Below are 72,089 nucleotides of genomic sequence, written 5' to 3'. Positions count from 1 at the left end.
CTATTAACCAGCCCCTTGTCCAAATTAAGGAACAGGGCATTGCAGTAGTCTATCTTGGACATCACTAGTGCCAGAATAGCAGATACATGTGACAAATAAGAAAAGATTTTTCTGAGCATTTTAATGGACCATAGACTAACGTTTACTGTGTGATTAATCGTTTTTTTAAATGATAAATGTTCATCAAACACAATGCCCAAATTTCTACTAACAGTATTGGGCACGGGACAGTTGCCACATTCAGAGAGCCACCACCGTGAGTTCCATAAATCTTTCCAAGTCCAAAACATAAGATTTCAGTTTTGGTGGCATTCATTTTAAGCCAATTGATATTCATCCATTTACTCACTGTCAGCATACAGTTACTAAACCGATCTGCCACCTCCTGCCATGGCTGATTAATAGGAATAATAAGCTGTGAGTCATCAGCGTAGGAAGATGGGGTAAAACCAAAAGTGCGGATTAGGCTAGCCAATGGCGCTACATACACATTAAACAATGTGGGGCTGCGGGAAGATCCCTGAGGGATCCCACAAGGCAGAAGATAAGGTGTAGATTTAAAGTCACCACAGCTAACTGTGGTCCATCTATTTGTAAGAAAGGACTCCAAGAGTTTAAGCGCCTGGTCCCTCATTCCCACTTGATGCAGACGAGACGTCAATAATATAGGAGAGATAGTGTTGAAGGCTGCAGATAAATCTAAAAGAACCAAAACGGCCCCCTGGCCTTCATCAACTATCCTCCCAATTTAATCAGAGGAAGAGATCAGGGCTGTTTCAGTACTATGCCCTTTCCTGAAACCATGTTGGGAAACATCAAGGACCTCTGCTTCTGCTAAAAACTACTTTGCACACAACACAGCTCCTTATGGTCATCCTCCACACAGTGGGAGGCCTTCAAGAGGCACAGGTGGCTGGAGCATCACATCTGCACTGTGGAGACTGAGTACTTCTGTTCTAATGATGCTGCCTTATTGGCTGCCATGCAAGACAAGTTATCGGACTTCACTGACGAAACCGCCAGAGGAACTTCTTACTTACACTAAGATGCACAAGTCTGACGATTCAGGAAGGGTGGCGACCTGGGCCAGACACATGCCGGCCTGCTCTGCACTCCGTAGATGCCCTCCTATGTGATGGAACTGTAGGGCGATGGTTCAAACCTTGTGTCTTCCTCCTCAGGTCTCTTAAGTGTAATGTCCTCCTTTTATTCCATTTTTTGTGCTGCCACCCCTGGTCAAGGCACAGTGAATCTGACCTCGTACCTTGACATAATCCAACTGTTGTGGCTAGATCAGGCCCTTCACATTTATCTGTACTTATCTATCCTCACTGAGGAAATAGTACAAGTCTTCGAAAGTTTACCCGGGGTTAAGGCACCAGGGCTGGATGGCCTCACCAGTGCCTTTTACAAGGAATTTGCCTCCATGTAGACACCGCACTTTCTAGTCATGTTTGAAGAATCCCTTGAAACTGGTGCCCTATCTCCCTTGCTAAGAGAAGCGGTTATTGTAACGATTCTGAAACCCGACAAACTGGCCTCCCTGTGTAATTCCTACAGGCCATAACTGTTGATAATAAGATCTTTGCAAAGATCCTTGCAAATCTACTGCTGACACTATTGCCCAAAATAGTCAGGCCTGGTCAGTCTGGCTTCATCCCTGGCCAATCAACGTCACATAATCTCCACACCATCTTTACAGTGATGCATCACCTTGACCTCCAGGCTGCTGTAGTCGCTGCCCCACTAGACACCACAAAAGTGTTCAACACATTAGAATGGGCCTATCTTTTCTTGTTGCTTATGCCAATTGGCCTTAGCCCTCGGTTCATCCTTCACATAGAACTCCTCTATACTTTCGCTACTACATGAGTATGACTGAACGAGCTGCTATCAGACCCTTGTCAGATGATGAGTGAAACACAACAAGGTTGCCCGTTGTCGATCATTCTTTTTGCTATAGCAATGGAACCACTGGCGGTGAGTCTCAGGCAACATAACACGAACGGAGGCATCAACTTCACAACAAGTGGACTAGTGGTCTTGATGTATGCAGAGGATATACATTGTGCATTTGCAACCTACAGGAAAATCGTGCCACCATAACACACAAAGTGGTGCGATTCAGTGCATTTTAAAGTATCAAGGTCAATTGGTCCAAGTCTGTTGTATTTCCCCTCACGGACAATACATGACCATTTAACATGAAATACGGACTGAATTGGGTGGCAGACGCGGTGCAGTACTTAGGTATTTGGCTCAGTCGGGATCCTGAAGAAATCTGGCAAGCCGACTACAGCCATGCCACTTCATTGCTAAAAGATAGAGTACCTTTATCTCTTTTGCAACATACCTGTTCCACTCACAGCTCAATTTTTCAAGTGTTTGAGGGTTGCCATAATAACCCTGACCTGGGCTGGTAAACAACCATGCATGTCATGGGAACTGCTTACCCTGCCACTTGCCCAAGGCAGGTTTGGGAGCACATGACATTCCATGCATTATGCATTCAAGCCCAACACCTACACTACTGGATACTTCGGATACCATTCCAGCCCCATATTGCCATAGAAACAGACCAGACAGCCCTGTGGCCACTGACCATGGTGCTTTACTTGAATTTCAAGGCCCCAAGGGTGGACAACAACAGTATCAAGCATGTATGCTGGGCATGAGAGAGCAAGACTACCCAGTCTTTATGCCCCCTCAATCCCACTCTGTAAGATAACAACCCTCTGATTCCACCACTACAAGATAAGGGTGCCAGATTGTGGCCACACAGCTGAAACCACACAACTTACTCAGTCATGTATCGTGAAGGCAAATTAATTTCACCTTTTGGAACCTACTATGCTGGACACTCTACTCTATTACCAACACAGAGGCACCTGCCTTGCACTCCATGATATGTTTCCAGCCCCCGCAATGCCGCTCACTGCATTAGAACATACTCACTACCCCCTCACCACATAAACTGGTAACTCACATCTATACCATTATGCAGTCTTCTGCGCCACTCACAGCACTAGCAGCTCGTGTGGCGTGGGAAGCTGACAGAGACCACTCCCCATTACATATAAACAATGGTCGTTCTGCGGCAGTCAGTTGCTGGCAGTGTCCCCTAACTACATTTTGTGCTAAATACATTTTAAATTTCTTCATCGCCAAGCGAACCTCTTTACAGCTTTTCAAAATGAGGCTTGTCACCCACTCATACTGCTTCAGATGCGCTTCTTTCATGAATCTCGCATAGTACTGCCTAAAAGTGGCAACTTTCTGGGAGGGAGTGTTCTCATCAATCCACATCATCACATGACATCTACGCCCCCACACCATCCTGTGGGGCCTGCTGGGCTACATCAAGGACACACTGGCCGGCGACTGTTGACTTAGCGCCATGATGCTCCTTCTGACCAAGAGTAGCTATACACTGTGGCTGGAAACCTGCCCCCATTATTCCGACATGGCTGCAGGACGTGGCATACTGTCAGGAGCATTTGTCCAATTTCTGGGATTTGATGCCCCCACGCTCATGCCCTAAAGACACATGAGAACCTTTCCTCCCTTTTCTACATAAAAGGAACTCCCCCCTCACCTGAACTAGGATAAATTCACCCAGGCAACAATTCAGAACATGAGGGCGCTCCCGTTGTTTCCCCAACATCTTGAGTGTCCCCTGCTGACCACAAACTTCATCATGTGACACTGCCTGTTTCTCTGATGTATGTTGAGGGCTTATGTCCTCAGAGAGCTTAGGCAGCTCCTGGTGATTTTTTAAAATATTCTTCTGTTTTATCCTTCCTTTTTGGACTTGTAGCAAAAAGATATGTCAGGTGTGCATTACTCATTATAATGCAATGCTCTTTACCGTGCCACCACCCCTCCTCATACCTCTCCGTTCCTCTCACACCATGCCTCCCATTTCCTTCCCATGCGAAGTTACGACTGTTGCACTGTTGTTCTTGTCCTAAATGCAAATAAAAAGATATTAAAAAACAAAAAACATGAAAGATTTTGACCAGAATAAACTTTCCATAATTTGTCTACTGCATATCCAGCAGTGGTGCTGCAAATTTCAAGGGGAGGGGTGGGAGTACCTCTTCCCGTCACTGCCATTGCCTGCCACCTCAATCCTCTTCTGTTGTCCCAACATTCACTGGTACACCAGCAGAGGCTCCCCAGAAATCTTAGTGCTGCTTTCATACTAAAGCTAGCGTGAAAGCGGCATCAGCATTGGTCTGAGTGGCTTGGACTGCCGCTCAAACACAACCCGGGGGTCTGGGCAGATTCTCTAGACGAGCTGTTCAACACAGCTGGGTCGAAGAAACCTAAGTGTGCATGTGTATTTGGCTGTCCTGAGACTTAGGTACACTCTCTCCTCCTCCCCCCTCCCACCCCCTCTGGCCCAGCCCGACCCTCCTTGCAGAGCCAGCAGCTGAAAGACAAAATGGTAAACAAATATTGTTTTATCATTCAGCTCCTGGCTTAGCCAGGGCAGAATCGCTCCATTAAGAAGGAGCCGCCCCTGTGGATGTTATAGAGGGTCTATGCAGGGATGTGATCCTGTGTATTAGAATCAAATCAATTTATGATTCACTTAATTTCCTTTGGGGAAAACCAGATGTTCTACAAAAAAAATAATAAACATGACCTGTTGGAGAGCCTACATCTGGGTTTTGCTTATCTGTTGGCAAAACCTTTTGTTTGCATGCATTGCGCACTTTGTAAATATGGCATTGTGTTTTTGGCCTTCTAAGGCCACATTAGCATAAAAAATGACTCTAATGTGGTGTTGGAATGGGTCTAGAGGTTCTTGAATATTCCCCTAGATTTTTACACTCATGAAGGGAAAGGAGTCAGTAACCTATTAATGTGTGTGATTGAAAATGCTATTTCAAACTATTGAGACATAACATTATGAATCGTAGTTGGAAAAAGATGTTCTTAACACACTTCTTCAAAATTGCAGTTCATTATGGAATTCTGAGCACTTCTGCAATTCAGTAAGTACTTCCTAATATACAAAATAGGTTTAGCACAAATAAAAAAGCCTTTTACCAACCCTGTGATTTAGGGAATCGCAGGCTGTGTGACTGCAATATGGCGTTATATACCCTGCCCTAATAGAATACTGATTAGAGACACATATTTATGTGTAAGATTGGAGATAAGAGGCACAGATCTATGAAAGAAATGTCAGAGAAGGAGTGGGAAATAAAAATGTCTGAGACGCATCAGTCAAATACACAGACGAAGAGAGACAAAGATGAGATATTCATTCAATGAGAGAGTGATCACATTCAGAGATCGAAAAGAAAGGCAGAGATCTCAGTCAAAGCCCTCTGAGACTGGATCATTCCTATTGGGGCAGGGTCCATACTGATTTGGCAGGGTATAATCTGAGGTAGCACGGTGGGCAAAAGAACAATGGGCTGAAATGCTTCCTGAGTGATTTTTAGTAGTTAGAATTATTACAAACTTCCTCCCATCATCTTTTGTGTGTTTGAAAGATAGATAGATAGACAGATGAAAGAAGACAACTTATCTTACTGACCAAATTCAAAGAAGCTTACCTCAGAGATTGAGTGAGAGACATATTTAGACATATATAGAGCTCTGATAAGCAGCTGAAATAGACAGAGCTCAAAACCAAAGTTTGCAGCAAGAATAGAGATCAGAACCACTGGGTATGTTCTTTCTTTATTGATGTTCTCAAGAAACACTGACCATTACCATTGTCCAATTCCATGCTTATCCAATGGGCTGAGTGAACATAGTTATTATATTTGAGGCCACAGCATATCAAGTACATTGAACAAGGGCTATGGCCTAATGACATGATCTCTACTCTGCATATAGGTTCAACAAAAATATAGTGAAATACATAGGCATGTTTTTGATTAACACACTATTCCACAAAACATGAATGTATGTGCCAGGCAAGGGACTACAAACAGTTGTTCACCGTTATCGCCTTAGGGTGGTCTTCCCTGAAACGTTTTGCCTCCTTACTCCGTTTTTTTCTGACCTCGAGTGCTAAAGTGCATTTGCTCACTTCTTCTTAAAACATGGTAACAGTGGCCTATCCCCAGTTGGCATATTTAATTTATTTACTTCTTAGTCTCCAGTAAAGTGGTACTACATGTACCCGGGACTGTAAATTAAAAGCTATCAGTGGGCCTGCAGTACCTATTCTGCCACCCACTTATGTAGTGCTTAAAACATGGCTCAAGCCTGCCATTGCAGCAGTGAAGTTTAAAACTTCCATTTCAATTTGGCAAAGTAAAAATTATGCCATACCCAAACTTTCCTTTTTAATCCCTATGTCACCCCTAGCGTAGGCCCTAAACAGCCCACAGGGCAGAGTGCAATATATTTAATAAGTAGGACATATACTTTTAAGTTAGATTTCATTTTTCACTATTGCAAGGCCTTCCTCGCCCATAGAAGAACATTGAGGTTACCTTATGACATTTAATAATGATAACTTTCAAATAGGACCAGGTAAACAGTTCATGTTTGATGTCTTTGGAATTGTAATACGAAATCTTCTTTTATCGTAAAGTCAGATTTTCAATTGCAATTTTAAAAATGCCACTTTTCGAAAGTTGTTGTTTTCCTGCATTAGCCATTTGGTGATTGCCGCCTGTCTTTGTGTCATATTGTTGTATAGCTATTTACCCATATTTTCGACACATTATTTCAGCAAACTAGGCCTATCGTTGTGCACTTTAGCCCAGTTACATTTTATTCAGTATTGCGTTATTTGTCTAGCACTAGCCACATTTGCAGTGTGATTTTATTTTCTCTATCTAATTGTTCTTTCACCTAGGAAAGCATTACGTTCTTAGCAAGACATTAATTTCACTTTGTGTTTTCCTCAAGGATGCAGTCAGATAGGGTTGCCGGCAAAAGTGGTACGCTGTGTCTCCAACATTCACAGAAACATACACATTCCTGCGTGGGGACCCTTTCCTAGAATGTCAACTATATTATAATAAAAACACTCCTTTGTCCCATATGCATAAGAGGGAGATTCCAGCCAAGTGACGACGACTGCATGCTGATTTCCTCACTACAACTTCTTAGACTAACAAATCTCTGGCCTATATGGGGACGTGTCTCTGTAGACTACAGACTTCCTTGCTCAGGTATGAGGGATGATGTCTTTCCAGGGGAGAGGGGGACCAGAAGGACGGATTAGGGTTTATTATGCTGTGCTCTAACATAGCTTAGGGAGGAAAAATATATATCACTCCTAGTGACAGTATGGTGGGACAGGACTGTTTTTGTGTTTCACACTCCTTGTCACACTTTTGCTTTTAGTGTGTTTTATCATTCTAGTTATTGCAATACATGCCATTTTATCTAAGATGCAGTTACTTCAATAGACCCTTATTGAACAATATTCTGCCTCTGTTTGTCTTTGCCTGTGTGAGACTAATGTAACTGAGAGAAAGAAATGAGAACTGATCGACCACAATCACCTGAGGAGTCTTTCTTGCCATGCATCCGATTGCCACAATCATCCCTCTTCTTGGGCAGAGATGAGGTGCTGCTAGTTAGCCAGAAAACCCAGATTAGGCCGACAGACGTCACATGGTGTGGAATTGTACTTAGTACCGCACAATCTATGCGATTCTGCCACCCAAATCTGCGAGCCTCATTAGGATAATGAGAACCTACGCGACAACATGACTAGGTGTAGTTGGCAGTCCGACTGTGTGTATTCCTCCTAGACAGCCGCACACAGAGAACATAGGTGTGCCTGGATGGGCCATCACTGGCAGGATGGGAAGGCAGAGTTAGGCACAGCCCCACATACCCATGAAAAGCTTAGTATCCTGCCTCCACTCAAAGGATTACATATCCCTGCAGTTAGTCTGGAGCCAGGGGAGGGGAGACAGGAAACTTGAGCACTTCAAAGGTAATCCTCTAGAAGTTTTTTCCCACTTCAGCGAATGCACCGAGTAGAAATATTGGACCTCATAACCAACTTCTCAGTACACTTCTGGACCTGTAGAAGACTCTGCCAGGAAGATTGACTGCTCTGAAAGGAATGCCACTGTGCTGGACTGCTGCCCCAAAGGACTGATGCCTGCTGTGCTGACCTTCTTCCCACTTGCCTGGGTGAGAAGAACTGGGCCTGAAACCTGCACCCAGGACCACCAGAGTGACTCCAATGCCCAGTCTCTCGTAACCAACACTTGGACTCTGCATCTGTAAGTCCTACCTTGCCTAGTGGTAACACTTAAGTCCTGAACCCTTGGAAGCGGGCCAAAAGGTGCTCTGCCAGCCCTTCCGTGAGTCCAGCTCAACCAACGCATGTCCTCTGCTGTGTGGGGCAACGCAGAGCAGAACTGATCCATCACCTCTGGTGCGTGGACTTACCCAGCACCAGGACTTCATATCACTGCCCAAAACCTCATCTGAACCTCCTTCTGTGCAGCAGTAGCCTCGACAAAGATGCAGGACTTCACTTTGCAAATCTCCCAGCTTCCTCACAACTAGCCAGTGCGCAACACATCCTCGACGCAAGACTTGGCATTACAAGCCCCCTCGTTGATGACTTCCTCACTGACAACTTAGGATCTTGCATCGCAAACTTCACAGGTCCCCAGAACAGAAAATGCACCTCACATCTTGTCATCTACGCAGCGCATCCACAATGCAAATCCTCACAACGCTCGTCATTCAGGATTTAAGGTACTCCTGTTCAGTGAGCCTAAGCGGGTTCCAGTAACTGGCATGTGCCCCATTGCGGTCAGCCTGAAGTTGTGACTTTTTCCTGGTCTACTGAGACCAGATATCCACAGTTGTTTTTTTTTAATTCTATTTTCAGTTAAATCTTTAGAATTGCATGTCTCCAGTTTTACTGATTGGATTTTAGTCATTTTGGTTGTTTTATTTATTCAAATTTGCTCTATTTTTCTAATCTGGTGTGGGATCCTTTTTGTGTTGTGTTGTCATTTCGTTACTATTTGAAGTGGTGCACAAATAGTTCACATGTTGGCTCTAGGTTAAGTCTGACTGCACTGTGCCAAACAGCCAGAGTGTTGAACACAAGTTATTTCGGGGTGTGCTTGTGACTTCAACTGGACAAGTATTGCTGTTCCCAATTGAGTAGGACTTCACCCCCCTCAACCAGCAACCACATTTCTTACAACAGGCAAAGGTGTTAGTCTGTGTGTATGGGAGTGATCCATAAACCACTATTGCCACAATAATTCATCAGCAAATAGTTCTATCATTCACAATGTATTGCCGTAGACTGTGCTTTGTGTTTACTAGATGGCTGTGGTTTATGTTTCTCTTAGAGATCCAACAGACTCTCACTGAGGATGCATTTTATAGTACTGTTTAATCACAGATGGTTAATAAATACGTTCTAGTACTATAAAACAAGAGAGCATGTTGGACTGTTTAAAAAAACACAACTTATACCACTGGTATAAAACACCGGTGTATATTTCAAAAGAGCATTTCCTAATGTACTCAAACATTACATGTCCCTATGTTCAAGCACATTATTACGTTCTATATAGGGTTGTGCAGAATTTAAATATAAATTCTGCAAGCGTAGTTGTGAGACTTTGCCAACTTGATGAAAATGCAAAGTTTGCAAATAGACATGAATTGCAACATATTACTTTTTTATGCAATAATTCACCAGGTAAACTGTTTGGGTGATTTGTTGAAGGAACTGCACATATATATATATATATATATATATATATATATATATATATATATATATATATATATATATATCAAAAACGAAGTTGTCCTCATGTGAAAGCGCACTCCCAACAGGTTAATTAAACGGGAAGCTCCAGCAACCCACTTGGGGCAAAATTAAAAAATTGCAGGGCCACCATAACCAGCATGCACTGTACTCACTTGAGAGGCCCACTGGGGCGGACTGGTAATTAAAGAGATTAATCAGGTGCTGCCTGCAATTAGACAAGCTGAAGCCATGCCGGTCTTTTCACCAAGAAAGAAATGCCTGGAACACTTCCAGCACTGGCTGCACCTACGAGGGTGAAACACTTCTATATTTTTCTCTGCTGAAGAAAGGATTGACCTAGAAACATGTGTCCAGAGATGATTTTATAACCAAAGGCCTGGAATATTGAAACTGCCTAAAGAAATTCACGGTGAGTTGCTGGCTTTGCTTTTTCTTCCCGTTTAATTAACCTGTTGGGAGTGCGCTTTCACATGAGGACAACTTCGTTTTTGATATATATATATATATATATATATATGATCCATGTACAGTGAAATAAACTGTGCAGTTATTTGGGAAGCAATGGGCTTCAACGAAATCCTTCATCTAAAAACTTTGAGAAAAAATCGAGTTTCCTGATTTGTTTCACCCGTGCATCAACTTTGTGAAGATCATGAAGTTTAAAAAGAAAATCTTTTCAAAACGTGCATGGTTCCCCTTGGCAACATTAACTATTTATAATTCTGAAGGCATAAAAGCTCAAAACATTTACTTGTATTTCCCAGAGTTTTCATGATTAGAGATTTCCATTCGAAACCATCGTCCTCACTCACTCAGTGCTCGTTCTAAGTCCTTTCCCAATTGTTGGAATAGAGGCACACAAACAACATTGATTTTAATGAAAAATATTAAAATAGAATACTGTTCACCCACCTAAGGTGGTTATGTAGTTATTATTTAACAAGAAAGAAAACTGATACATACAGTATTAACATAATGACTATGTTAACTATATAGGTAAATAGCACACACTTAAGCGTTAGGGAAACTAACTTTGTTGGCATTGATGATATTATATCCAGTAGACCATATCAAGTGCACCTTTGTCCTTTAATTCCACCTATGCCATCACCCCGGTGTGGCTCTACTGCTGGAGACAGATCTTCTGAGCACTAATTTTCCCTTCCTCTGTAGATTTTGCTACAGCCATGCTTTCAACACCAGCTTCTTTAGAGGCTCTAGAGGTACAGCTATCCTTCTCCAGAAGCCCTTTCCCCTGGTGGTCACCCTGAGTCTACAGGACCTGCTGGGCAGATATACTGGTGTGGTGGTTGCACTGGAGGGGAAACCCTATGCCTCCTTTCGTATTTACATCCCCCACAGTTACACAAGCAAACCTTCCAAGATCAGATCCAGCTAATAACTGCATTGCCAAACGGTGCATTAATCCTGGGGGGAGACTTGAATGCTGTAGCTGACCCAACCCTCAACATCGCTGGTCTTGTTACCCAGAACCATCACACTTACTCTCGCTCCCTGAACCTCCAGACATCTTCCATTGGGCTCTGTGACACATTGAGTGTCTGGAACCCCAAAACTACTGCTTTTACCCATACAGAGACACTCTTTCCATTCTAAGTCCCACATAGACTACATCTTCCTCCTTGAAATTGATCTCTCTCCCACAGCGTAAGCTTCCATGCTCCCTCAAAGTTTACCAGACCACTCCCCACAACTTCTTCAACTGGGTTCTCCAGCCTTCCACACACGCCCTCTATGGTGCCTCAATTTGTGATTCCATATGGATGATGGCTTGGTAGAACACTTGACTGCAGAACTGCAATTGCATCTCGAAATGAATTTAAGCACTGTTCAGAGTGTTGCCACTCTCTAGGCGGCTGGTAAACTTACGATTCAAGGGCAGTCAAGGAGGTACCTCAGATACTGGGAAAGAGAGAGGCAACCAGACATTGTTACCCTTGATGTTTGCATACGTACCACTGAAACCAAAGTTGCAATCTGTGTGACGGAAGCACTGACTCAACCTAGATAAAGCAACACTCTGCCACCTGGTCTCCCATGAGGCCCACTAATGTTGGCGCATGACTGCTCAAAGTGTGTATGAGCATGGTGATGAAAGTGGTGTCCTTTTGTACTGACTGGTGACCAGGGCCCTCAATTCACACTTTAGTTCTGCTGTGATGGAGCTCTTCTCACCTCAGCCAAAGACATTGCAGCTGCTTTTGCTGCTTATTATGAGCAACTCTATGCTCACCCACCATGTCCCTTAGTAAAATTTGCCCAGCTACTGCTGGTAGATATTTTCCTCGCCTCCTTAACAAAAGTCAAGCAAAAGACCCTAGAAGAACCTCTTACACTTGATGAAATCCAATCAGACATACAGGATTTGAAATCCAGGAAGACCCCGGACCCAGATGGGCACCCTATTGAATATTATTCTTATACGGTGACATAATAGCCCCCCACTTGCTCCAGATTTACTCTATAGCAGTACGAGAGGGTTTGTTCCCATTAGGGTTGATGTGGCGACTATTGTTGTCATCCCTAAAAGTGACCAGCCATCGATTGACTTAGAGGCATACCATTTGTTTAATCACTCTTGATGCCAAAATGTATGCAAAAATTCTGGCGACCACACTCCTGATGGTCATCAGCTGTCTGGTAGACCTGGATCAGTGTGGCTTCTTGCCGGGATGCAGCATGAGACACTGTATATGGCACCTGCAGATTGCCCTAGCCCATATAGAAGAACTTTATGAAGATTTGGAGCCTATTGTCTGTCGATTTGAAAAAGGCCTTTCACATGGTCGATTGGGACTACCTAGGAGTGGTGCTCAGCTGAATGGGATTTGGAGCCCACTTCCTGGCAATGATCTCTCTTCTCTACTCCCATCTGATGGCTCAGGTTATGGGATATTTTCTGATGTGTTTCTGTTAAAATGAGGCATCTGTCAAGGCTGCCCCTTCTCCCCACTCCTGTTCGCTCTCGCAAGTGAACCACTGGCGAGCCTGATGAGATGAAATGCACAGACAAGGGTTTGCGGTGAGAGGGGGCACCCCAAGGAAAGAATCACTCTATATGTGGATGGTGTCATCCTGTACCTTGCAGACCTAGGGACCTCTGGCTCCCATGCCCTTGAGCTCCTCCATGTTTATGAGGATGTTTCTGATCTTCATTTAAATAAATAAAAATCCTTACTTGTTCCACTGCAGGAAGAAAATGTGCCAAATGCCTGGTGGGAGGGTATCCCCATTCATCACCTCAGTTTTAAATACCTAGGTATACGTATCACAGCGTTACCCGAACTTGCTCATACACTCAAACTGACATCCTCTTGAAGACCACTAAGAACAGCCTAGCAGCATGGCACAACTTTCCTCTCAAACTGCTGGGTAGAGTTGTCCTGGTTTAAATGATGACACTGCAAACTTTCACACTTTATGTCCCCAACACTTGATTCCGGGAAGTGGCGCCACTGTTGCGCTACTTTCTTTGGTGTGGCCGCCCTTCCAGAATTGCACACACTAAATGCCACAGCTCGGTCTATGATGGGGGAACTGCCTTAGTGGATACCCATCTCTATTACTAGGCATCCCACTTGCTGATCATAAATGATTGGCTGACGGGTGGTTGGGACGATCCGGCATACCAGATCGATCTCCATGAACTGGGCTTTGATGGGTTGATGCACTGCCTGCATGGCCGACCAATCCCTCTCAATATCCCAGATGTCAGTAGGGTGGTGGTCTTGATTTGAAAGGGGGCCCTTTGTTTTATGGGCTGAGATGGACACCTTACCAGCCAGACCTCTCTTCAGAGGGGCCGCTGGTCCGAACACCTAACAAGTTTAGAAGGCCTTCACAGATGGGACCTTGTGGGGATTTCCATGATGGCTGACGTGTGGCATGGATCCTCCGTGTACTCCTTCACTGACCTTCAGACCCAGTTCTCACTCTCCCAAACTCAATTTCATAAATATCTACAGATAAGCCAAACCTTAGACATTGTAAGTGCAGGGTAGCCATAAGAGTATATAGGCTGGGAGTCTATCAAACATGAACTCCACAGCACCATAATGGCTACACTGAAAACTGTGAAGTTTGGTATCAAACTTCTCAGCACAATAAATGCACACTGATGCCAGTGTACACTTTATTGTGAAATACACCCAGAGGGCATCTTAGAGATGCCCCCTGAAAACATACCCGACTTCCAGTGTTGGCTGACTAGTTTTTGCCAGCCTGCCACACACCAGACATGTTGCTGGCCACATAGGGGGAGAGTGCCTTTGTCACTCTGTGGCCAGTAACACAGCCTGTACTGGGTGGAGGTGCTTCACACCTCACCCTGTAGGAATGCCAACACCTGGCGGTGAGCCTCAAAGGCTCACCCACTTTGTTACAGTGCCACAGGGCATCCCAGCTAGTGGAGATGCCCGCCCCTCCAGCCACTGCCCCCACTTTTGGCGGCAAGGCTGGAGGAGATAATGAGAAAAACAAGGAAGAGTCACTCCCCAGTCAGGACAGCCCCTAAAGTGTCCTGAGCTGAGGTGACTCTGACTTTTAGAAATCCTCCATCTTGCAGATGGAGGATTCCCCCAATAGGATTAGGGATGTTACCCCCTCCCCACAGGGAGGAGGCACAAAAGGGTGCAGCCCGAGGAGCCCCCCTGTGCTTGCCTGCATCGCTGAAGAGACCCCTGGGTCTCCCCATTGATTCCTATTGGAAACACAACACCTGTTTGCACTCTGCACCCGGCCGCCCCTGTGCCCCTGAGGGTGTACTTTCCATGCCTGCTTGTGTCCCCCCCAGTGCCCTACAAAACCCCCCTGGTCTGCCCTCCGAAGTCGCGGGTACTTACCTGCTTGGAGACTGGAACCAGGGCACCCCTATTTCCATTCAAGCCTAGGTGTTTTGGGCACCACTTTGACCTCTGCACCTGACTGGCCCTGAGCTGCTGGAGTGGTAACTTTGGGGTTGCCTTGAACCCCCAACGGTGGGCTACCTTGGACCCAACTTTGAACCCTGTAAGTGTTTTACTTACCCGTGAACTTAACATTTACTTACCTCCCCCAGGAACTGTACATTTTTGCAGTGCCCACTTTTAAAATAGCTTATTGACATTTTTGCCAAAACTGTACGTGCTATTGTGATAATTCAAAGTTCCTAAGAAACCTGAGTGAAATACCTTTCATTTAAAGTACTGTTTGTAAATCTTGAACCTGTGGTTCTTAAAATAAACTAAGAAAATATATTTTTCTATATAAAAACCTATTGGCCTGGAATTGTCTTTGAATTTGTCTTCCTCATTTAATGACTGTGGGCCATATTTATACTTTTTGACGCAAACCTACGCCAACGCAGTTTTGCGTCAAAAATTTTACCGCCGGCTAACGCCATTTCGTAGCGCTGTGCGGGCGTCATATTTATACTTTCACGCACGGCGGCGCAATCAACAGGTGGGAGTCATTTTTTTTGACGCACATCGCGGCGTCAAGACGTAAAGGAAAATGATGTTAACGCGGCGTAAATGACTTTGGGTCGATTTACGACACCGCAACTAGGATATGCGCCGTTTTTTTTTACACAATAGCCTCAAAAATACCAGCGAACACTGCCATTTCTGCAGAGGAGAGCCAAAATGGATCCCAGATGCCATTACAGACCCCAGGAAGATGACAACAGACCAGGAACCAGCCAGGACGATCCATACAAGAACCAGGACATATATAGAAAAAAAAGAAAGTGTCGCTTCAGTGCAGAGGAGCAGGAAATCCTGGTTAAAGAGGTGACGGAACACCAGCACCAACTGTTTATCACCTCTAAGTTGCCAATCAGTAGGAGAGAGGCCATATGGCAACAAATTGTTGACAAGATCAACAGTGTGGCTGAAGTACGCAGGACAGTCACCGAGTGTAAGAAACGCTGGCATGACTGCAAACGTAGGACAAAGGAAAAAATGGCCAGGAACAGGAAGGCAGCACTGCAGACTGGAGGTGGGAGTCCAGCACACCAGGAGGCCCTGGACCACATGGAGGAGATGGTCGCAGCCGTCATCCCTGAGGAGATCGTCACAGGGATTCAAGGACAGGACAGCGCAGACTACCACGAGACAACGCACATGCAGGGTAAGTCGCATGGGGAATTAAAATGCACTAATGTCAACTGTGAGCAGGGGTGGGAAATACGTACTACACATTGCATGTAACTCATCATATACATGGAGTTGCATGGGTAAAGGGGTACTGCAGGGGGGCATGGCCTGCACAAACAGAAGCTGGGGCACAACATTACACTACACCAACAACAGTCCCATGGGGGCATCCTGTCATGCCAACAATGGAGCAAAGGGAAAGCCTCGACAGGAGGGAAGGCCACTATGTCAAACTTACATCCTGGCACTCGTAAGCCAAAATTTCTCCTACATTAACTAGGGCCCTATCAGCAATCCTCTAGCCAAAACAACAACTGCAATGTAACTGCAACAACAGTTGACACTACCACCTCTGATCTCTGTGCAGCTATAGTAGCCAATGGCAGTAACTTCCTCATGGAACATACATACCTAAATTAGGGGGTGAGGATGACATCTGCAACAATCCCCTGAAACAAGACAAAGGCCCCAGTACACTCAAATGTCAATGCCCATAGTTGCCGCAAACATCAGCCAATGTAAACAGCAATAGGAGCGACACAGCACTAAGGACACACCCATGCTGCATATGTCAGGGTCCATCCTGTGCCTGGCAAACAAGGCAACATCACAAAAGTCATACTGCTCAGACAACAGCATTGAGGAGGGGATACATGGAACTGGTCACTGAAATACACCTGCACAGTCAGAGGGGGAAATAGGACACTGATACGATAATCAGGGCAATCCAATGTAACACACATGACCCAACATCAGCAGGACACATTAACAATATCAACATCCATATCACATCATAACATTGCCATGCATAGGATATGCTACATGTCAATTACATTAAAGTCAATGTGAACAATCAGGGATTGGGGCAGGTCCTGAGAGGCAATTGTGCTGCCAGGACCATCAGAACACCCACAGCCAGTGAAAGGTCTCACCATGAGAATGGATATACACGGAGGGTTGAGTAGGACAAAAAGGTGGCTATTCTCTATTTGGTATAAAGGAACACCTAGAGGCAAGTAGGCAGACAAGTCTGATAACTCAATATCATACATGTGACACACAGGTGGGCCATAGGCCTATAACAATGCCCATATGAAGGACAGCAGATACCAATACCAAACAAGATAACAAAGTGAATTCATCAAAAGGCAGGCATATTACGTCAAAATTGTCACAACACAGACACACTAATTGTACCATGTTTCATTGCAGAGGAAGATGGATCTCCTGCCGATATGCCTCTCCCAGATTTCCCTGATGACATGGATGACGAGCCGATAAGCATTCCCCAGGAGACCATCCAAAAGGTCCTTGAAACCCTCCAGACCCCACCTTCAGTCACAAGGAGTAGCACAGAACAAGTAGCCATCACAGAAGAACCACCCACCACCCCAATTGCAAGACCTGCCAGCTCCTATACAGCTGAGGACTCTGACGACACTGGCACCAGCTTTGAAAGAACTGTAGTTGGAGTACAGAGGGGGCTGGCCAAGGAGGTGCGGTGGGGATGCAAACTATGGCAGCCAGCCTTGAGGGGGTGCGCTCGTGCATGATGTCATCTGCAGATCAGGCAGCAGCTATGCAAGCCCTAACATCCATACTGCAAGGACTACAAGAAACTGTCAAGGAATTCACCACTGCAGTAAGGGAGTTGCCACAACACCTCGCACCCCAAACTTTCCACTGCATGCACGAATGCAATCATGACTCCCTCAGGGCCGACCTGGCTTCCTACCATCGTGATGTGGCTGCAATTCTCAAAAACCAGCAGGCCCTCCTTGCTGCAGTACTGCCCTTAAGACCTTCACAGGGAGCAGCGACCGGGATGTCTGACTCCACGTCTTCTAACACTGAGGTGTGTGTTGCCCCTTCACAACCAACAACAACAAGGACGAAGCAGGCAACACACACATCAGAAGATGAAGACATGGAACAGATCACATTCACAAGGAAGAGTACCCGGAAGCACTAGTCCCTGCACCATGGCCTACTTCGACCAAGGTCCTACGTTTTGTCAAATGCCAGTCTCACTAGAACTATACTCAATGACTGTTCTGCTAACCACTGTATAACTTGTCAGCATTGCCAGTGAATGTCTCTCTCCTACTAATTGGCAAATCCTGTCCCTCTGCACTGTCGGTAACATCACCCCAGCATGTCAGGAGCATTATCCACACCCCTTCTGTAGGATCACCATGTAAGATTTCACTAGAACGGACTCAGCACACCTGGACAAATACATATTGCACTACAGCACCTATCAATAAATAGCACTTGCACACCTAATATGTCTCTGTGTAATTTGACACATCAACTGTGAAGTAGATAACACAAAAGTGCCTGTGTGACAACCATGTAGCTTGTCAATACAACTATCCTGACATCTTGTAGTCAGATACATCTGTGCAGTGGCCAGGATTGCATCATAGCCTGCCCATCCTGAGGAGAATAACTGATGAAGGGAGAAACCACACACAATCATGCTGTATTGGACAGAATAATGCTTCATCAATAGAAATCAAAGTCAACTAATGGTGGCTGATAAATGTTGTCACCATGCAATGCTAATACATTGAATTATGCAGTCTAATCTAAGCAAACACAACTAAACACAGCATCAATCAACCTTTCTGAGTAAACTTCCAAATAGGTAATCATGCTGATTTTTTGCACACATGATCTATGTCAGTAATGAAGACAAGAAGACAAAAGTGTTAACAACACCTCATCTTCAAAGATGTCCCTGAACATCACACTGCAGTCCGACCTAAAAAATTCCCCACAATACCAAAGGGGTCGTTCCGACCCCGGCGGGTGGCGGGCGCCGCCCGCCGGGCGGAGACCGCCAAAAGACCGCACCACGGTCAAATGACCGCGGCGGTCATTCTGACTTTCCCGCTGGGCCGGCGGGCGATCTCCAAAAGATCGCCCGCCGGCCCAGCGGGAAAGCCCCTGCAAAGAGGAAGCCGGCTCCGAATGGAGCTGGCGGATTTGCAGGGGTGCGACTGGTGCAGTGGACAACAATCACCTACACTGATGGCAAGGCCATGATCAAGTAGCAGTTAACACATAATGCAAAGGGTTAACTATATATTTATTCATAAGTAATCACACCAGAGGCAACTAAGGGAAAAGTCATACCTACACTAATCTAACCTGACTACTCCTTACCCACAACTGTCCCTAACTAACCTAAGCTAAACTTACTCTACACATATAACGAATCGATCTAAACATCAACCCCCCACCCACCATTATGAGACAGGACACATGCAGGACAACACATACTAACCTACACACATACTATACTATCCTAAACAATCATATTTTTTTTGTATATTTGTTTTTAATTTATTATTTTTTTATTTTTTTTCTAAACACACAGGAACTCCAACATTGACCCCCACCCACCCACAAACACACTTTATAATGAAAAGTAGAAAGAATAAGGACCCCCCACCCTCATCCCTAACACTAACTAAGCTAACAACCTATACTAACCTAACACTAATCCCCCAAGCCCACTAATCATGATAACAAGGAAAGAGGAGGGAGGGGAGGGATTAAAGTAAATAGACCATATCAGTCCTAGAGGTTGGCCCTCCGGAGGGTCCGCCTGATGGACCTGACCCGCTTTTTGATGTAGGCCACATCCTGGCTCAGCTTGTCCACCTTCCTTATGAACTTGTCCATTTTGCGTTCCAAAGCCTGGAATGCCGCAGGGTCAATTGGAGGTGCTGCTGCTGTCTGGGTCCCGGCAGAGGTGCTCTGTGTGGGTGTTGAGCCTAGCCCACTGGACTGTCCTGCAGCTGTCATAATGCTGGGTCCTGGTTGTGCTGCAGAGGCAGGGCCAACTGTCCCCGCCGTTGCTGGGGCCACTTGGAGAGAACCGGTGGTTGTGGTGGTGGTGGCTGTAGTGGGCAACGTTGGGCCACCCTGTGGTGAAGCCCACCATGCTCCGGAGGCACGATCCGCCTGGTATTTTCGGTCCATCCGTCGGAACCCCGACTGCACCTGCAGGATGTGTCGGTACCTCATGGCCTGCCTCTCAAATTCATGCCTCTGTGCGGCACTCATGTTTGCAGCTGTGAAGAGAAAGGGCAACTATTTACCATAGGAAATGCATTGTGTGGAATAGCACTAGTGGTCAGTCGGAAAATACATTTACTGTAGTTGTAACAGCTCATATCACCATATAGAGCATTGAAAGTCTCAGAGCAAGTACATGGGAAGCCTGCATACAAGGGTCATCTCACACATAGCATATACAATAATGTACATGATGGGTGACATCAGCCAAAACTTGTCATCATAAAAATTACAAATGCAGCCAACATTCATGCTGCACCTCCTCTGCCTATTGCCTGGACTCCATATGTCAGTGTATGTGATAACAATCACAAAACTCAAGATCTGCAATTTGTAATGGGATTCGCTAGTATAGAGCTCATGTGCCATAACCGAGTGTGTACACTAGGTTCAAAACAAAGTTTCAAATGGTCACAAGTATGTGTAACATACTGGTTGCTTCAGTCCTAGGTACCCTATTACCAAACACATGCCTGTCTTTGAGGGGGGGGTGGGAAGAACAACCAACAATCCCAAAATCGATGCACACTCAGGAGTGTATAGAAAGCTCACCATGTTTTTGCCTCCACACGCACACTACCAGTGAAGGGCTATCAACAAATTGGAGTCAGCTAAACCTTGTCCTATCCAAGGTCCACACATGTCAAAATGTACTGACCTAGGCCAACATCACATACTTCCAGTGAGGCATATTTTTCTACAGACACAGAGGAGCAAGAACACCCATGATCATGAATAGCATGTACACCTAGGCCGTTGCACTCTAGTCCCACACACTTCTAGTACAACTTGTGGAAGTACATGCCCCCGGAAGATCCAACCTACAGTGTACTCAGTACATCGGTTACTAGGGAAGCAGCAGATTTCAGACAAGCCATTTGCAGAAGCTATCTGGTAGAATGTCAGTCTGACATGCAGACTCAGTCCGAGACGAGTCCCAGAGCAACTCTTACATTAACTAGTGTATTCCACATGACTCACCCCATTTCCCATAGCGGGCCCTACAGGAATGGCCTACAGACCCAAAATTAGACAAATGGATTAGCATAGGTCAACTCAAAATGAAGTGATAATTGAAATCCCACTAATGGAACAAGACTAATGATTGGGCAGCGCATCAAACCTTGCAATGTGTTCAACACAGAGTAGTCCATCATGCATCACAAGCAAACAGAAAAAATACCACACATGCAACACTCACTGTAGGTGTCAGGGTCCTCAAAATGAGCCACCTCTCCCACTGTGTACGGTGCAGGTCCACCTGTAAAGCATGGAAGGAAGAATATACTCAGAATCCGTGCAATGACAAACAATTGCAAATACAAAGACAATGTGATAATATGACATGAGTAATGAAACACTTTCACACATGCTCATACTGCATGGAATTATTCATTCGCAACATTTACATCGGATGAGTCTCCTGCTACAGTTACACACACTACTACACACATGCAGTGGCCCGGACTGTCATGTGGTGGCAAAGATGCACCTCCATTAGTATGCAGCAACAATATAGGGTTGCATTCATCTCATCATGTGCATCCAAGAGAGACATCCAAAAGCTGGTTACTTGAGGACTGCCTGACCTGTCAAACAGCCTATGTGGTCATGACACATATGTGACTGATGGGTACATGGTACAGAGGGCCAGGTACTTTGGCAATACCTCATGTTGTTACAGTTTCATACATTGATGTGTCCAAACAATGGTGATTGGCACCAAACATAGATGTTTGTACCCTAGTCCATACCTTTGGACTGCCATCCCTATTCTGATTTGGGCACAAGTGACAATAAATACCTGTTTAATATGTTAGCTGAGGGCACCTGAGTCCTTTACAAATATGGTTCATGCTCAGATCTGGCATGTAACAATTAAATGTGAAGGAGCACATTTATCACGACAAGGCATGGCACTTCTGTCAACATTTTCCCTACACACCAACCAGACACACATGTGACATATGTGTGCGCCACATTGCTAACTTCAATTGACGTGAAGGCAGCACTCATTTTCAGCATCATGTAGGGTTTACAAATGTCAGTCTAGCTATAGCGTCAACATATGTAGGTATGATGTTTCTACATCCATACTTCACTGGCTATTGTGACCTGTAGAGTCCTGATTGCGTCATTAATGTGTCGCTTGTCTGACACAAAGTAGGCACTACATTACATTCTGCTACAAGCAACCTGTATGTGTTGAAAACATGAGCTACCTGAGTGCTAGCATTTGACATCCTTCAAATAGTGCATCAATTACCCTGTATGTTTCCCTACCATTACACACAGTCAGCTACGTATCTGGCAGATTGGGTAACAATCATCACATGTCACAACACAGCTTTAAATTGTGCACATTTACATGATCTGTACTCACCAACATGGCCACCAATCCTGATTCCCAGGTGGTCCAGCAGATCTTGCTCCCTGGAGATCAGATCAGCCCAGCGGTGCTTCAATTGATGGTCATTCCTTTGGCTACCATATAGACGCACCAAGTGATGGCGCACCTTCCCACACCGGACTTTTCGGGCCTCCGTGTGATACCCCTGTATCACCCTACCCCCAGCCTCCAGCATAAGTGGGAGGAAATGGCAAACAAGCCATATAAACCCCCCCAATTCCTCCTCACCCATCCTGGAAAGCCGTGGCCTACCAGACATTTCAGCACTGAAAAAGGGGGAAAAGTAGTAGAAAAAAGGAAAAGGGGGAAATGGGGAAAGGTAGAGTGGGGAAATACAAAGAAAACTTAACAAGAAGAGCCCAACTATCCCCTATATCACAGTACCCACAACAGACTCCCACAGACAATATATACAACACTGGACTTGACAAATTAATACAACACAGACTCAGACAGTATTCTACAACAAGATAATGATGACAAAAGAACAAGTGAGATGGCACACTGGACACAAAAGCACTAATACACAGGACAACACTTTGCACACAGCCACACAGTCTAGAATAATCAGAGACTGCAAAGTGAAAGTGAAAGTACACCCACTGTACAGATTCTGTAAACAGGATATCCTATTACATCACAACCTGCATAAAATGGCCGCCGTTTTTTTCCATTATGCGTCATATTTTCACGTATACAGCTTGTGCGTCATATTTTTTGACGCACAGGAGTGCAAATAATGCAGAGTCAATAAAATTTTCATTATTGGGATATAATATTAGTTTGAGGCATATTTTACAGTTCTAGAGGTGAAAATTAAGCCGCAGCAAATTATGATATCTATTTATGAAAAATATTTTTGACTCAGCATTATCTGCACTCCTGTGCGTCAAAAATTATGACGCACAAGCTGTATGCGTGGAAATATGACGCATAATGGAAAAAAACGGCGCCATGTTATGCAGGATATTATGATATCTATTTATGAAATATATTTTTAGCTCTGCATTATCTGCACTCCTGTGCGTCAAACAGTATGACTCACAAGCTGTATGCGAGGAAATATGACGCATAATGGAAAAAAAGTCCGGCCATGTTATGCAGGATATTATGATATCTATTTATGAAATATATTTTTGACTCTGCATTATCTGCACTCCTGTGCGTCAAAAATTATGACGCACAAGCTGTATGCGTGGAAATATGACGCATTATGACAAATATGTATTTCATTTGTCCAATTGAGAAATTAATTTTGGCATGACCAAACGGTGCTAAGTGATAAACTTTGGGGTTAGCTATAGCAAATGTCCCTTATAGGATGTATAGAAGGTATTCACAGTGCAATAGTAATGATTGGCCAGAATGGATATTACTCATAATTGTACACGTATGTAGGTAATTGCTGATTGCTAATTTCAAAATATGAAAGAGATACCAGGATGTATTCCTTAGCAAAATTGTGTCCACATGTATCAAGCTATTCCAAATTGCATAAAGGCCAATTAGGTAGTACAATTGTCGCCTAACAATTTTTTGGGGGTAACCATGTCCTAATTACGAGTTAATGTACATAAAATGTGTTTCACTTTTGACATGTAGGGCACACATGCGCCTTATGCATGTGTGTGCTTCACATGTGCATAGAAAATGTATATTTGGGGTGCAGCAGAGGGGGACTTAGGCCCCCAGCACCCTGGGGTTTGCTGTTCCAGACTTGCAACTTTATCCAAGGGTTTCCCAAATTCAGTAATGCAAAACCATTGGCAGCAGGCCCATGGAAGCAAATTGGGTATGATTCACTGTTTGCTAATCTGTAATCCCATTTGCCCATTTGACGTTTGCCCTATTGATTCTTTGGAGAATTCTGACATTCCATTTAGCATTTATTTAATAGCAAAATCTAAAAGTTCCTTATGTCATGATAGCAAATAAGTTGTTGATGTATGTGGCTCTTTATGCATTACCTGGTTTAGTGGCATGTTTCATTCTTCCTGCTAGGTTACAACTGGGACACTACTGTGATAGGCTGCTTGCAACCATTTTGTTGATTGGATGGTACATGTACATATGTGTGGTCCAATATTGATCCAGTATCAATTGTTAAGGTGTATGTTGTCACTGTAACATCCACGTCTCCTCATGAGTTAGTGGCAGCTAATCGTGTATCTAATGAGTATCGTTTGTAGCTAAATGTGAGAAAAGTCATTGAGGTCATTGAGTAACCTACACGTGGATGGTCCCACCCTGTCACTGAAGACGTGTAATGAGATTTTCAACTGGGCAACCTTGGTGTGCTGAGTGAGAGAATGTCTCAGGTGTCTGGATCCGGCATGTGTCATTGCAACATTTGTACTCAAGTTGGCCTCTGTGGATGGTAATGCATCAGGAAACATCATAGCCTCTGTGCAGAAGTAAATGGCTGGTATTCAGAACACACAACTCATCTTTATTATTTGAACTATGTAACTCAGCATGTGAACTGTCAGGGTCATCATATGTGTTGACTTTTCATGGACATTATCTGAGGTTGCTGGTTGGGCTGGAGGCCACGTACACCATCAAAAGCTATGATCCAGGTACACTGTCACACTTTGTAGTTTAGGCATTAATGAGGCCCAGACAACAGAAGGGCCATGATTTAGCTATTCAAGGGCACTGTCACAAATATGATACAAATAACAGTCAGATGATGCAATACTATGTATTTGAGTATACATTGATGAGGCAAATGACAAATTAGTCTCTGAGGTACAAGAGGTTTTGGACAGCACGTGTGGTCCATAGGTGGACCCCAGGTATCATTAGGGTGACCCACGGACAGGTGCCAGTCAGGCTGACAGGATGCTGGGTCAATCAGGAGCCAGCTCTTTCACAAATTACATGATCAGTGGTCTGACTAGGACTGGTCAGAGGGAGGAGTAGACAGTTGACATGTCACACTGCGTATGTCCTGTGTTGTCTTGAAGGTGACACATGAACCCTGATAAAGTGTTACACGGCAACATTAGTAGCAATGCTTAATGATGTAATTGCCCAAATGCCAACATCTATGCTGTAGGAGGCATCAGCAGGGACAGGGCATGTACATTTGGGTGGTGTGCATGGAGGGGATCACTGGTGTGGCCTCCATCAGTGTCTCACTAGTCCTGTCGGATGAGATTTGCTGAAAATTAGCCTTCAGTACCTTTCACACGAGAATCAATCTACAGGTGATACCAGGCCTTATAAACTCCAAGCCTGTGTATTATATGAGCTGAGTTCCATGCAGTGAGATGGTACTATGACAATGGTAGGCATAGGAAAGGGTACAGCACACTGGATGACTCTTGTGAGTGTGTGTGTGTAGATGAGGGAATCTCAGTGTACACATATCAGCATTCCAGGGACCTCTTCAGACAGGTGGGGTGTGACCAGCCGCATGTGTGTGTAATGTTTTTAGAAAAGGGCTGACATGTAGATGGAATGTGCTGGATGCTTGTCATATGTGTGGCACTTGTGCTGTGTATGTTCTGCTTATGTGTAACTCTAGTGACAGATAGTCATTGCAAAGATTGTAAGTAGTTGGAATTACTGCTGCCAAGATAATACATTCCTGTTCCTGAAGCATAAGCATGTCAACTGCCTGATGTATGAGGCCTGTTTTCCCCTAGTTGAGTGATGGTGTTTTAGTTGTGTGCCATCTTCTGCGATGAACCATGTTTCCTACATGTATGTGTGTCATATGTGTGGTCCTCAGCTATTGCCCTTCAAAGGTGAACTGTACAGGATGTCAGTCATTTACATTGTGTGTGTATGTGACCATTGTATGATGGGCATTACATTTGTTGTGTGTTTTTCTGTGTCCTGATTGTTATATCATTATTGCTCCATGAGACAACATTCTTCTTCTGATATTTAAAGCTAAAGGTGGGCAGAAATGAATAGGCCAAGCCAGGATGTGGTGTTTGTTATCAGTGTTTATTTACAATAGTGCATTAAGTGGTGATGGTGATAATTATGAAAAGAAATTATTTACAATCTGTCGGCGCCTACGCACTCCAACAGCCGTGTTTGGTTGTTCCCCCTCCTGTTGCAGGCCAGCATCCTCCTCTTCCTCGTCTTCAGGCATGTATGGGTCTGGTTCGAGGAGGGGAAAGTTCCTTTTTACACAAATGTTGTGCAATATTGCACATGTGAGTATGATCCTACAGACCATCTCGGGGGAATATAGTAGGCTACCACCAGTGATGTTGAGGCAGCGGAACAATGCTGCATGTCCTCTTATGGGCCTCGTTGTATGCCCGCTCTGCAGCAGTACTCGGGTTGCCAAATGGTGTCATTAGCCATGGCTGGATGCCATACCCCTGATCAGCTGAAAGAAAAAAAGAATGGGATCATGTTGATGTATCTTGCATTATTGAAAAGACCGTTCATGGCAGTAGTTGTCTTGTGTTGTCTGTGACTCTTTTGTGTACTGATGTGACATCCTATACTTGTAGGCTATACCATCTGCATTGTGTTTTTACCTTGGCTGAGCACGTGTTTGTCTGCTAACAGTTTGTCATCAGTATGTTTTGTGATTTTCAGTGCAGTGTGCCCTCCCTAACATTGTGACCTGTGATACAGGTGTCCTTGTGTCTTCACTTGGGGTGAGTAGATAGTTCAATGTAGAGTTTAATTTATAAGTGATGTTAGCACGTTCATATGAAAGTACCCTGGACATCCCATACCTTTAGACTTAGGCAGTGTATTAATGTAAAGGTCATTGTGACACTTACAATTTGCAAGGTGACATTTCGGCTACCACACTCATTGACGTCTTCACATTAGGCTGTACAGTAAATTCCAATGTGTGACAGCTTCAATGGTGACTTACAAAACATGGCTAGTGATGTCAGGACCTCAGTATGTTCCTGTCTAGATGTTGCTGTTGTGGTGTATGTGTTGTGTGTCCTAGAGGGTTGCTGTGCAGTGTGTGAATAAGTAGGTTTTTGTACTTACCAACAAGTAGTCCATTGCCATACCGTCCATCCTGGAAGTGTTGGTTGATGGTGCAGTGACGGAAGATGAATGAGTCATGTACACTCCCAGGATATTTAGCCACGATGTTTGTGAACATTCCTTGGTGATCGACTATGGCCTGCACGTTGATTGAATGTGTGTGCTTCCTGTTGCGGTAGAGGTGTTCAGTTGCATTAGGTGGCACAAGGCATACATGTGTGCAGTCGATTGCACCAAGGACGTGTGGGAAGCCACTGATTGCGTAGAACCCCTGTTTAGTTTCCTGCTGCTTCGGCAGTGTGTTAGGGAAGCACATGTGGCGGGGTGTCAGGCGAATGATGGCATCCAGTACTTTTGGCAGAAATGCGGAGAATGATGGTTGTGATATTCCGCCAACCAGGGCCCCAGTTGTTTGAAAGAGCCACTTGCCAGCATGTGAAGTACGGCAAGCAGCTTTGTTTCTGTTGGTATGGTGCGGGGTGTCACCAAAGTGGGGGCCAACTGCTGTTCAATGTTTCGCAGCAGCTGCTGGATGGCCTGCCAGTTCAACCGGTACCTCTGTATGATGTAGTGTTCCCTGAGGCCCTAAAGGGTTGTTCTTGGGCAGAATATCCTCTCCTGCCTTCTGCGCTGCCTTTGGGGTCCCTGCTGGTGTTGTTGTAGCTGCTGTTGTTGCTGCTGGGCTCTGCGTCTGCGTGCACACTGGATAAGAATCACCTCCATGGCTCCCTGTTGCTGCTCGGCTGCTCTGCTGTTTGTTCTGTGTGTTTTGATTAAATACAGGTGTGTTTGCCAAATTTTGACGCAAATTGGGTTGTGCGTCATTTTCTGGCTCCGCCTCCCGGCCATGCGTCATTTTTGCCCGGAAGCATAAATACGACACACGGCCGTTTGTGTCGTTTTTTGGACGGGAACGCCTACCCTGCATGTCATTAACGCAGGGCGGGTTGCCGCATCCAAGAAATGACGCACACGGCGGAATTTTGTCGTCCGCGGGCTCGGGCGTCAGAGTTTAAATATGTGGCAACGTTTGGGCTGATTGTGCGTCAAATTTGTTGACGCACAATCGGCGCAAACGGAGTATAAATATGCCCCTGTGTGTGTACAACAAATGCTTAACACTACCCTCTGATAAGCCTACTGCTCGACCACACTACCACAAAATAGAGCATTAGAATTAGCTCTTTTTGCCACTATCTTACCTCTAAGGGGAACCCTTGGACTCTGTGCACACTGTTTCTCACTTTGAAATGGTATATACAGAGCCAACTTCCTACACCTCATTAAACCCCAAACAATTCCCACCAAATCACTCTTATCCTCAAAGCATCATCAAAATACTTGAAAATACCTGACCAAGATCCCTAGCTGCCCCCTCCTTGAAGTGGATAACCCTACACAAGGACAATACACCCCCAACAAATATTGACTCTTCAGCTCTTCTGCACGCAGTGGAAAAGTCACTCATTTGCAAACCTGTACTGCACGCAGTGGGAAAGTCGTTCATTTGCAAACCTATACCCGACAAAAATGACCATTCCCCCCACCAGTGAACAAAATGTATAGTGTTAGACCGGTCAGCCTTAAGGTGGTCTGCCCCCATACTTTTTGTCTCTCCTCCTCCATTTTTGCTGGAACTAATTTTGTTGGCCTTAATACTCTGAGCACGTTACCACAGCTAACCAGTGCTAAAGTGCATGTGGTCACTTCTTAATACATAATAATTTTTGCCATTTCTACAATTAGCATATTTAATTTACCTATAAGTCCCTAGTGAAGTGCACTACATATGTCCAGGGTCTGTAAATTAAATGCTACTAGTGGGCCTGCAGCACTATTTGTTCCACCCACTTACGTAGTCCTTTGAAACATGTTTCAGGCCTGCCACTGCAGAGCCTGTGTGTGCAGTTTGCACTGCCAGGTTGTCCTGGCAAAATAAGCCTTTTGCCAGTCCCTTTGGTAGACTCTGGACAGCCCAGAGAGCAGGGTGCAATGTTTTTAAAGAGCAGGACATGTACTGTTTAGTTTTACATGTCCTGGGAGTGAAAAAAACTCTCATATTTGTTTTTCACTACTGCAAAGCCTGTCTTTACCATAGGATAACATTGGAGTTGTCTTAATATATGTTATAAGTGTATTTCTGTCCTTTTGCTGTTGTTATATTTATTAAAATACGTTCTATTGTTCTAACATGTTGTGGGACCCTTTTTGCATGGTGTTTCACTGTTTTACTGTTTGAAGTGTTGCTCAAATACTTTAAACATTGTCTTCAAGTTAAGCCTGACTGTTCTGTGCCAAGCTACAAAGAGGTTGAGCACAGGTTAATTTGGGGTTTGGTCGTGCCTCACCCTGACTAGGATTATGGTTGCTGGTTGACCAGGGTTCATACCACAGGCAACCAAGAACTCAATTATTAACATATAGCAGCAATGCGAGTGCAGGAAAAAAAGTAGCTCTCTGACCTGCCATGACCATGGGATGAAATGATTCAACAAGAGAAGCTGAGCAGCTAAACTGATCATTTGCAAATGTTCCTTACTCATGCTCTGACACTGCGTAACCTACTGACCTATGACATGCCTCAGGCCAGTAGCCCGTGCTACTCTCCTGGAGAAACCCAATAGGCAAATGGATTTAGGTCTCACTCCCCCCAGACATCTACATTGCAAATATTTATAAATCTTATTGATTGCCTCAATTCAAGAGTCTCATTATTTTTGGTGGTTTTCATCTTTAATTTGAATAAATAGTGAGTGCGATTTTCTGTTGCAAGTGTGACCATACATAGAGCCCTGCTGCTCTCTACATCGCCACAGACATGGTCTGCAGTAAATTACAATACATCTTGGTAGTTGGTAACAGTAATTTTCATTCTGCCTCATTTCTCTCACCTCTGCAGCGTAAATGACAAAAATGCTACAATGTGGTTACTGTTAAAGGATATTAAAAGATTTTTTACACTTGAAATCATTTTATGCCAGTCACAGCAATGGAGAAGAGTATTAGTGATTTGGAAGGTGAAACTACGGCAACTAGACCCAGTACCTCAGTTTTCTCACCTTGAATGCACAATAACGGCAGAAGTAAATCGTTTCCATGTCTATAATGTTTGTTTTTGGAGAAAAGAACAGCTGAGATGGATGATGAATGGGTCAACTATTAAAAAAATGATCCACAGTCTCCCAAACTATACATTAGTTGAATCCATTCAACTTAACATAGGCCGCTCAAAACCAAATATAAAACCCCACAGAATATTTGTTTTTAAATGTTGTGTCATATTAGTATTGATGACTTGTTTTTGTATACCATGTCATACCACACCTCTGCCATTTCTAAGTGCTATAATTAACAGATGCTAATGTTTACCCAATTTATTTGTATACAATTTCCAGTTCTTAAACGTTTGGAGTTAAACATGTGATATGTAGGTGTAGGAGGCTGGACTGGCTTGTAGTGAGTACCAAGGGGTACTTGCACCTTGCACCAGGCCCAGTTATCCCTTATTAGTGTATAGGGTGTCTAGCAGCTTAGGCTGATAGATAATGGTAGCTTAGCAGAGCAGCTTAGGCTGAACTAGGAGACGTGTGAAGCTACTACAGTACCACCTAGTGTCATATGCACAATATCATAAGAAAACACAATACACAGTTATACTAAAAATAAAGGTACTTTATTTTTATGACAATATGCCAAAGTATCTTAGAGTGTACCCTCAGTGAGAGGATAGGAAATATACACAAGATATATATACACAATAGCAAAAATATGCAGTATAGTCTTAGAAAACAGTGCAAACAATGTATAGTTACAATAGGATGCAATGTGGAAACATAGAGATAGGGGCAACACAAACCATATACTCCAAAAGTGGAATGCGAACCACGAATGGACCCCAAACCTATGTGACCTTGTAGAGGGTCGCTGGGACTATTAGAAAATAGTGAGAGTTAGAAAAATAACTCTCCCCAAGACCCTGAAAAGTGAGTGCAAAGTGCACTAAAGTTCCCCTAAGGACAAAGAAGTCGTGTTAGAGAAATAATGCAGGAAAGACACAAACCAACAATGCAACAACTGTGGATTTCCAATCTAGGGTACCTGTGGAACAAGGGGACCAAGTCCAAAAGTCACAAGCAAGTCGGAGATGGGCAAATGCCCAGGAAATGCCAGCTGTGGGTGCAAAGAAGCTTCTACTGGACAGAAGAAGCTGAGGTTTCTGCAGGAACAAAAAGGGCTAGAGACTTCCCCTTTGGTGGACAGATCCCTCTCGCCGTGGAGAGTCGTGCAGAAGTATTTTCCCGCCGAAAGAATGCCAACAAGCCTTGCTAGCTGCAAATTGTGCGATTAGCGTTTTTGGACGCTGCTGTGGCCCTGGAGGGACCAGGAGGTCGCAAATTGGACCAGGAGAGAGAGGGGATGTCGAGAAAGACAAGGAGCCCTCTCAGCAGCAGGTAGCACCCAGAGAAGTGCCAGAAACAGGCACTACGAGGATGCGTGAAACGGTGCTCACACGAAGTCGCACAAAGGAGTCCCACGTCGCCGGAGACCAACTTAGAAAGTCGTGCAATGCAGGTTAGAGTGCCGTGGACCCAGGCTTGGCTGTGCACAAAGGATTTCTGCCGGAAGTGCACAGGGGCCGGAGTAGCTGCAAAAGTTGCGGTTCCCAGCAATACAGCCCAGCGAGTCGAGGCAAGGACTTACCTCCACCAAACTTGGACTGAAGAGTCACTGGACTGTGGGGGTCACTTGGACAGAGTCGCTGGATTCGAGGGACCTCGCTCGTCGTGCTGAGAGGAGACCCAAGGGACCGGTAATGCAGCTTTTTGGTGCCTGCGGTTGCAGGGGGAAGATTCCGTCGACCCACGGGAGATTTCTTCGGAGCTTCTGGTGCAGAGAGGAGGCAGACTACCCCCACAGCATGCACAAGCAGGAAAACAGTCGAGAAGGCGGCAGGATCAGCGTTACAGAGTTGCAGTAGTCGTCTTTGCTACTATGTTGCAGGTTTGCAGGCTTCCAGCGCGGCCAGCAGTCGATTCCTTGGCAGAAGGTGAAGAGAGAGATGCAGAGGAACTCGGATGAGCTCTTGCATTCGTTATCTAAAGTTTCCCCAGAGACAGAGACCCTAAATAGCCAGCAAAGAGGGTTTGGCTACCTAGGAGAGAGGATAGGCTACTAACACCTGAAGGAGCCTATCAGAAGGAGTCTCTGACGTCACCTGGTGGCACTGGCCACTCAGAGCAGTCCAGTGTGCCAGCAGCACCTCTGTTTCCAAGATGGCAGAGGTCTGGAGCACACTGGAGGAGCTCTGGACACCTCCCAGGGGAGGTGCAGGTCAGGGGAGTGGTCACTCCCCTTTCCTTTGTCCAGTTTCGCGCCAGAGCAGGGCTAAGGGGTCCCCTGAACCGATGTAGACTGGCTTATGCAGAATTGGGCACATCTGTGCCCAACAAAGCATTTCCAGAGGCTGGGGGAGGCTACTCCTCCCCTGCCTTCACACCATTTTCCAAAGGGAGAGGGTGTCACACCCTCTCTCAGAGGAAGTTCTTTGTTCTGCCATCCTGGGCCAGGCCTGGCTGGACCCCAGGAGGGCAGATGCCTGTCTGAGGGGTTGGCAGCAGCAGCAGCTGCAGTGAAACCCCAGGAAGGGCAGTTTGGCGGTACCAGGGTCTGTGCTACAGACCACTGGGATCATGGGATTGTGCCAACTATGCCAGGATGGCATAGAGGGGGCAATTCCATGATCATAGACATGTTACATGGCCATATTCGGAGCTACCATTGTGAAGCTACATATAGGTAGTGACCTATATGTAGTGCACGCGTGTAATGGTGTCCCCGCACTCACAAAGTTCAGGGAATTGGCTCTGAACAATGTGGGGGCACCTTGGCTAGTGCCAGGGTGCCCTCACACTAAGTAACTTTGCACCTAACCTTTACCAGGTAAAGGTTAGACATATAGGTGACTTATAAGTTACTTAAGTGCAGTGTAAAATGGCTGTGAAATAACGTGGACGTTATTTCACTCAGGCTGCAGTGGCAGGCCTGTGCAAGAATTGTCAGAGCTCCCTATGGGTGGCAAAAGAAATGCTGCAGCCCATAGGGATCTCCTGGAACCCCAATACCCTGGGTACCTCAGTACCATATACTAGGGAATTATAAGGGTGTTCCAGTAAGCCAATGTAAATTGGTAAAATTGGTCACTAGCCTGTTAGTGACAATTTGAAAGAAATGAGAGAGCATAACCACTGAGGTTCTGATTAGCAGAGCCTCAGTGAGACAGTTAGGCACTACACAGGGAACACATACATATAGGCCACAAACTTATGAGCACTGGTGTCCTGACTAGCAGGGTCCCAGTGACACATAACAAACATACTGAAAACATAGGGTTTTCACTATGAGCACTGGGCCCTGGCTAGCAGGATCCCAGTGAGACAGTGAAAACACCCTGACATACACTCACAAACAGGCCAAAAGTGGGGGTAACAAGGCTAGAAAGAGGCTACTTTCTCACACAACCCCCCCCCAAACGAAGGACAATAAGGCTAACCTTGGCCAGTTGAGACTTTATTGTCTAAGTGGTGGCTACTTTCTCACACAACCCCCCCCCAAACGAAGGACAATAAGGCTAACCTTGGCCAGTTGAGACTTTATTGTCTAAGTGGTGATAAGTAGAGAGTAGCTCTGCAATAGACTGGTTACTCCCTTTATCATCCACCATATGGTTACTTCCCTGTGGGGATGTAAACCACCCTGTTTGAAGTTTTTTAGCTAAGCAACAATGTGAAGATGTATTTTCAGAGTTTCTATCAGTAAGTTTTAGTTTAGAGCAGTGGGAATTGTCCACTGAACCTATTTGTAGTGATGGAAATGCCAGACAGGGATGCTGTCTCAGAAAAGCCATAGCTGGGCAAAAACTTTGTTCATATGGCTGGAAGAGAGAACAGGCATGCTGTTTCTCTTGAGTTGGAGCAGGGCAGGGATGCTGTCCTATGAGCTCCACACTAGGGCAGGGATGCTGTCCTAAGTGTTGTGAGGCAGTGCAGGGTTTCTGCACTAAAGTTTCTCTGGGAGGGTTGGAGGGATGCTCCATGTTAACTAAAATGGTGCTCTTTTTCTCACCAATGTTAGTTATCCCACAGAGAGGTACTTCTACCTCAGGGAGTCCAGCTTTGCCAGCTGATGATTCCCTTGGAACAGGTGCCACCCCAGGAGAGGTTTCTCCCACCAAAGGAATGGTATCCTGAATGGTAGGGTGGTTAGGGGATACTGTGATATCCTTTTTACCTGTTGATGGAGAGGGATCCTGAGTTTTCAGGCCTTCTCTCCTTTGCTTTTTCATTTCAGTAGAAATGAGAGGGAACAATTCCTCAGGGATGCCCAGCATGGCTGCATGGGCATAAAACTCTACATCAGCCCAACCTGAGGCCTCTAGGTCATTACCTAAGAGACAGTCTACAGGTAAGCTAGGTGATACCACCACCTGCTTAGGGCCAGTAACTCCACCCCAACTAAACTGAATTATAGCTAAGGGAAGAAACTTAGTGGAGTTATGGACATCAATAATCTTATACTGTTGTCCAATGATGTGTTGATCAGGGTGCACTAGGTTTTCAGTCACCAAAGTGATACTGGCACCTGTGTGCCTGTAGGCCAAGGCCTCAACACCATTTATTGAAACTGTCTGCCTGTACTTATCCATTGTAAGGGGACAAGCAGCCAGTGTGGCAAGGCCAATGCCACTAGGTGTGACAGAAACTGTCTTGGGACTGACTACCCCAGTTTCTACTATGGACCCATAAGTGAACCCAACTACACCCTTAACTTGACTGTTGCCAGCAGTCCCACCACTAGTACCACTACTGCTAGGGGCACTAGAGCTTGATGTATTAGTGGTGGTAGGCTCAGGGGGTTTACCTGGACAGGACTTATCCCCTGGCCTATGGCCTCTATTTTTACACACAAAGCACCAAGGCTTTTTAAATTGTGTAGGTTGAGAAGAAGAGGAAGAATTAGTTTTATCCCCACCCTCTGAAGAGTGTTTAAGATTTGAAGTGGGATCTTTGGTTTTACCCTTATCCCCATGCTTATCTTGAGATTTTTCACCATCTTTCTTCTTATTGCCATCTTTGTCACCCCCTGTATGAACTTTTCTGTTCACCCTTGTTCTGACCCATTTGTCTGCCTTCTTTCCCAATTCTTGGGGAGAGGTCAGATCAGAGTCTACCAGGTACTGGTGCAACAAATCAGACACACAATTATTAAGAATATACTCTCTCAGGATCAAGTTATACAGGCTGTCATAATCAGTAACTTTACTGCCATGTAACCACCCCTCCAAGGCCTTCACTGAATGGTCAATGAAATCAACCCAGTCTTGTGAAGACTCCTTTTTGGTCTCTCTGAACTTTATCCTGTACTGTTCAGTGGTTAAGCCATAACCATCGAGGAGTGCATTCTTAAGAACTTGGAAATTATTAGCATCATTTTCTTTCACAGTAAGGAGCCTATCCCTACCTTTTCCACTAAATGATAGCCATAGGATAGCAGCCCACTGCCTTTGAGGGACATCCTGTACAACACAGGCCCTCTCAAGTGCAGCAAACCACTTGTTAATGTCATCCCCCTCCTTATAAGGGGGAACTATCTTGTGCAGATTCCTGGAATCATGCTCTTTTGCAGGATGACTATGGGGAATACTGCTGCTGCCACCATGGGTTTCTAAACCCAGTTTCTGTCTCTCCTTCTCTACTTCTAAAGTCTGTCTATCCAAATCCAGCTGTTGCTTCTTGAGCTTCAGTCTGGTTTGTTCCACTCTCAATCTATTGAGCTCCCTTTCTAACAATCTGTCATCAGGGTGGGTGGGAGGGACATGCCTTGAAACAGAAGTATGGTGAGAATGGACAGAAGGAGACCTGTCCCTTACAGAAGCCACCCTAACAGCTTGGCTAACAGAAACATCACTACCAGTATGGTGAGAATAAATGCTTTTGCTATGATGTGAGACAACACTATTTGTATCGTGTGGCTCATCATCATTACCAACTATGCTAGACTGTCTAGTAATGGGCAGGCTAGGAAGTTTCTTTCCAGAATCTTTTCCTGGGGGGGTCCCTGGATCAGATTGAGAACCATTAGCTACTTTTTCAACAGATGGGGCACTTTTAGCCTTATCCTGTTCTCTAAGCATGTTAATTAACAGTTCTAAGGAAGGATTCTTCCCTACACTCAAACCTCTCTTTATGCAGAGACTCCTTGCTCCTTTCCAGCTAAGGTGATCATATGCAAGTTTGGACAGATCAACATTTTGGCCTGTGCCAGACATTTTTAGAGAGAGTTAAAAGTGATAGAAAAAGAGAAAAAAGTTTTCAGAACTTTTTAGAAAGACAGAAAAAAAACTTTTTAAACTTTTAAGAACTTTTTGAAAGTTTAGAAGTACTTTTCAGCACTTAGAAAAGAGTGAAAATAGGAAATGCAAAACTTTTTGGCTATGTGTATATACACTGACCTTGTTTTGTATATTTTTCTCTTATGAAAAGTACAATGACAAGAGTGGTAAGTAGTCTCAAAGCACTTATCCCACCGCTGCACAACCAATGTAGGAGGCTGGACTGGCTTGTAGTGAGTACCAAGGGGTACTTGCACCTTGCACCAGGCCCAGTTATCCCTTATTAGTGTATAGGGTGTCTAGCAGCTTAGGCTGATAGATAATGGTAGCTTAGCAGAGCAGCTTAGGCTGAACTAGGAGACGTGTGAAGCTACTACAGTACCACCTAGTGTCATATGCACAATATCATAAGAAAACACAATACACAGTTATACTAAAAATAAAGGTACTTTATTTTTATGACAATATGCCAAAGTATCTTAGAGTGTACCCTCAGTGAGAGGATAGGAAATATACACAAGATATATATACACAATAGCAAAAATATGCAGTATAGTCTTAAAAAACAGTGCAAACAATGTATAGTTACAATAGGATGCAATGGGGAAACATAGGGATAGGGGCAACACAAACCATATACTCCAAAAGTGGAATGCGAACCACGAATGGACCCCAAACCTATGTGACCTTGTAGAGGGTCGCTGGGACTATTAGAAAATAGTGAGAGTTAGAAAAATAACCCTCCCCAAGACCCTGAAAAGTGAGTGCAAAGTGCACTAAAGTTCCCCTAAGGACAAAGAAGTCGTGTTAGAGGAATAATGCAGGAAAGACACAAACCAACAATGCAACAACTGTGGATTTCCAATCTAGGGTACCTGTGGAACAAGGGGACCAAGTCCAAAAGTCACAAGCAAGTCAGAGATGGGCAAATGCCCAGGAAATGCCAGCTGCGGGTGCAAAGAAGCTTCTACTGGATAGAAGAAGCTGAGGTTTCTGCAGGAACGAAAAGGGCTAGAGACTTCCCCTTTGGTGGACAGATCCCTCTAGCCGCGGCGAGTCGTGCAGAAGTGTTTTCCCGCCGAAAAAACACCAACAAGCCTTGCTAGCTGCAAATCGTGCAGTTAGCGTTTTTGGATGCTGCTGTGGCCCTGGAGGGACCAGTAGGTCGCAAATTGGACCAGGAGAGAGAGGGGACGTCGAGCAAGACAAGGAGCCCTCTCAGCAGCAGGTAGCACCCGGAGAAGTGCCAGAAACAGGCACTACAAGGATGCATGAAACGGTGCTCACCGAAGTCGCAGAAAGGAGTCCCACGTCGCCGGAGACCAACTTAGAAAGTCGTGCAATGCAGGTTAGAGTGCCGTGGACCCAGGCTTGGCTGTGCACAAAGGATTTCCGCCGGAAGTGCACAGGGGCCGGAGTAGCTGCAAAAGTCGCGGTTCCCAGCAATGCAGCCCAGCGAGGTGAGGCAAGGACTTACCTCCACCAGACTTGGACTGAAGAGTCACTGGACTGTGGGGGTCACTTGGACAGAGTCGCTGGATTCGAGGGACCTTGCTCTTCGTGCAGAGAGGAGACCCAAGGGACCGGTAATGCAGCTTTTTGGTGCCTGCGGTTGCAGGGGGAAGATTCCGTCGACCCACGGGAGATTTCTTCGGAGCTTCTGGTGCAGAGAGTAGGCAGACTACCCCCACAGCATGCACAAGCAGGAAAACAGTCGAGAAGGCGGCAGGATCAGCGTTACAGAGTTGCAGTAGTCGTCTTTGCTACTATGTTGCAGGTTTGCAGGCTTCCAGCGCGGTCAGCAGTCGATTCCTTGGCAGAAGGTGAAGAGAGAGATGCAGAGGAACTCGGATGAGCTCTTGCATTCGTTATCTAAAGTTTCCCCAGAGACAGAGACCCTAAATAGCCAGCAAAGAGGGTTTGGCTACCTAGGAGAGAGGATAGGCTACTAACACCTGAAGGAGCCTATCAGAAGGAGTCTCTGACGTCACCTGGTGGCACTGGCCACTCAGAGCAGTCCAGTGTGCCAGCAGCACCTCTGTTTCCAAGATGGCAGAGGTCTGGAGCACACTGGAGGAGCTCTGGACACCTCCCAGGGGAGGTGCAGGTCAGGGGAGTGGTCACTCCCCTTTCCTTTGTCCAGTTTCGCGCCAGAGCAGGGCTAAGGGGTCCCCTGAACCGGTGTAGACTGGCTTATGCAGAATTGGGCACATCTGTGCCCAACAAAGCATTTCCAGAGGCTGGGGGAGGCTACTCCTCCCCTGCCTTCACACCATTTTCCAAAGGGAGAGGGTGTCACACCCTCTCTCAGAGGAAGTTCTTTGTTCTGCCATCCTGGGCCAGGCCTGGCTGGACCCCAGGAGGGCAGATGCCTGTCTGAGGGGTTGGCAGCAGCAGCAGCTGCAGTGAAACCCCAGGAAGGGCAGTTTGGCAGTACCAGGGTCTGTGCTACAGACCACTGGGATCATGGGATTGTGCCAACTATGCCAGGATGGCATAGAGGGGGCAATTCCATGATCATAGACATGTTACATGGCCATATTCGGAGTTACCATTGTGAAGCTACATATAGGGAGTGACCTATATGTAGTGCACGCGTGTAATGGTGTCCCCGCACTCACAAAGTTCAGGGAATTGGCTCTGAAAAATGTGGGGGCACCTTGGCTAGTGCCAGGGTGCCCTCACACTAAGTAACTTTGCACCTAACCTTTACCAGGTAAAGGTTAGACATATAGGTGACTTATAAGTTACTTAAGTGCAGTGTAAAATGGCTGTGAAATAACGTGGACGTTATTTCACTCAGGCTGCAGTGGCAGGCCTGTGTAAGAATTGTCAGAGCTCCCTATGGGTGGCAAAAGAAATGCTGCAGCCCATAGGGATCTCCTGGAACCCCAATACCCTGGGTACCTCAGTACCATATACTAGGGAATTATAAGGGTGTTCCAGTAAGCCAATGTAAATTAGTAAAATTGGTCACTAGCCTGTTAGTGACAATTTAAAAGAAATGAGAGAGCATAACCACTGAGGTTCTGATTAGCAGAGCCTCAGTGAGACAGTTAGGCACTACACAGGGAACACATACATATAGGCCACAAACTTATGAGCACTGGGGTCCTGACTAGCAGGGTCCCAGTGACACATAACAAACATACTGAAAACATAGGGTTTTCACTATGAGCACTGGGCCCTGGCTAGCAGGATCGCAGTGAGACAGTGAAAACACCCTGACATACACTCACAAACAGGCCAAAAGTGGGGGTAACAAGGCTAGAAAGAGGCTACTTTCTCACAGTAGGTTATCACAATTTCAGCTGGATTGCGTTCAACTCACCGAGTCATTTTTTTTCAGTCACGTTTTCATCAAAATGAGCGGTCTTGTTGCAAGATTTGAACTGTTGGGGGCAAGCCTTACTTTGGCTAGCAAGAGGTACGCTTGGGAGGGGAGCAACACCAGCCAGTAAGATGTATCTGTCTAATGGGGCGTAAAATTTGATTTCTTTTGTGTAATGTAAATGTTAGTCAAACAGACGGAAATATGAGGGGCTGATTAGAAGGTTGGGTTATTTCTCGCACATCAAAATTGCACACACGATTCCAAAAAGAAAGGTTCTTCATAGACCAATAGGTTCTACATACCACAGAAAAGAAAAAGTTATTTCTTTTAAAGCACAAGCCCTCACTCACCTTACGGTGACATGCTTCATCATAGGGCTGTGCTCCTCGTCAGGCTGGCGCTGCAATGCCTGACGGGCCCCACGAGGGGGCTCTTTGCCGGAGATCTTGTTTAAGGAGAAATGCACAACCGGTCAAAAAGAAGTGTGGAGGATTGGTATAGTAGTGGTTAAAATTGTCTAGAGGTAGAAAATAAATACGTCTTTAATTTGGTGTAGATACCTCTGACAAGGTTAAAAACAATAAATAGGGAAATGGTAAAATAATGTCTACGCTCCCCATAAAAAGAGAAATTATTATTAATAGCAATTACTGACTCTCACATTGGGGAGTAGTATAAATGAAGCAAGTAGACACAGGGTCCCCTGTGCTACTCTACATCACAGGTCAACATGTTTCTTGCTAAATGGTAGTCAAAAATGATCTTAGTGCGATTCGTCAGGACCTTAATAAACGTACCTAATCCTTTAGATATTTGGAAAACCCTTATTTAGGGAGAACAGAGCCCTCATAATTTATATGTAGGGCCTCATCAGGGAAAGTAATAACTTGAAGCTATCCTTGGATATGGATAGAATCGTGTGGGAAGACCTAATGGTATCAACACTCCCTGGAACTGTTCTCCCTAAATAAGGGTTTTCCAAATATCTAAAGGATTAGGTACGTTTATTAAGGTCCTGACGAATCGCACTAAGATCATTTTTGACTACCATTTAGCGAGAAACATGTTGACCTGTGATGTAGAGTAGCACAGGGGACCCTGTGTCTACTTGCTTCATTTATACTACTCCCCAATGTGAGAGTCAGTAATTGCTATTAATAATAATTTCTCTTTTTATGGGGAGCGTAGACATTATTTTACCATTTCCCTATTTATTGTTTTTAACCTTGTCAGAGGTATCTACACCAAATTAAAGACGTATTTATTTTCTACCTCTAGACAATTTTAACCACTACTATACCAATCCTCCACACTTCTTTTTGACCGGTTGTGCATTTCTCCTTAAACAAGATCTCCGGCAAAGAGCCCCCTCGTGGGGCCCGTCAGGCATTGCAGCGCCAGCCTGACGAGGAGCACAGCCCTATGATGAAGCATGTCACCGTAAGGTGAGTGAGGGCTTGTGCTTTAAAAGAAATAACTTTTTCTTTTCTGTGGTATGTAGAACCTATTGGTCTATGAAGAACCTTTCTTTTTGGAATCGTGTGTGCAATTTTGATGTGCATTATATTGGGAACCTCACACACGGGACCAGGAGTCTTTTCTCCGAATATCCCTTTCTTATGCCCCTCCTTTGTTGGTTTTTGATGGGTTATTTCTCCCCACAAGTATTATTTCTCCAAGAAACCATCTAAAGAATAAAGAATATGTATATTCTGAAGCAGTATGCTCAAGCTTCTTTGGCGTCGACGGGTCTTGCAGCAAGAGTGGTGGCGATTCTTCTGGGTAGGGGGCTTGACGGTCAGTCAGTGATGTAATTAGAGATCCACAAGGCAGATGGCCCTGGCTGAAGGCTCCTGTAGGTTGGGCCCTGTTAAATCTGGTTAATTACTATGGCCCAGTGTTTTACCAAACAGACTCATTGCTGCAGAGTTATCCCATTGCTATGGGAGTGGTGGGGCCTTTAATTATAGGAGGAGATTTTAATTTTATCCAGGAGATAGTTTTGGACACGTCTAATAAAACGGAAAAGCAGCTTAAGCCTAATACTAAAAAAAGTCTTGGGCATGCTGAAGCATGATTTTTCATTCATTGACCCATGCAGCTGTGATTATCCAGGCATCTCCCAATATACTTGCTTTTCACAGCGATACCACACTGCTTTCTGTGTCAAATTTTTAAAATGCTTCATTTTATAGAGAGGATTGAGTCTGATATTTGGGCTATTTTTTTTCCCGATCATCCACTGGTCTCAGTAATGATCTTGCTGGAGACACCAAGGAGTCAAAGGCCCAAGTGGCATCTGCACCGGACTCCTCTATTGGATCAGAAAAAGCTCATTGAAATTAGGCAATTTATGCAGGATTTTGTTTGTTGAATGGGGGCACAGCCTCGATGTTTTCAGTCTGGCAAGCCTTAAAGGCTGCAGCAAGGGGTTGGATCATTGCTTATAAGGCACAGCAGCCTAAAGACCATAGAGAGCAAACTATTCAACTGCAATCCGCAGTAGATCAAGCTGTGGGCTGACAATAGGCTTCATGGTTTGTCTTCCTCTTCTACGGAGAATACCTTTGCAAAGGTCAAGCAGAAGCTGAGAGGTTTTTTATAATGGAGAAATTTAACAGTTGTAGGGCATACCGCCAGTGTTTGTATAAAGAGAGTCAACAGATTGTGAAACTTTTGGCCTGTCTACGCAGGTCAAGCAGGAAGCTGCGTTTGAAGGGGAATTACAGAACCTTGCAACATGGGAAAGAGCCTCCGAAAAGGTAAAGGTCTCCCTAGTTTTTTTACGCCATTATAAAGCTTTGTACAAATCCAGCTACAAGTTGTCACAGTCTAGTATGTGTCAATACTTTCAATCTATGAGACTACTATCGAACTCTGTGGGGAAAGAGTTTATTTCTACTATATCTGTACAAGAAGTATTTACCGCCCTCATCTCCATGCCAAGTGGTAAACCATCTGGTAATGATGGCTTCTCGGCTGAATGTGATAACACTTTTGCTATCAATTTAGTTACTTTTTTGACTGATTTGTTTATTTATGTGTGGGAGGGGTTGAAGTACCTTCTCAATTTAAGGCATCAACAATAGTCAGCTTTTTAAAGAAAGATAAGAACCTGAGGTATGCTAATTCCCTAATAGTTTACTCAACGCTGACTATAAGCTCTTAATGAAAATATGGGCCATGCATGTTTCCCCTCTTGCAGAGGTTTTAATTCAAGGAGATCAGAAGGGTTTTGTGGCTGGGTGGCTGATGGCCACCAATACTGGCTTTCTAGTATAGGCTTTGTATTATTATTTCTCAACAAACCAAACTTGTGCAGCAGTTATTATGGTTGATGCTGAGACAGCTTTTGACCTGGTCAATTGGGGTGCACTTTTTTTTGGTTTAAAGACATTTCGTTTTCCTTACCAATTTATTCATATGCTTTTGAATTTATGTAAATGGGCTCAAGATAAGATATTTGTGAATTCCCATTTTGCAGGTTCAGTAACTATTAACAGACGGACCCAGCAGGGGTGCCCTCTTTCTCCTATTTTATTTTTTATAGAGCCTCTCACAATTAAGATCAAAGCTAATCAGGCAATTGTAGCCCGTATGGCAGGTATGGCCAATCTAGAATTATTTTCAGATGATGTTCTTCTTTATCTGAGGCCTGGCAAGAAGAATAAACAAAGGGTCTTGGACGAGTTCAACCATATTTTTATTGTAGGGAGTTACAAAATAAATCAAAAGAAATCTGATCTTTTTTTTTTTTAATACCACAGCTAGTAGTCTCCCCGTTTCTGTTCAATCACAGGTGGGTTCTCAGACACCAATACTATATTTGGGGATATATGTAACCAATAATTACTCCCAGCGTTTTCAATTAAGTTATGTTTCAATGTTCGATAAGCTCAAGGGGTTACTCAAAAGATTGGCAGTTCTTCCTCTAACATTGGTTGGTAGGGTAGCCCTGGTAGCCCTTATTAAAATGTCTATTTTGCCATTGATTTTTGTTTCTTGTTTCTAATGTTCCCATTAAAATTATTAAGAGCTAATTCAGAAGTCTTGATTCACTCATTAGACAGTTTGTATGAAATAGAAAGGCACTCAGGGTAAAGTATCTGGTACTTCAACTCGACATTGCACAGGGGGGTTGGCCCTTCCCTATGTTCACACATACTATGAGGCTGCCCTTTTAGATTTATTAGTGACAGCTCTAGACGGAAAATGGAAGATTGATTTTTTTTTTTTATATAATGATGCAAGATGCTGTTACTCGGCTTCTATTCTTTATCAAGGTTCCGAAATTACACCAAAAAACCTGATACAAGCTGTTGCAGGATTAAAGTGTCCGAATGATAGCTCTATATCGCCCCAATCATGTTTCTTCAGGTTGTACATTGCTTACATTACAGGAGGCCTGGCACGCAGGTTTTTATTGCCTTCCTCTCAGGCTAAATACCGGAATTCTTGTGGGTTTAAGAAGGTGGGGCACTTCCTTTTACAGAGTATATGTATTGTACGGCAGGAGATCTATGCTACGTGTGGAACTTCTTGTAAAGAATGTTTTCTAGGTGATCTGCATGTCTTTGAGGTCTTGTTGTCCGAAAGGTAGCCAGGATAGTCATCCCATCTCATGCATGCTATTCAGGTCAAAACCTTTGGGTATTGGTAACTTGTACAATCACGGTGCAACCAAAGGGCGCAGCAGTATCTGACTAAGTTGTTTAGAAAAATTCTGAGTAGCTACACAGTCTTGCTTACTGAGGATAATTGGCATTCTTTTTTGCTAATGGGTCATAAAGCTTTAAGAGCAGCAAATTTTAAAAGGATGTTGTTCTTTTCCCCCAAAGGATGCTGTATTCAACTCCAGCAGCCTTTCATAAGTTGTTTCCTTTGGTTGAGAATTCCTGTTTTCGGTGCAAGCTCTGGGCATGGGGGATTGTCTTCATAGTTTTTATTCCTGTCAGATGCTGCGCTTTTTTAGCAGAACGTATCCTCTGCTTTGACATGGGCTCTTGGATCCGGCGGTGGATTTGTTTTGGCTCACCAAACAGGGTCAGGCTTTCGGGATCGGTAAATCGTGACAAATATTCCAGTCAGTCCATTGCATTTTCCGAAGCCCGTTCACTGATACTGCAGCTACGGCGAACCATCAGGGTTGCATTATACCATGACTGGTCGAACAAAACGCCTAGAATAAAGACGTTTGAGGAGGCCTATGCAAAATCGGTAAGAGATTCTATGCTTCTTGGCAGTACTTTGACTCAGTCTACATCGAGGGGTCAGATTGTTATTATCTGTGGGTGCTGAGGAACAATTTTCTTTACCGCTCTCCTTTCAGATGTTACATTCTAACTGGGAACCTGCTGAAAACAGTAGTTAGGGCTTAGGCCCCGGTAAGATCAGAATGTTCCAGATGTTGTAATATGATTAGTAAGTGGTACACTTGGGCTCTATTAATGGCACTGGGCCGCATATGAATTGGGTTTTCCTTGGGATTTTACACTTTTTGTCGTTGTGTATGAGCTTTGTTTTTATATCTCTGATAGATCTGTTTTTAGTACTGCCAATTGTATAAATGAAGCAAGATTAATTTTGTATGCATACGATTCCATGATTCACATGCATTTCTTTATATCTTTTATATTTAATGTTTTGACATTCTATAGGGTTCATGCATTTGTCTCTGCCACTTGTGCACTGCTATTGATTTCTGGCTTAGCCTAGAGATTTGTCTCATGATTATGCTAATGCGAAGCTTGCACAGTCTTTGATCCCCAGCTCAGTCTAGTGAGGAACATCTTTTACTTTTTATTTGTTATTGCATGGGGACTATATACTCGTGTCTGCCATTTTAGCACAGGGTTTGATTTCCAGCTTAATCTAGAGATTCGTCTTATGATCATGTTTATGCGAATTTTGCACGGTTTTCAATCTCCATGTTAGTCTAGAGATGCATATTATTATTCTCTATTTGTAATTGTATAGCATGCTTGCACTTTAGTTGATTTTTGCGACCTATTACTTGACACTTTCCTAGATATATGTATTTGTCTCTTCATTATGCTATGTGAATTTTTTGAAGAACATTGAGCAATGGCTTCTATAAGGGGCTTAGGCCCATATTTATACTTTTTGACGCTAAACTGCGCTAACGCAGTTTAGCGTCAAAAAGTTTTGCGCCGTCTAACGCCATTCTGAAGCGCCATGCGGGCGCCGTATTTATGGAATGGCGTTAGACGGCGCAATCAGACCGGCGCTGCCTGGTTTGCGTGGGAAAAAACCACGTAGACCAGACAGCGCCGGCGTAGGGGGAAAATGGCGCATGGGCGTCTTAAAATGGGGCAAGTCAGGTTACGTCGAAAAAATCGTCTTAACCCGACTTGCGCCATTTTTTAACGACGCCCATCCCCCATCAACATGACTCCTATCATTGTAAAGATAGGAGTCATGCCCCCTTGCCCAATGGCCATGCCCAGGGGACTTCTGTCCCCTGGGCATGGTCATTGGGCATAGTGGCATGTAGGGGGGCACAAATAAGGCCCCCCTATGCCACCAAAAAAAAATATAAAAAATAAAAAATTATACTTACCTGAACTTACCTGAATGTCCCTGGGGTGGGTCCCTCCATCCTTGGGGGTCCTCCTGGGGTGGGCAAGGGTGGCAGGGGGGGTCCCTGGGGGCATGGGAGGGCACCTGTGGGCTCATTTTGAGCCCACAGGCCCCTTAACGCCTGCCCTGAGCAGGCGTTAAAAAGTGGCGCAAATGCGCCGTTTTTTGCCACGCCAACTCCCGGGCGTCTCTTTTGCCCGGGAGTATAAATACCACGTAAAGGCCTGGGAGTCATTTTTTAGACGGGAACGCCTCCCTTGCATATCATTAACGCAAGGAAGGGGTTCACGCTAAAAAATTACGCACATTCCGGGAACTTTGGCGCTATTCGCCTCTAACGCCATAGTATAAATATGGCGTTAGTTGGCGTTAGTTTTGCGTCGAAATTGCGTCAAAAAAAACGACGCAATTTCGGCACAAACGGAGTATAAATATGGCCCTAAATGTGCTTATTTTTTCTGTGTAATGTTCGTTTATATCTTGCACAAGTTTGCTCTAGCAAAAAAATTAAAATAAAAAAAGAATCACTTTTCCGGTATGTTTGGCATATGTAGTTGTCATAATACAATGAATGCAAAGCAGGATGGGATCTAAGGCAAAGCAGTAATTGGTGTTTGAATATCTTACCAAATTCCGGGGCCACCGGACTGCTCATAAAGGGCAACAGAAATGTTCACTAACTATCATAGAGAATAGCAGATTCACTACTAAACATAGGGTAGGTGTTTCCCTACTGCAAAGTAGTCCACTGAAAGTGCAAATGTCTATCATTAACTGTCTCTAAATGCTGCCCCTGCCCTTGTCTCCAATTTCAACTTTGTAAAGTAGAGGTACATGAGAGCAACATATAAGCCTAAAAAACAGGTACATGAGAGCAACATATAAGCCTAAAAAACAATGTCACTGAGACTAAGTTCTATTTAGATTAATCATATATAAATGTCTCCTATTAGAACATACCACAAATCTGTCACAATTTTGGACCTCTTAAATCTACTTTGGACACCACTACATTAAAGAATCCAATTGCAACAGCAAGGTTATCCTACAGAAAGTCGGTATGCAATATTGTTTTTACCTTTGTCTAAATCGGGCAAGTATACAGAAAAGCAAAACGCTCCCTAAATGAGCTAAACACCTTCAATTGTTTGGCATCAGCAAGAAAATACTCTGTTAAAATAGGTGTACAATATAGTTCCACAGTGCCTGTGTTCATGCCAGATTTACAACCCGGGATAAAATTAGATCAATTAGTTAAATTGGGAATTGCAGTTGTGCCTGAATATCTGGTTGTTTCGCCAATGCGGACCAAAGGTGGACACAACATTGATAAAAGCATATTTTATGTAAACGTTGCTTACAAAGTCACTTTGCATATTCCCTGTTTAAAATGTTCTCGTTTCTCTTGAAATACAAAAGGTTGCATAGCTGATATGGTAACACTTTTAGCTAATTGCATTAAATTGCGGAAAGCTTGCCATTTTTTGCCTATACATCAGACATGTGCGTGACATTTCCAGGCTTGAAGATCTCTCCTTTTAGTCTCCCCTTCTCTCCTCTCTTGGGACCGTTTACTCCATTTTTATATAACAGCACATCGCTCCAAATTGTTGCAATTAACAAATAAGTACCTAATTATCTTCTCCAGCTGTGCATTACAGAGCCATGGACCTATTTTACATTTTTTATGATTTCTATAACAATATGATCGGTAGCTTCCCTGATAAGAATGATTGCCAATTATTGTAACTGTCTCTGCATAATTCAACACTTTTATGGATCAAATCTGTTCACTTTATTTGCTATTTATACACCGAGAGGATTTGCCTGCCCTCAGCCAACCTTAAATGTTAGGACTTATGTTGGCTTCGCCACTGATTTAATTTTCATAATGTTTGAGTAGGCAGGTTGCTTTTAGAAAGTGCTCATATAACAGTTTGAAAAAACTGCCACTTAGTGATTGATGCATAAAAATGTATTTTATCTGCGTATAGAACAGATGTACATGTCATCGTGTGGACTGACATGTCGGGCGCTCTGTCTAAGTCAAGATAGATGAACTTGCATAAAAGGGTAAGTGTTTTTTAGTCCGACGGGACTTGAAAAAACGAACAAAACACTGGTATTTCCAAGCCAAACATCCAGCAGTGACAGGGTGCCTGCAGACCATTCCTACATGTAGCCTGGAAAGGCTTCTCTGCACACCCAATCTCAAAGATATAGGGGCATAAAATGGCAGTACCACACTGCGTCACTTCAGAAACACAGGGATATGCCGTATTTACAATAATATTGCGCACTCTGTCTCTGATTTATGTCATAGTGGTACAAAAATAGTAGCACCACTTTTGAAACTCAGGGATGCTCTGTATTTACAGGAATACGGCGCACCCCTGCGTTTCCCCCTGCACCGGTGCTGAATTAAGCTGCCTGCGCCAATGCAGGCATTCTTGCACCATAGTGCAAGGGTGTCTGCGTTAAGGGATAGATTGTTTATGTTCAGGTAGGTGTCCCTTCCTGCATATAAACAATCTATAATGGTGATTTGGCACATTTATGTGTGCTGTAAAATGCAGCACACATAGAAGTGCCTAAGCTTCATTTTGGAATGATTGTTTATGTGCAGGAAGGGGCACTCTCCTGCACATAAACATTCATCCATGGCATTTTGCTTCTTCTATGTGTGCTGCAGAATGTACGATTTACGATTTCGCGTAAATCTGGGGCAGCATCAAAACAAATGGGTGTTGTGGTGGAACAACCACAACAACAGCCATTGCATGCCCCTCTGACACAGAAAACTGTGTTGCAGAGGCCCATATTTACAAGGAGGCGTAATGCCACAAAAGTGGCATTATACCGCCTTATATCTTTGTAGGAAAGTACCATCTTGCCTGGCATGTTACCCCCATTTTTACTTGTGTGTCTGTTTTTGCCTGTGTCACTGGGATCCTGCTAGCCAGGACCCCAGTGCTCATAGTTTGTAGCCTATATGTGTTCCCTGTGTGGTGCCTAACTGCATCACTGAGGCTCTGCTAACCAGAACCTCAGTGTTTATGCTCTCTTTGCTTTTAAAATTGTCACTGCATGCTAGTGACTATTTTCACCAATTCTGATTGACACACTGGAACACCCTTATAATTCCCTAGTATATGGTACCTAGGTACCCAGGGTATTGGGGTTCCAGGAGATCCCTATGGGCTGCAGCATTTCTTTTGCCACCCATAGGGAGCTCAGACATTTCTTACACAGGACTACCACTGCAGCCTGAGGGAAATAACATCCACGTTATTTCACAGCCATTTTACACTGCGCTTAAGTAACTTATAAGTCACCTATATGTCTAACCCTCACTTAGTGAAGGTTAGGTGCAAAGCTACTAGCCAAGGTGCCCCTACATTGTTTAGGGCAATTTCCCCTGACTTTGTGAGTACAGGGACACCATTACATGCATGAACTACATATAGGTCAATACCTATGTGTAGCTTCACTATGGTAACTCAGAACATGGCCATGTAACATGTCTAAGATCGTGGATTTGTCCCCCCAAGCCAAATCTTGTATTGGGGTGCCAATTCAATGCATCCCCGGGCTCCAGCATGGACCCCGGGTACTGCCAACCTAGCTCTCTGGGGTTTTCTCTGTAGCTACCGCTGCTGCCAACCCTCAGACAGGTTTCTTCCCTCCTGGGGTCTGGGCAGCCCAGGCCCAGGCCCAGGAAGGCAGCACAAATGATTTTCTCTGCGAGAGGGTGTTACACCCTCTCCCTTTGGAAATAGGTTTTAAGGTCTGGGGAGTAGTAGCCTCCCCCAGCCTCTGGAAACGCTTTGAAGGGCACATATGGTGCCCTCCTTGCATAAGCCAGTCTACATCGATTCAGGGATCCCCCAGCCCCTGCTCTGGCATGAAACTGGACAAAGGAAAGGGGAGTGACCACTCCTCTGTCCATCACCCCCATGGGTGGTGCCCAGAGCTCCTCCAGTGTGTCCCAGACCCCTGCTATCTTGAATGCAGAGGTGTGAGGGCACAATGGAGACCTCTGAGTGGCCAGTGCCAGCAGGTGACGTCAAAGACCCCTCCTGATAGGCTCTTACCTGGTTAGGTAGCCAATCCTCCTCTGAGGGCTATTTAGGGTCTCTCCTGTGGGTTCCTCTTCAGATAACGAATGCAAGAGCTCACCAGAGTTCCTCTGCATTTCTCTCTTCTACTTCTGCCAAGGATCAACCGCTGAATGCTCCAGGTCGCCTGCAAAACCGCAACAAAGTAGAAAGAAGACTTCCAGCAACATTGTATCGCCTAATCCTGTTGGCTTTCTTTTCTGTTTCCTGGTGGTGCATGCTCTGAGGGCTGTCTGCCTTCACTCTGCACTGGAAGCAAAAAGAAATCTCCTGTGGGTTGACGGAATCTTCCCTCTGCTAACTCAGGCACCAAACTTCTGCATCACCGGTCCTCTGGGTCCCCTTTCATCTTGACGAGTTTGGTCCCTGGACCACAGGAGCTGGATCCAAGTGAACCCGACAGTCCAGTGGTCCTTCTGTCCAAATTTGGTGGAGGTAAGTCCTTGCCTCCCCACGCCAGACAGTAATCCTGTGTACTGCGTGATCTGCAGCTGCTAGGGCTTCTGTGCACTTTTGCAAGGATTCCTTTGCGCAGAGCACAGCCCAGTTCCCCAGCACTCAGTCCTGCATTGTTCAACTCGCTGAGTTGACCACTGGCTTCGTGGGACCCTCTTTTGTTGTGTTGAGACGATCACCATGTTCAGATTTTTTGAATACCTGTTCAAGTGCTTCTGTGGGTGCTGCCTGCTTCTTCGTGGGCTCTCTCTGTATTTGTGCACCTCCTCAGTCTCCTCCTCCAAGGGGCGACCTCCTGGTTGTTCCTGGGCCCAGGCAGCACCCATTATCTTCAACCACTACTCTTGCAGCTAGCAAGGCTTGTTTGCGGTCTTTCTGCGTGGAAACAACTCTACATCCTCTAGCATGCCCTGGGACATCTTCTGACCAAAGGAGAACTTCCTGGCACTTTCCGTTGTTGCAGAATCTTTGGCTTCTTCCACCCAGAGGCAGCCCTTTTGCAACTTCACCCGGGGTTTAGTGGGCTCCTGCCCCCCTGGACACTTGCGTGACTCTTGGACTTGGTCCCCTTCCTTTACAGGTCCTCAGGTCAAGGAATCCATCTTCAGTGCTTTTCAGTCAGTTGTTGTCTTTGCAGAATCCCCTATCTCGACTTTACTGTATTTCTGGGGTAGTAGGGTAACTTTACTCCTACTTTTCAGGGTCTTGGGTTGGGGTATCTTGGACACACTTAGTGTTTTCTTACACTCCCAGTGACCCTCTACACACTACACTAGGCCTGGGGTCCATTCATGGTTCGCATTCCACTTTTGGAGTATATGGTTTTTGTTGCCCCTAGGCCTATTTTGTCCTATTGCATCCTATTGAATTCTACAGTGTATGCACTACTTTGCTAACTGTTTACTTACCTGATTTTGGTTTGTGTGTATATTTTGTGTATTTTACTTACCTCCTAAGGGAGTATATCCTCTGAGATACTTTTGGCATATTGTCACTAAAATAAAGAACCTTTATTTTTAGTAACTCTGAGTATTGTGTTTCTAATGATATAGTGCTATATGATATAAGTGGTATAGTAGGAGCTTTGAATGTCTCCTAGTTCAGCCTAAGCTGCTCCGCTATAGCTACCTCGATCAGTCTAAGCTGCTAGAACACTACTAGTCTACTAATAAGGGATAACTGGACCTGGCACAAGGTGTAAGTACCATCAGGTGCCCACTATAAGCCAGGCCAGCCTCCTACAACCTTGAGCAGTGGTAAGCACCACCAGAGTGTCATGAAAAGTGATGCTGCAGTGGCACTGGGGGCTCTTAAATCTGCCCCCCTGTGCTTCCCCTAGCGCTAGTGCTAAATTTAGCTGCCAGTGCCAATGCAGGAAACCTTGCAACATAGTGCAAGGGTGTCTGCATTGAGAGGATTGATTGTTCATGTGCAGGAAAGTGTCCCTTCCTGCACATAAACAATCAGTAATGGCCATTTGTTTCTCCTATGTGTGCTGCAGAATGCAGCACACATCGAACTAGCAAATTGTCATTATTTAAGGATTGATTATGTGCAGAAGGTAATGGCCATTTGTTTCTCCTTTGTGTGCTACAGAATGCAGCACACATCGAACTAGCAAATTGTCACTATTTAAGGGTTGTTTATGTGCAGAAGGGGAGACCTCCCTGCACCTAAACAATCATTATTGGCCTTTTGATCTTTCCATATGTGCTGCAGAATGGCGCACACATAGAAAAAGCAAAACCAAGAAGAAATAAAAGTATTTCTCCTCATTGGGCCATGCGAACCCCACCCCTGGTGTGGCGTTAGTTTTTGGCGCTGCCTCAGATTTACGTTTCCTCGTAAATCTGGGTCAGTGTCAAAATGCAATGGATGTTGAAAGGGTACACGCACAGCAACACCCATTGCATGCCCCTCTGCTGCCGAAAACTGCGTTGGTGGACCCATTCTTACAAGGCAGTGTTAAGTTGCAAAAAGTGGCTTAGAGCTGCCACATAACTATGACGAAGGGCACAGTGCCAAAAACAACTGACGCTCCGGACGCTCTAGGGGCTTATAAATATGCCACATAAGTGGATGAATCCAAGAGTTCAGAGGTCTATACTATTTGGGCGATACTATTCTGTGAAACTGTGAAAATGACATTAACACCTTAGTGTATGGCAGCAGAGAGAAGGATTTATCGAAAGACAGGGCAGGTCTCTTTGGTGCCAATGCACAGTGCAGAGTAAAGCCATGATACACCTGCAAATTAAGATTCTGCTATATTCTCTGGTAATCCCTCAACTGAGCCATAGGGTTCAAAGAGAAATGCTTTTAAATCAGGGCATCAAAGAAATGGTAGTATCTACATACTGTAGATTGTGGCACTATTTTCAACACTGCAGGTTTATAACAAGCATTTGCAATGTAATAGGTCTCGTATTTGCCATTGGCGTTGTAAATGCATAACTGGACTTTTCTTGCCACATAAATATGTCAACCCTGGTGCATAATTTGGTCCTCTGTGCCACATAATTTCAGTGGCCCTGCAAATAACTAAAGCACTTCCATTTAAATTATTTCTCTCTCTGCAAAAAAAATTTGCCATTATTTATTATTATAATTTTTTAATACTATTTTGTGGTCCCTAGTGAGTTATGGACAAAAATGGTTTGTAAAAGGAATGCCCCGCAAAGCATTATGGCAGTATCTTGACTGTAATGCTCAGAGTAGCCCCTACATGGCACTGCTATAAAAATAACATTTGTAAGAAACATGATCATGCAACCATATAGTCAGCCCCCAGAGAGCTTAACCACGACCTGAAAACAGAATGACAGGACATAATGCAGTGTAACTATATATTTAGCCCCTAGAGGGCGTTACACATTTTCAGGCCTTGCAGACCTACTGGCAGGCCTACTGGAATAATATTACAAACAAGTCCCTTTAAACAAAAAATACTCCCAGCTGTAAAACAAAAGTTTCAGCCATGAGTGAACTTAAAAAGACACTGACACATGGGTGGGTTTATTAACTTGCAGCCCCCCTCCATGTGTGGGGACCCAGCGATGGTCTAGATCTGAAGAGTGTGTTGTGCTGAACATTTTGATGGTGGTCCCATTGTCCTAGGACCACCACACTGTGAGTTATGAGCAAATAGGGTTTGTAAAAGAATTGCTCTGCAAAACATAATGGAGCAAGTTTCCAAGTTCCGTGAATACTGTAGTATCTTGATTGTAAGGCTCAGAACCGCCCCGAGAGAGTACCATAGTGAAAAAAGCATTTGCAAGAAACATGGTCCTGTAAATACATAGTCGGCCCCTTAGAGAGCATAACAACATGAAAATAGAATGGCAGAAAATAATGCAGTATAATCGTATACGTAGACCCTAGAAAACATAGGCCCTCATTACAACATTGGTGGCAAAAGCCGTTTAACGCCGCGCAGAAGACCGCCAACACACCGCTGCGGCAGCGAAATTGCGCCATAGTCATTATGACCCACTGCTCGGAATCCGCCAAAACAGAAATACGCTCACACTATCACGACACACGAATCCACACGGCGGTCTTTCAACCGCGGTATTCCATTGGCGGTACACACCGCCGCGCTCAAAATACACACACATTTACAAAACACTACCACATTGGACAATTCCAAATACACACACCTGATACACATATACACACCACTCCCACACGTCCAATACAATATAAAACACACACCCACATCACCCACAAACCCCTACAACAAAATTACTGAGAGAAGGCCAGAGAGAGACACTACAAACAACTACCAAGCATCCACAGGCACACAATACCATCACCCACATAACTTCCACGCACCTCACACAACACACTACTAAATATCACCCCACTTATCACTACACACACCACCCCACACATCACCCACACCACCCCATGGCACGGCAAAGACACCCCAGGTTCTCTGAGGGGGAGCTCAGGGTCTTGGTGGAGGAAATCGTCCGGGTAGAGCCACACCTATTCGGATCACAGGTGCAGCACAACTCCATAGCTAGGAAGATGGAGCTATGGTGCAGAATAGTGGACAGGGTCAACGCAGTGGGACAGCACCCAAGAAATAGGGATGACATCAGGAAGAGGTGGAATGACCTACAGGGGAAGGCGCGTTCCGTGGTCTCCAGACACCACCTTGCGGTACAGAGGACTGGCGGCGGACCCCCACCTCCTCCCCCACAACTAACAACATGGGAGGAGCAAGTCTTGGCGATTCTGCATCCTGAGGGCCCCGCAGGAGTAGATGGAGGTATGGACTCTGGTAAGTCAAATCTTAACTATTACATCCCCCACCCTACTTGCATGCTATCACATACCCCCACCCTCACCATCACCCCCATCACTACAACTCCTCAGAAATGTCCCAACATCACAAACCACACATCCTAACACCAAGCCCTGCATGCAACAACAAAGCATGGACACCCATCACCAAAGCATGGCCACTGCACATACCCATACACCCCCCTAAATCACCATCACACAAGGACCCACACAGGAATGCAAGTACTGGGGTACACGGTCACTCACCCATTGCACACCATGGCACACACAGATGTAATAAACATCCTTTTATACCCCTGCAGGACCCCTACCCAACATCACCGGACAGGAGGGTCCACACCTTTCCACACAACCAACAGAAGAGGCCCATAGTGATGACAGCAGCTCTGTCCAACTGGATCTAGATGACCAGCCCGGCCCATCTGGGACCTCGGGACAATCGGTTCCCCTGACACAGTCACAGGCCACCACAGAGCTCCCCCGCTCTGGAAACACCAGCACAGCACCCACCCAGCGGGCCCATACCTCTGTCCCCAGGACACGTCAATCAGCAGTGTGTCCACCACTACAGGGAACCCAGGCTAACCCACCACCCCAACAACAACAGGGACCTGGGGGCAGTGGCAATGGGCACATGGTCCAGGGGACGGAGGCCCAGGAACACAGGGGAACTGGGAGGGCTGCTGTGCGACAGGGGGAGGACAGGCCAAGGGAACCCACTCTCCACAAGGCCCTCTCCAACATCATGGGAGCCTACCACCATTCCCAGGAGACGATGGCAACGGTACTGGCCAAGTTTCTGGAGACCCAGCGCCTGCAGGAGGAACAGTATTTGGGCTTCAGGGAGTAACTCAGATCCATCAATTCCACCCTGGGCACCATCGTAGGGGTGCTGAAGGAAGTCATCAACACCAGGAGGGACACTGTGGCACAACAAGGGGCCCCTGACACTAGCCTGGACGATGAACTGCCCACCACCTCCGCCGGCGCTAGTGGACAGGAGGCACCGCCACAGGACCAACACACCAGCACCCCACCCCCTGCAGATGGAGAACCACCCTGCAAATGGTCCCTGAGATCCAGGACAAAGACATAGAATGATGCCAAGACCCCCGCCAAGAAATGAGACCACCCTGAACGTCATCTTTCTGTCCCACCTTGTCACCCTGTCCATCCTCAAACTGCCCCAGCTCCACTTCCTATGCCCATTTCGGCAATGCATCTGTGAGACTAATAGACTGGACTCTGCCATGGACATTCCTCCACCATCACCCCTCACCATTTTACAACCCCCTCCAATATTGAGCACTGAAATAAACACCCTCAAAGCACAAGACAATCTGGAGTCTGTCTGTGATTTCAAAATAGTGTATTAGCAATTACAGTGACAAAATGCTCTTTCAATTCAAATCATACCTAGGACACACAGCTCTAGTCCATGAGGAAACAAAGCAGATGTCACACAGTGGGACCCACATCTGTGAAATCTTACGGGAAAGTGACAACTCAGTGACCATACACTGGGTGAAAACGACAGACAGTAGAGAGGTCGTAGTGTTAAAGTACATGTAGTAGGCAGGTTTGAATTCTTACCTGTGTCTCACTGGAAGTATTGCAGGATCACAGAGTTCCTGTTGTCGATGTCCTCTTCTTCTGCTTCCTTGTCTTCACTGTCCACAGGCTCCACAGCTGCCACAACACCGCCATCTGGACCATTCTCCTGCAGAAAAGGCACCTGTCGTCGCAATGCTAAGTTGTGAAGCATACAGCAGGCCACGATGATCTGGCACACCTTCTTTGGTGAGTAGAATAGGGATCCACCTGTCATATGGAGGCACCTAAACCTGGCCTTCAGGAGGCCGAAGGTCCGCTCTATAAACCTCCGACTCCGCCCATGGTCCTCATTGTAGCGTTCCTCTGCCCTTGTCCTGGGATTCCTCACTGGGGTCAGTAGCCATGACAGGTTGGGGTTACCAGAGTCACCTGAAAATGGCGAGGGCAACTGTTAGACACACACTAACCTGTAGGGATATCCCCAGACCGAGACAACCATTCCCACTGACTTGCTTCCATGTGCTCACCTAATAGCCACACACGGTGCCTCTGGAGTTGACCCATCACATAAGGGATGCTGCTATTCTGCAGGATGTAAGCGTCATGCACTGAGTCAGGGAATTTGGCATTCACATGGGAGATGTACTGGTCTGCCAAACACACCATCTGCACATTCATGGAATGATAACTCTTCCGGTTTCTGTACACCTTTTCTCTCCTGCGGGGGGTACCAAAGCCGCATGTGTTCCATCAATGGCACCTATGATGTTGGGGATATGTCCCAGGGCATAGAAGTCACCTTTCACTGTAGGAAAATCCTCCACCTGAGGGAAAACGATGTAGCTCCACATGTGTTTCAGGAGGGCAGACAACACTCTGGACAACACGTTGGAAAACATAGGCTGTGACATCCCTGATGCTATGGCAAATGTTGTTTGAAAAGACCCACTTGCAAGGAAATGGAGTACTGACAGCACCTGCACTAGAGGGGGGATTCCTGTGGGATGGCGGATAGCTGACATCAGGTCTGGCTCCAGCTGGGCACACAGTTCCAGGATTGTGGCACGATCAAGCCTGTAGGTGATGATCTCATGTCTTTCCTCCACTGTCGACAGGTCCATCAGCGGTCTGTACACCGGAGGAGGCCGCCATCTCCTCACATGTCCCAGCGGACGGTGCCTATGAAGGACAACAGCGAGCACAGAGTCAACCAACTCAGAGGTACGTACCCACAGCTTACACAGAACACAAATCATAATCCAAAATTTGGCCTGTATGAGTGTTGAGGCAAGGCCTAGGTATGTGTGACGCAGTTAAAAATTAAGCCATGTGGGCCCCTGAAATGGCGGCTGCCTGACCTGTAAAGTGGGACAATGGAAAGTGAGGTAACTGCGCTGGCGTTGTACACCGTTGCGATAGGCGGTCGAAGACCGCGGCGCAATTCAGTATTGGTTAACATTGGACCCTATGGGTCCCAGGAGCCAATGAGGATGTACACCGGCAGTGACGGAACGCACCGCCGTGGACGTGACCGCCATTTTCTATCTGTTCAATCACTCAATACCTGATCTTCGACAGGAGAGGACCTACACTGCAAGTGCTGCTGTGACCTCAGTCTGGAAGAGACAATGGCTCATGCGTCTAGGGAAAGGGCTCCTGCCTTCACATCGGAGGAGTTGGAGAAACTCATGGATGGGGTCCTCCCCCAGTACACGCTACTCTACGGTCCTCCAGACAAACAGGTAAGTACACTCGGAGCATGCTGTATGGGCTATGCCTGTGTGGAGTGGGGTGGATGAGAGATGGGGGGGATTGAGGCGTGCATGAAACAACAGTGAGTGCATGTGCCACATGGCAAGGGTAGGGATTGGGGCCAATGACTGTGACGGTGCAGTTGGTAATAACTTTCCTTTTTCCCCTGTACAATTCATGTAGGTCAGCGCCCACCAGAAGAAGGATATTTGGCGTGCCATCACCAAGGACGTCCAGACCCTGGGGGTCTATCACAGACGGAGCACCCACTGCCGTAAGAGATGGGAGGACATTCGCCGCTGGAGCAAGAAGACGGCGGAGGCCCAGCTGGGGATGGTCTCCCAACGTGGGAGGGGTGCCCATCGCACCATGAACCCCCTGATGTTCAGGATCCTGGCGGTGGCATACCCGGAGTTGGATGGGCGCTTGAGGGCATCACAGCAGCCACAAGGGGGTGAGTACCCTCTCATTCTGCTGATTTTGCGCGCAGTGGAGGTGTCTGGGTGGGGGAGGTGGGCTGTGGGTTTCCCTAGGCCAGGGCGAGTGTGCTAGTTAGGTCCCCCTGTTCTGGCAGACCCTGTGGCACCCCACCCCACCTGTGTACAGTGCCAAGTACAACTAGTCAGGCTCCTGTGACATCCATGTGTGCAGATGTCAGCCATAGCCTTGTAGGCCATGTCCCAGGGATTGAATAGTGGACCCCAAGTGCGCGGCGTAGTGCAGGGGGCTTCTATGTCTGTCGTGTCCGCCAACGGTAGCAGTAATGCATGCACTCAACATGTCTTTCTTTTATCGTTCCCCCCCTTTTTGTGGTCTCCCTGTTCTTGTGTGCATTAGCATCATCAGGTGGAGGCGCAGTGGCACCGGAGCAGGAGGGAGCTGCATCCCACGTGGCCCTGGAGGGCGAGACTACTGACTCGGAATTCATCAGTGGGACGGAGGGCCAGAGGAGCTCCACGGCGGGGACAGGAGATGACACCAGTGATACGGACTCATCCTCTGATGGGAGCTCCCTTGTGGTGGCGGTCACATCTGTGCCCCCTACATCTACAGGTACAGGAGGGTACAGGAGGGTGGGCATCACCTTTGCCCCAGGCACCTCAGGCCCTGCCCCAGTCACCCCTGCTGCCCTCAGTGAGGAGGCCATTGACCTCCTCAGGTCCCTCACTGTTGGGCAGTCTACCATTTTGAATGCCATCCAGGGTGTAGAGAGGCAGTTGCAACAAACAAATGCATTCCTGGAGGGCATTCATTCTGGTCAGGCAGCCTTCAGCGAGCTTTTCAGACTCTGGCCTAAGCACTGATAGCAGCTATTGTCACTGTCTCTAGCCTCCCCCTCCAACTTCCTCCACCCAGACCCTGTCCCCTCTACCTCAGCCTATCCCAAGCACACCTTCAGACCAGCATGCACACATGTCAACACACAAGGGAAGCTCTGGAAAACATAAGCACCACACATCCCACAGGCACTCACGCAAGCATCACACACATGCAGACACACCAACATCCACTGCCTCCACTGTGTCCCCCTCCTCCTCGTCTCCATCCTCCCTCCCAGTCTCGTCTACACTCACACCTGCATGCACTACATCTACAGCCACTACTTCCATAACCAGCACACACACCACCACACTCCGCTCATGTGCACTCACCACCCCCACTACCATTCACACGTCCCCTGTGTCCTCTCCCAGTGTGTCTGTGACGCCACCTCCCAAGATACACAAACGCAGCCACACATCCACCCAACAGCCATCCACCTCACGACAACCTACAGCACATGCACCTTCACCAAACGAACACCTCCTACAACCACATCTTCTTCCTCCACTACCAAACACCCTCCAGTGTTCCCAAGAAACTTATCCTGTCCACCCTTGACCTCTTTCCCTCACCTCCCCCACCCCGTCAGTCTCCTAGGGCCCGACTCTCCAGGTCCCAACCTAGCACCTCAGCCACAACATCTACGGGACCAGTGGTGCCTGTAGTCACCGAAATGTGGAGTGCACCGGGCAGAAGGGCAGCCAGTGTGGCAAAGAGCCACAGCACAGACAGTCCCCCACCTGTCAAACATCAAAAGTTGCCCAGTGGCCGGTGGGGGAGGGGGAAGACTCCAGCCACCAAAGCCGCTCCCAGGGGTACAGGTGGGAGTATGGAGTCAGCTGTGACACCTTCCAAGGTGGGGAAGGGGCACAAGAAACTCAGCAAGTCTGGGAACAGCAGCACAGCGGAGAAGACCGCCATCATCCCCGCTGCCCAGGAGGCCACCGCCATCATCCCCACTGCCCAGGAGGCCACCGCATTAATCCACGCTGCCCAGGAGGCCACCGCCATCATCCCCGCTGCCCAGGAGGCCACCGCCAGAACCAGCCCTGCTGCCCAGGAGGCCACTGCCATCATCCCCACTGCCCAGGAGGCCACCGCCATAATCCACGCTGCCCAGGAGGCCACCGCCATCATCCCCGCTGCCCAGGAGATCACCGCCAGAACCAGCCCTGCTGCCCAGGAGGCCACCGCCATCATCCCCACTGCCCAGGAGGCCACCGCCAGCACCAGTCCAGCTGCCCAGGACAGGACCACCAGCACTAGCCCAGCTGCCGAGTACAGGACCGCCAGCACCAGCCCAGCTGCCCAGGACAGGACCGCCAGCACCAGCCCAGTTGCCCAGGACAGGATCGGCAGCACCAGCCCAGCTGCCCAGGACAGGACCGCCAGCACCAGCCCAGCTGCCCAGGACAGGACCGCCAGCACCAGCCCTGCTGGGCCATAAAGGACCGCCAGCATCAGCCACACTGGGCCAGACAGGACCGGCAGCAGCTGAGTCACTTCCAAGGACCCCACCGCCACAAGCTCCGCTGAACAGGACACTGCCGCCACAAGCACCGCTGAACAGGACACCGCAGCCACAAGCACTGCTGAACAGGACACTGCAGCCACAAGCACCGCTGAACAGGATACCGCCGCAACAAGCACCGCTGGCCCTTGAGCGCCAAGGGCACTGACGCTACTGAGTCCGTCATGAGCAGGATGAAGCACTCTGGGCACAAGGCCCCCTCCAGAACCAGTGGAGAGATACATCCACTACCTCAGTCCTAGGCAGGATGAGGCACTCTGGGCACAAGGCCCCCTCCATAACCAGTGGAGACTGTTATCCACTTGAGAGACTGTGGCTTTGCACTCCCCAGGATGGAACAGTGGCCAACCCACCCACTGTAGGGACTTGAGAGACTGTGGCTTTGCACTCCCCAGGATTGAACAGTGGTCAACCCACCCACTGTAGAGACTTGAGAGACTGTGGCTTTGCACTCCCCAGGATGGAACAGTGGGCAACCCACCCACTGTAGAGACTTGAGAGACTGTGGCTTTGCACTCCCCAGGACTGAACAGTGGGCATGTGGCTCCCTCGTGGATTTGGCGTCGTGCACTCAACCGGCTGAGGTACCCCCCCTTTCCTTTCCCCTTGAGGTGCCTGTTTCATTGCTATCTGATGCCCCTGCAGTGTTCTCTCCGTCATGTTTGGGTATTGAGTGGGCCTCGCCCATGCCGTGTGGGCCCAGTGTTCCATGGACTTCAATGGAGCACTACCTGGACTACTATTCTTGGTGTATATATTTGTTAATAGTGTATATATATTTTTGCGTACTGGATTTTAATATATTACAATGGTTACACTAATTTCCTTTTGTCTTTGCATTCTTCCAGGGGGTTTGGGGGGTGTAACTGTAATGTATCATGCTGTATTAGTGTGTTTGTTGTAGTGGGTGAGGGTGGGGGTGGGGGTGTTGCGTGTGTGTGTCGCTGTTTTTTCCCTCCCCCCTTCCCTGTGTCATAGGTGCAGTACTCACTGTGGTCTTCGCCGCCGGCATTCGCGCTCCTGGTAGAGGAGCAAGAAAATAAGGGCTGGCAGGATCTGGAGCTCGGGTTCCATGGCGTCCGGATTTCTCGTGGGGTGTGTAGAGGTGAGCGTTTTCCCTTCGAAGTCCTGTTTCCGCCGTGTTTTGTTCGCAGAGAATCTGTTCCGGAAAAGGTGGCAGATTGGTAGGTTGTGATACTGTGGGCGGTACATTGTCCTCCGCCTGTCTGTTGGCGGTGACTGCCATGCTGTTTGTTTGTACCGCCGTGGCAGTCGGAGTGTTAAAGTGAGTGGTTTCCGCCACAGTAGTGATTCCATTTTTTTTCCTGCCGGCCTGTTGGTGGTCTTACCGCCGCATTAACACCGAACGCCAGGGTTGTAATGAGGGCCATAGTGCCTTACACATTTTCTGGCCTAGCAGGCCTACTGCAATGCCGTTACAGGCAAGGCCCTTAAAACACAAACTACCCACAACTACAAAACAAAAGCTCTAGCCATAAGAGAACTTAAAAGACATTGAATGGTGGAAGAGGCTACTATTTTGGGGACCCACCCAACCTAGAGTGGGGACCCAGAGTTGGCCTACACAGAAAGAGAACATCATGCTGAACTGTTTGGTGGTAGTCCTATTATTGTAGGACCACCACAGGCTGAGTTATGGGCAAAATGTTTCAAAAAAGAAATGCACTGCAAAGCATTATGGGACGAGTTTCCAGAGTTCAGTAAATATTGCAGTATCAGCATTCCTGCTGTGCCACGAGAGCCGCTTTGAGGGTTTCTGTGTTAAATGTGGCAATTTGTATATTTTTCAACTGCTAAACTTGTTAAGTGGTACTCATGTAAAGCGCTTCTCAGATCAAGGTCGCGCTATATGAAACTTCACACAGTCATGTAGCGTGGGCTCTCATTATTCTAAATGAGACTACTGGATTTCTAGGTAGCAGGATCTATAACGGTGTGGGGGACTGAGTCTGACCCATGTGTAAAGAACTCTGTCACCCTAAATCCGGTTTTTGCTCCGGCTAACTAGCAGTGCCTCATTTCTCCCATGTGGAAGGAATGATTTGGCAGCCGAGCGCATGACATCTTTGGAACTTCTCAGGGAAGTCGTGGTTACTCAGATCCAAACCAACTCTCTTATATCCAATATGATCTCATATACAAATGACAAAGACAGTATAAGTTTTATATAATGTTTTAATAAAACGACTGTATTTTAGATATTAAGGCGTGAGCCGCAATAACCAGAACGATACAACACAGTAGGATTGTAATAGTTACCAGGAGAGTAAAACATAAAAACAAAGCTATCATATTGTCAAACAGTTTCTACTCTCCCTCTGCTTGTTCTATCTAGAGCACAGCATGTTAAGCTTCTAGCTTGCCTATTAGAATCACTGTGGAGACATCAGCCCTCATACCTGAGCAAAGACCTGTGATCTTGGGTCAGCATCTGCAACGAGGCAGTCAGCGTCAAGTTGTGGTTCCCTGGTCGGAATCTCCCTCTTGCGTGTATTGGGACAAGGAAGTGATTTTATAACTAACATGTCATCGTGATCACAAAATGTCCCTACGCAGGAATGCCAAGTCTAAACTCTTACCACGTCTATCGGCAATGTACCAGACTGTATCCTTGACGGAAGCACAGAGTAAATATGTTATGGAGAACTCTAGTGCTGAAGTAGGCAAAACAGTGTGATATGAATAAAAAAACAACACCGTAGAACTGGCTATTTGAAAAATAACAGTACGAAGCCTAATAAAAAGCATGTAGAGCAAAGTGCACAGAGGCTCCAAGCTGTCAGCAAAGGAATAAAACACATTCAGGGCAAAGTGCACAAAGGCCTAAAGCCTGAAGCTAAAGCGCAATGAATACGTAAAACTAACCACACTACACCCTCCCCTTGTCGGTAGCAAGTGGTTCCAATAATATAAAAGGATGCCCCAAATATAAACAATACCTAAAACAATTATTTCGACAAAGAGAGAAGACAACAAAGTCATAAATTTAGGTAACACGTGACCATAAAGCCAAATTCAATATAGTGTCAATTTCGTAAAAATCCAATCGTCAGATAGAAGCAATAGAACGCAGGAGTTCCTCCACTTCGATATATGTCAATATCGGAAGATCCACGCCACAAAGCACCATGGAGCAGGTGTAAAGTTCACTATACATGAAACTTAGAGTCCTCATGTAAAGCGCTCCTCTGATCGAGTTTGCGCAATAGGAACCTTTTTAAAAAATGATTAAATAAATTAAAAAGAACCCCCTCAAGCTTGCAGCCTTCGTGCACAGAAACCACAAAAGAACAGTGGCATGCCTAAAACTAGGAAGATGAAGAAACAGCATACGACCACGCAGCATGAATCAGTGAGGCAAAAGAAAAAGGTCGAGCACACCACTGAGGTCCTGTTTTAAGAAAAGTGGCACTACTTTTCTTGCGCTCCTTAGCGCCCCCAACACCAAACGAAGATACAGAGCACCATGGTGGTAGTTAGGGGAACTAGCATCAACATTTTTGATGCTAGTTCAGGGCTTTGCAGGATTAGAGTCCACAATTTTTAGGCTAATCCTGCAAAGCCTATTGAGGCCGATTGAAAACAATGGTGTGCTTCCTTTTAACGCCTGCTCTGAGTAGGCATTAAAGTGCAGAAAACATGACGCAAAGAAATCTTTTGACTGCAAAAAAGTTTCAGTCACCCTAATGGGGGAACACCCCCTTTGCATACATTATGCCTGGCGCAACCATAATGTAGTGCAAGGTGTTACAAAGTGGTACAATGTATGCATTCTGCCAATTTGTATATTTGGTGCAGCAGTTTTGTAGTTGGGCCTGTAGGAAAGTACAATCTTACCTGGCATGTTACCCCCATATTTGACTGTATATATGTTGTTTTAGTTGTATGTGTCACTGGGACCCTGCCAGCCAGGGCCCCAGTGCTCATAAGTGCACCCTGTATGTGTTCCCTGTGTGATGACTAACTGTCTCACTGAGGCTCTGCTAACCAGAACCTCAGTGGTTATGCTCTCTCTTTGCTTTCCAAATTGTCACTAACAGGCTAGTGACCAAGTTCACCAATTCACATTGGCATACTGGAACACCATTATAATTCCCTAGTATATGGTACTGAGGTACCCAGGGTATTGGGGTTCCAGGAGATCCCTATAGGCTGCAGCATTTCTTTTGCCACCCATAGGGAGCTCTGACAATTCTTACACAGGCCTGCCACTGCAGCCTGAGTGAAATAACGTCCACGTTATTTCACAGCCATTTACCACTGTACTTAAGTAACTTATAAGTCACCTATATGTCTAACCTTTACCTATTAAAGGTTGGGTGCTAAGTTACTCAGTGTGTGGGCACCCTGGCACTAGCCAAGGTGCCCCCACATTGTTCAGGGCAAATTCCCCGGAATTTGTGAGTGCGGGGACACCATTACACGCGTGCACTATACATAGGTCACTACCTATGTATAGTGTCACAATGGTAACTCCGAACATGGCCATGTAACATGTCTAAGATCATGGAATTGTCACCCCAATGCCATTCTGGCATTGGGGAGACAATTCCATGATCCCCCGAGTCTCTAGCACAGACCCGGGTACTGCAAAACTACCTTTCCCGGGGTTTCACTGCAGCTGCTGCTGCTGCCAACCCCTCAGACAGGTTTCTGCCCTCCTGGGGTCCAGCCAGGCTTCGCCCAGGAAGGCAGAACAAAGGACTTCCTCAGAGAGAGGGTGTTACACCCTCTCCCTTTGGAAAAAGGTGAGGGCTGGGGAGGAGTAGCCTCCCCCAGCCTCTGGAAATGCTTTGATGGGCACAGATGGTGCCCATCTCTGCATAAGCCAGTCTACACCGGTTCAGGGATCCCCCAGCCCTGCTCTGGCGTGAAACTGGACAAATGAAAGGGGAGTGACCACTCCCCTGACCTGCACCTCCCAGGGGAGGTGCCCAGAGCTCCTCCAGTGTGCTCCAGACCTCTGCCATCTTGGAAACAGAGGTGCTGCTGGCACACTGGACTGCTCTGAGTGGCCAGTGCCAGCAGGTGACGTCAGAGACCCCTTCTGATAGGCTCTTACCTGTGTTGCTAGCCTATCCTCCTTCCTAGGTAGCCAAACCTCCTTTTCTGGCTATTTAGGGTCTCTGCTTTGGGGAATTCTTTAGATAACGAATGCAAGAGCTCATCAGAGTTCCTCTGCATCTCTCTCTTCACCTTCTGCCAAGGAATCGACCGCTGACTGCTCAGGAAGCCTGCAACACCGCAACAAAGTAGCAAAGACGACTACTGCAACCTTGTATCGCTGATCCTGCCGCCTTCTCGGCTGTTTTCCTGGTGGTGCATGCTGTGGGGGTAGTCTGCCTCCTCTCTGCACTAGAAGCTCCGAAGAAATCTCCCGTGGGTCGACGGAATCTTCCCCCTGCAACCGCAGGCAACAAAAGACTGCATCACCGGTCCTCTGGGTCCCCTCTCAGCACGACGAGCGTGGTCCCTGGAATTCAGCAACTCTGTCCAAGTGACTCCCACAGTCTAGTGACTCTTCAGTCAAAGTTTAGTGGAGGTAAGTCCTTGCCTCCCCACGCTAGACTGCATTGCTGAGTATCGTGTGATTTGCAGCTGCTCCGGCTCCTGTGCACTCTTTCAGGATTTCCTTTGTGCACAGCCAAGCCTGGGTCCCCAGCACTCTAACCTGCAGTGCACAACCTCCTGAGTTGTCCTCCAGCGTCGTGGGATCTCCTTTTGTGACTTTGGGTGAGGTCCAGTTCACTCCTCTTCGTAGTGCCTGTTCCGGCACTTCTGCGGGTGCTGCCTGCTTCTGTGAGGGCTCCCTATCTTGCTGGGCGCCCCCTCTGTCTCCTCATGCAATTGGCGACATCCTGGTCCCTCCTGGGCCACAGCAGCATCCAAAAACCCTAACCGCAACCCTTGCAGCTAGCAAGGCTTGTTTGCGGTCTTTCTGCGTGGGAATACCTCTGCAAGCTTTTTCACGACGTGGGACATCCATCCTCCAAAGGGGAATTTCCTAGTCCTCTTCGTTCTTGCAGAATCCACAGCTTCTACCATCCGGTGGCAGCTCCTTTGCATCCTCAGCTGGCATTTCCTGGGCATCTGCCCAATCTCAACTTTGTCGCGACTCTTGGACTTGGTCCCCTTGTTCCACAGGTGCTCTCGTCTGGAAATCCATTGTTGTTGCATTGCTGGTGTTGGTCTTCCTTGCAGAATTCCCCTATCACGGCTTCTGTGCTCTCTGGGGAATATAGGTGCACTTTACACCTACTTTTCAGGGTCTTGGGGTGGGCTATTTTTCTAACCCTCACTGTTTTCTTACAGTCCCAGCGACCCTCTACAAGCTCACATAGGTTTGGGGTCCATTCGTGGTTCGCATTCCACTTTTGGAGTATATGGTTTGTGTTGCCCCTATACCTATGTGCTCTCATTGCAATCTATTGTGACTGTACATTGCTTGCATTACTTCCTTTTGCTATTACTGCATATTTTTGGTATTGTGTACATATATATTGTGTATATTTGCTATCCTCATACTGAGGGTACTCACTGAGATACTTTTGGCATATTGTCATAAAAATAAAGTACCTTTATTTTTAGTATATCTGTGTATTGTGTTTTCTTATGATATTGTGCATTTGACACCAGTGGTATAGTAGGAGCTTTGCATGTCTCCTAGTTCAGCCTAAGCTGCTCCCCATAGCTACCTTCTATCAGCCTAGCTGCTAGAAACACCTCTTCTCCACTAATAAGGGATAACTGGTCCTGGTACAGAGTGTAAGTACCCCTTGGTACCCACTACACACCAGGCCAGCCTCCTACATTGGTTGTAATTGTAATTGTAATTGTAATCGTATTTGGTTGTGCAGCGGTGGGATAAGTACTTGTAACTACTTACCACTTTGTCATTTTGTACTTTTAATAAGAGAAAAATATACAAAACAAGTTCAGTGTATGTACACCTAACCAAAAAGTTTTGCTTTTCTTCTCTTACTCTATTGCTAAGTGCTGAAAAGTACCTCTAAACTTTCAAAAAAGTTTCTAAAAAGTTGAAAAAGTGTTTTTCTGTGCCTTAAAAAGTTCTGAAACTTTTTCTTTCTTTTTCTGTCCCTTAAACCTTTTTCTATCATGTCTGGTACAGGTCCTACTCTTGATCTGGCCAGCACTGCTGATGACAACCTTAGCTGGAAAGGTGTAAGGGGTCTCTGCATTGATAGAGGTTTAGGGGTAGGGAAGAATCCCTCTAGAGAACTGTTGATTAACATGCTCATAGACAATGATAAGGCCTTAGCTGGCACATCAGTTGAGAAGTTAGCAGATGGTTCACACTCTGTTTCTGGGGTAGCCCCAGTAAGAATGATAGATGGTATTCTTTCCAACTTGCCCCTTAGCAGACCACCTAGCATATCTGGTACTAATGTGAGTTCTCATCACAGTAGGATTGTCATTCCTGCAGGTCAAGTTGTTAGAGTGCCAACTGCTAGGGACATTTCTCCCTCTGTCCATTCACACCATTCTTCTGTGTCTAAGCATGCCCAACCCACCCACCCCGATGACAGAATGTTATAAAGGGAGCTCAATAGATTGAGAGTGGAAGAGACCAGGCTGAAGCTTAAACAGCAACAGCTGGCTCTAGACAGTTAAACTTTAGACTTAGAAAAAGAAAGGCAGAGGTTGGGGTTAGGACCCCATGGTGGCAGCAGCAGTATTACAGATAGTAATCCTGTGAAAGAGCATGATTCTAGGAATCTGCATAAGATAGTTCCCCCTTACAAGGAGGGGGATGACATTAACAAGTTGTTTGCTGCACTTGAGAGGGCCTGTGCTGTACAGGGGGTTCCTCAAAGGCAGCGGGCTGCTATCCTATGGCTATCTTTCAGTGGAAAGGGTAGGGATAGGCTCCTTACTGTGAAGGAAAGTGATGCCAATAATTTTACAGTTTTAAAGAATGCACTCCTGGATGGTTATGGCTTAACCACTGAACAGTACAGGATCAAGTTCAGAGAAACCAAAAAGGAGTCTTCACAAGACTGGGTAGACTTTGTTGACCATTCAATGAAGGCCTTGGAAGGGTGGTTACATGGCAGTAAAGTTTCTGACTATGAAAGCCTGTATAACTTGATCCTGAGAGAGCATATTCTGAATAACTGTGTGTCTGATTTGTTACACCAATATCTAGTGGACTCAGATCTGACCTCTCCCCAAGAATTGGGAAAGAAGGCAGACAAATGGGTCAGAACGAGAGTGAACAGAAAAGTTCATACAGGGGGTGACAAGGATGGCAAGAAGAAGGATGGTAAGTCTTCAGACAAGGGTGGGGACAAATCAAAAAATGAGTCTTCATCAGGCCCACAAAAACACTCTGGAGGGGGTGGTGGGTCCAAATCCTCTTCTAATCAAGTGAAAAAAACATGGTGCTATTTATGTAAAGTAAAAGGCCATTGGACAACTGATGCCAGTTGTCCAAAGAAAAGCACCAAGTCTCCCACTACTACAACCCCTACTGCTACACCTAGTGCCCCTAGTAATAGCAGTGGTGGTGGGAGCAAACCTACTAATAGCCAATCCAAGGGAGTAGCTGGGCTCACTTTCGGTAATTTAGTTGGGGTTGGTCTTGTTAGGGAGACCACAGAGGCTGTGTTAGTCTCTGAAGGTGCCATTGATTTGGCCACCTTGGTTGCTTGTCCCCTTAATATGGATAAGTACAAGCAACATCCCCTAATAAACCGTGTTGAGGTTCAGGCCTACTGGGACTCTATTACCAGTGTTACCATGGTAATAGAGAAACTGGTCCACCCTGAACAACACCTATTTGGTCACCAGTACCAAGTGACTGATGCTCATAACAACACTCTTAGCCACCCCATGGCTGTTGTGAATCTCAACTGGGAGGGGGGGGTTACTGGTCCAAAGAAAGTTGTGGTTGCCTCAGATTTACCTGTCTGCTAGGAAACGATTTAGAGACATCAGCTTGGGCAGAAGTGGAGTTGGAGGCTCATGCAGCAATGCTGGGCATTCCAGGGCATATTTTTGCTTTGACCAAGGCTCAGGCCAAAAAGAAAAAAGGACAGGGTGACTTGGATCCTGGAACAATGGACCAAGTGCTCTCTAAAGCTAGGGTTAGTAAAGGTAAATCACTACCTACTATCCCTCCCTCTACAGATGATTCAACTTCTGAGGAAGAAGAATTTCCCCCCTGTGCAGAACCTTCACCAGAGGAGCTGGAAGCAGACACTGCTGAGCTTTTGGGTGGAGGGGGGCCTGCCAGGGAGGAGCTGAGTGTGGCACAGCAGACCTGTCCCACATTAGAGGGTCTAAGACAGCAAGCTGTCAAACAGCAAAATGGGGATGTCAGTGACTCTCACAGAGTTTACTGGGAGGACAACCTCTTGTATACAGATGCAAGGGACCCAAAACCTGGAGCTGCCAGGAGATTGGTTATTCCCCTGCAATACAGAGAGTTCCTCCTAACTCTAGCCCACGACATTCCCTTGGCTGGACATTTGGGGCAGATGAAAACATGGGATACGCTTGTCCCCCTGTTTCATTGGCCTAGAATGTCAGAGGACACAAAGGAATTTTGTAAGTCCTGTGTCACCTGTCAAGCCAGTGGCAAACCCGGTGGCCCCCCAAAGGCTCCCCTTATTCCACTGCCTGTGGTTGGGGTTCCCTTTGAAAGGGTAGGGGTTGACATAGTTGTCCCCCTTGACCCTCCTACTGCTTCAGGAAATAGGTTTATCTTGGTGGTAGTGGACAATGCCAGAAGATATCCTGAAGCAATTCCTCTAAGGACTACTACAGCTCCTGCAGTGGCAAAAGCCCTCCTGGGAATCTTTTCCAGGGTCGGTTTCCCAAAAGAGGTGGTATTGAAACAGGGGTAGCAACTTTGGGGCATATTTATACTCCGTTTGCGCCGATTGTGCGTCATTTTTTTGGATGCAGCAACCTGCCCTGCGTTAATGATATGCAGGGTAGGCGTTCCCGTCCAAAAAACGACGGAAACGACCGGGCGTCGTATTTATGCTTCCGGGCAAAAATGACTCTCGGCAGGGAGGCGGAGCAAAAAAATTACGCACAGCCCGATTTGCGTCAAAATTTAACGCCCTGGTCAGGGCAGGCGTTAAAATGGGGCAAACACACCTGTATTTAATCAGAACACACAGAACAAACAGCAGAGCAGCAGAGCAGCAACAGGGAGACATGGAGGTGATTTTTTTCCGGCGTGCACGTAGACGCAGAACCCTGCAGCAACAATAGCAGCTACAGCAACAACAGCAGGGACCCCAAAGGCAGCGCAGAAGGCAGGAGAGGATATTCCGCCCAAGAAC

The sequence above is a fragment of the Pleurodeles waltl genome, chromosome 4_2, assembly GCF_031143425.1.
Source record: "Pleurodeles waltl isolate 20211129_DDA chromosome 4_2, aPleWal1.hap1.20221129, whole genome shotgun sequence".
Classification (NCBI taxonomy): Eukaryota; Metazoa; Chordata; class Amphibia; order Caudata; family Salamandridae; genus Pleurodeles; species Pleurodeles waltl.
This window is presented reverse-complemented; position numbering follows the sequence as displayed.